Raw genomic sequence first — 52732 nt, forward strand, 5'->3', positions numbered from 1 at the left:
GCTTCATGGAAATAAAAAACGATGCAAAAGTCACGTTGCGGTTCGACGGGGAGGAGAAACCAGGATGTGGTGAGTACGAGGTGATACAGGAAACACAACAGCCCGACTTCACCGACGACCGCCCAGAGAGTAAAGGAGGAGGCTGTGAATGTTTTTACAACTCACTGAACCAGATTAGACAGCAGACATCCCCTCTATATCAACAAAATAAACCAATAATTCACCCTAAGCCTCCATTTTGAAGATTTTGTTGCAAAAAATGTAGGAAATCTTGTGTGCTGGCGTTACTGCGATATACCGCCCCCTAGTGGCTCAGGGCAACTCTATAAGAAACTATTGTAGAATCCTATGGGGAACTCCCTCCTGTGTGAACTCTGAGGGACTTTTTAACCACACTCTCTTTTATTCTCTGGATTATTAAACGTTTGAGCTTTTGGGTTTAATTAACCTGTTAACCCACGCCTTAACCAAGTGCATTTTCTTTACCCAAATCTAAAAGGTTACAGCGTATAGGCCAGTGTAATGTCTCATTTGGAAACTAAAACCGACAAAACTCATTTCTTTTTTGCTTGTTTTTGTCATGTTGTTTTGTCACTTTTTTGACATTTCTTTTCATTGCTTTTTAGTCACTTTGTTGCCACTTTTCTGTGGCTCTTTTGTGTCACATTTTTGTTATTTTGTGTCACATTTTTGTCATTTTTTCGTCACTTTTTCATCACATTTTCGTAACTTTTTTGTACATTTTTTGTCCGTTTTTCATCAATTTTTTGTCACAAATTCATCACATTTTTGTCCTTTTTTCGTCACATTTTTGTCCTTTTTTCGTCACATTTTTGTCACTTTTTTGGTCACATTTTTGTCCTTTTTCCGTCACATTTTTGTTCTTTTTTGGTCACATTTTTGTCCTTTTTTCATCACATTTTTGTCCTTTTTTGGTCACATTTTTGTCCTTTTTCCGTCACATTTTTGTCCTTTTTTGGTCACATTTTTGTCCTTTTTTCGTCACATTTTTGTCCTTTTTTCATCACATTTTTGTCATTTTTTGGTCACATTTTTGTCCTTTTTTCATCACATTTTTGTCATTTTTTCGTCACATTTTCGTCACTTTTTTGTCCCTTTTTTTCACAAATTCGTCACATTTTTTCACTTTTTTGTCACATATTTGTCACATTTTCATTGTTTTTTTTGTCACTTTACTGTTTTTCTTAGCTGCTTTTTTGCATTTTCATCCTCATTTTTGTCGCTATTACGTCGCTTGCTGTTTCAACAATCAATCAATCAATCAAATTTTATTTGTATAGCGCCCAACAACAGCCAGAAGGTGCCCAGGGCGCTTTCAAGGATAACAACAAGCTTTTAGATTTGGGTTAAGCTAAACTGGTTCAGGTGGGGGTTGGAGGTAAACAGTCCCTGGAGTTGCCCGACCTCCTGCCTTTTTGCCCATGATAAACCGCCACAGGTTTTCACCCTCAGTTTTAACAAAGACAAACTCTATCTGCACCCAAACACCACACATTTGTATAAACTGTCCCTATTCACCCACAGAATCTCGCTTTAAAGGTACTATACCTGATTTTTTACTTAGATCTGGGGTTCCCAAACTTTTCAGGCAACAACTCCCAAAATCACTCACACCCTTTTGTAAAATATAATTAGCCTTTATAATAATTTAAGGTCCAAAGCTTTTAAAATCTGGGTTAATGATGTTAGGTTTGACACTGCATTTTGATATAGCGGCTTCCTCTTTCATTGATACAAAAAAATCAGGTATAAGGCCTTTAAATAGCCATGTATACTCTTTTAAAAATGCCCCTTCATTCTCTGAGCGGTCCAAACACTCTCTGTATATACAGTACCTGCTGATTTGAAAGTTTATAATGTGCATTTCTTGTAAAAGTGATCTGTCGCTCTGATCAAACACGCTCCTCCCGCGCGGCTTCTCCCCCGGTGAATAAATCCACGTCATTGCACAGTGAGTTTGGAGGCGTCACAGACTCACAGTGTCTCGCCGCCGCCGCTGCTGCTGCTGCTGCTGCCGTCTGCTCCGGGTTAAAAAGCGCGTGGTGCGGTGCCTCGACGTGCTGCGGGACGGTAAGGTCACGGGTTTCGTTCCCCCTGTCGAGTTCTCCCAGCGTGGATTCTCTCCGTGTCGGAATGTCCCCCGCTGTCAAACCAAAAACATGCACAATAGGGTAATCCATCAGGAGCTCCCAGTGTATGAAAAGACACAAACTCTCCCCAGCCGAGCCAGTGGGCGCCCAGGAGCTCGCAAGTCTCACAAAGTGTTTTTGATTTTGGCTCAAGGGTAATTGTTAGCGCTTTTTAGTCCAGGGGGATTGTGGGTAATGTAGTCCGGGCGGAGGGGGTGGTGGTGGGGTGCATGGTATCACGGCTGGTGTAGTTTGAGGACACTGCGTTCCAGGCAACATGGGACCTTTAATAAAACTCTAGAGAGCACGTTGCCATGGTGATTTATCGGAACTACTGTCTAGCTCTGGCGGCCATGTTGTGATTGTCCATTCTACGCAAGAACTCATCTTAATTAATCGAATACTCTAATTTTGCACTTACTCAACCTTGATAATTTCAGTTTTTTGAGAGCACTGCCTCCTATCTCATGTCCTTGCTCAATTATTTCATACATTTTGTGTATTATAATTAATGAAGGATGTATCTAAATAGTTGCAAACATGCAGTAAGTCTGATTAAATTAGGAACCAGTGCTTTGTTTTAAGAGATAATTACGCAATTTATGTTTGTCCTGTTTCAGTTAAATTATGTTCTGATGTTAAGACTTCCTAGACTATCCATCTTTAATACATAAAACGTATGACCCTCTTTTTACATTACATTCAATTACATTTTGGCAAATCAGACAAGATGGCCGCCACATTTCCCATCCAGAGATTCATCATAGACTGTGGTTGTATCATTAGGATGAAGAACTGGTTTCCCAAATCAGGAGCAGTGAGTGTAATTTAGCAAACGTGGCTCTAATGAAGGTCCAGGAGTCATGACTGATGAAAACCTGAAATTCCACTATAGATTTTTTTTCTAAATTTTACAAAAACTTCTAAAATTTTGTTTTGAATTTTCTGTGAAACGGGAAACTGAGTAGAATTTTATGAATAAAACTGAACTAAGTCAGATTCAATATTCAGCTGAAGTTTAATAACCTTTAGTAAACCTTTCAGTATATTTGTATATAACTGAACATTTTTGTCATTACTATACTGTATATAAGTCCAAACTACTCTGATGGTGTTCCAGTCACATTTAATGCCATTTTAATGCCCAAATACTATATTTTAGTAGCAAATTAGCAACAACGGGCAACTTTTGAGCAAAAAACATGTACATTTTCCATCAAATGCTGATGTTTTGGAGCACAAGCCCATTTTTACCTTCAAATATAAATTTGATGCTAGTTTGGATCTGATTTACGATCTTTAAAAACCTCTTTTTGGCACAATCTATGTCATAACTTTTGAATCCCCCTCGAGTTGCCTGAAACGCAGCTCAGGCGTCGTCGTGTTCTGTGGCCTGTGTCGTCGAGGGGGTCGTTAGCGCTGCAGTCCAGGGGGATTGTGGGTAGCGTAGTTCAGAGGGACTTGTGTTTGCCCAGTAGACAGAGGCTGAGGCACTGCATGAGGCCCTTCAGACACACACAGTGGAGCAGCAGCAGCAGCAGCAGGCAGGCTCCGGCAGAGCAGTACACCCCGATCACCGTGCTCTCCTCCGGCAGGAAACACTTGGACAGGGCGTGGTGCTGCGGCGTCACCGAGGCCTGGGACACACAGGCGGGAACAGGTTAATCGGTCGTTCAATGGAGATGACGCCACAAGTCAAAATCCTATTCAAAATCTCCATCGACTTTGTAAACCAAAAAGAAGTTCATATACACGAACACGAGGAGGTTGAGAAGATGAATTGCAAATTTCAAAATATATTTAAGCAGGGCTGGGAAATTTTAACCTCTTAACCTCCACCAAAACTGAGATTTTCTCCAGTTTGGCTTTGCCCAAATCTGGAAACTTCTTGAAAAATGTTTTAGTTGAAAATGCAACTAAAACGTGAGAAAAAAAAGTCAATGAACAAAAAGACCAAAAAAGAGCAACGGAAATGTGATAAAAACGCAATAAAAAAGTGACAAAAAAGCTGCAAAAAGTGACAAAAACTCAACACAATAGTGATGAAAAAGTGAAGAACTGCATGAATTACAAAAAAAAAAATAGCTCCAGAAATCAGCAACACTCTGGATAACGAGGAAATGAGGCCCTATGTCAAAAATCCTGAAATATCCCTTTAATGGTCAGTCGTTTAGTCTCTTGCATTTCTTTTCATATCATAGTAAGCACCAAATATTCACTTTTATTTCATTTGCTGTGGTCATTGCTGTCCAATGGGAGCCTCGATCGTCACACACGTGTATATGTTTACAAATCATAGCTCTCTTGCAAAAAGAACAGTACAAAAAAAAGTCCACTTCTGATCCGGAACAAACAAGCGAAGCAAAGGAGGTTTAATAATTGTTTGGATGACTTTGTAGGTCTTAGCTATCAAATGACTTGGTTTAGGCCGGGGGTAAGAGGTTAAAGGGATCGTTCTTGTGCTTTCTGTTTCATGCTCTCTCTAAGTTCAAACACTACTTTTCACCAACACCTCTACCTGTTGGTCAGCGTCTGTCATAGAGGGGTTTACCCAATCACAGCGAAGTCTGGGCTCTCGGATTATCTTTATTTACCTCGAGCGCTTCGATGTGCATGAACCGTGATGAAACTGACAGTGAAATCTAGACTCTGGGGCGCACTGACCAGGATGAAGCTGGGGTTGTTGCGGTTCCTCCAGCTGAACGACGGGACGCTGATCTCGATGAATCTGCTCTCGTGAAGCACCTCGCAGCCGCTGTGGGTGTGGCCGCTGAGGATGAGGCGGGGCCGGAACCACTGCAGCAGCTGATTGGACGAGAGGAAGAACATTCACGTTTTAAGAAGAGAAGACGGAGACAGAGCGCCATATGTGGATTCAAATGGCAAAATTAAAAGGTGATTTATTCATTTCACGTATTTAAAGCAGAACTATGTAACTCATGCTTCTAGAGGCCATAAGCGCCACTGCAGGTGTTTTTTTTTTACTCATTAATCGCAGTGTTAATTTCGTCGACTAAAATATTTAGTCTTAATTTTAGTCAAAGTGATATTTTTGACGACTAAAATTGGACTAAAACTAAATTAAAAGTTTTTCATGAGACTAAAACTGTGACTAAAATGTCCAGATATTTCAGTCGACTAAAATAAGACTAAATAAAAATGACAAAAGGAGAGACTAAAATCATCCAAACTTCTATTGACCGTCTGAAAGAGCCTCATGTCATTTACAATCACTGCCAAATGAACAGGTTTGTGCTTTATTCATGTGGAAGCAGCTCCGTGAAGTCGAGGACCTGGATTTAATATGATTATAATGAATATTATAAATATAAGTCGACTAAATTAGTCTTAAATTTAGTCGACTAAATTGACATGCAATTTTAGTCGACTAAAACTAGACTAAAATTGAAAAGTTTTTTTGACTAAATCTCGACTAAAATTAAATTACATTTTAGTCAAAAGACTAAAACTAAAATAAAACATGTTGTCAAAATGAACACTGATTGAATTGAATCGTCCATGTGAGTAAATACTAAACTGACAGAAAAGACAAAGGGAGAGAGGGATATTGTACTTGGTGCCACAACTCAATTACACAATGAAGGTATTTTTTTTAACTCAAACTTGGCTGTAAGCACTGCTAAAGTGGGGCTAGCCTACAGTTAGCTTTGCCCGTTAGCCTGTTAGCTTCTTCTTCGTGATTCTACTAGTGTGTATTGCGCCTCTGACCTGGAGGAGGGAAGTTGCAAGGGTGGTTTTCCGGCCAGAGACACCAGGGGGAGATGAAAGACACCCCAATCATCCCATTAACACTTGTATTACCCCCAGAGGGACCACGAAAAGGAGTTATTAAGGTAAACAAGTTAGTTAGTTCTTCTTTAAAGCAGCACTGTGGAACTTTGGCCATCTAGTGGTCGCTAAAGGTGTTTATCAAAACTAACTTGAGCAAAATCAAGAAATAAATACATGCAGAACTGAGAATGTCCCCTCCAACAATGAGGCTGGAAACCGTGATCCTTAAGCTCAGGCATTAGAAATCAACTGTCGCTACTTATGACTGCAAGCATATACGTTCCCCTGTGATTTGGTCTGAGGCGTGTCATGTAGTGGGCGCCCACTACACTACACTACACTACACTACACTACACTACACTACACTACACTACAACAAGAGCCTGTGTTTTAAATTTGCACATTGGAAAAGTACCAAAACAAGGGGGAAATGCACCAGATGGGTTACATTGTTCCTAAAATATGTCATAAAGTTCTGTTGCCTGATTTTGAGACAACAAACATTCATGCTAGTTTATTTTACAGTTATGTGTTTTCACTTGTGGGCAATATATCGTCTACAGTGTTTCCCAACCGGGGGTACAGGGACCCTTGGGGGGACTCGAGCACAGGGTATACTTGGAATAACATCAGATTAAAAAAAGAAGGGAAAAACTGAGTAGAATTTCGATATCGCTTTCATAGAGAAGTTGGTTTTAATGATATTTTTTTCAGCACAAAATGTAACTGGAGTGTTGTTTTCGACAGCACCACCCCCCCCTGCGTTTGATACTTATTGGCTCGTTGCACGATGTCGATGTGGCCTCTGAGCTGAAGTTGTGGGCGCCAGTATTTCCTGTCTGTATTGATTTCCATTATGAGTAGCTTAGACCCGTTCGAAAAAAATCATATTTCCGAACGATTCTGCGGTGGACAGTGAGTTCCTGGTAGATGATCACTTACCGCATGCTAACGAGCTGCTGTAGGGTGTAAATGTTTCAGTGGCGGAGGCGTCTATGGTTATAAAGGTCGATGAGTTTAGCTTCATGACAAACTATCCAGCCTTTGTCTCCTCTGAACTCATTGCTTCCTACATCAAGTTTAAAACACACAGTAAGTGATCATCTACCAGGAACTCAAAGAGGATTAATCCAGCGAGTCTGAGCTAATCTCCATAGGAAATTAATACAGACAGGATGTACTGGCAGCATAGATATGATATAATAATGATGAGCAGGTCCCATTCACCCCATTCATTGAAAAAGGTTCCCGAGTCCTGTGTGAACCTTAATGGCCGCTCTATCTCCTCCTACGCAGCCTGTTCCTTAAAAGGGCAAAAAGGCGGGAATGCCCTGCAGTCGTGGGGTGGGCGGAGCCTCCACAGAGCTCCAGAGCTTGATTGACAGGCTCTGAAGCCAGTCAATGCACTGAAAATGCTTCCAAATTTCCTTGCTGATAAACAAAAACCAGCATGGTTAAATGCCAGGGTCAAAGCGAATTTTAGAAAAGCGAGGCTTTTAAGCTGTTCTTGGGACGTTTGAAGTCCCATTAGAGTCAATTATCCCAAGTGTCTCTTGGAGTCGCCCCTGGCCACCAGGGCAGGGCTGGACAATTAATAGGAAAAGCCATCAGAATCTCTATCATTACATTTACGCAAATACACAACTTCTCCACTAGAGGGATGTGACGCCTTTTATACCCCTCTAGTAGCACGCTTTCTTGAGTCATGGTTCACAGATAATCTGGTATAATGAGCAATGGGCCTCTGGGACATAACACTCATGCCCCTCACACTGTGAATATAAGAGGAAATTGTTTATTGTAACTCCCTCCAGGACCCACAGAACCTCAGACCTCTATTTTTTATACATTTTAGACAAATGTTTGCAAAGAAGTGCATGCTGGGAGTTGTCAGGTGACTCTGTCATGCCCCTCGTCGTCAGTGCAGTTTGTAAAACTTCTAGTTTCCATTAAAAGGATTTACAATGTTTGGCCTTTTTGGGACTTCTATTCTCAGTCCACACTTCTCTATGTCCGTGGTGAGTTTTACCATTTCATCTTCAATCTACAGTGGGATTATTTGGTTGGTTTTGAGAAGTTTATTTGTGTTGCAGTCGCGGGTGGAACTTCATTAACGGAACGCACATTTTAAGATTGTTAAGTAATTTTACAAAAGTTCCTTCAAGTTATAAATGACAAGATTAAGGTTTTGAATGCTATGAGGTGTTAGCCTGAATTCGGCAGAAACAAAATGCAACTATTGTCCTCGATTTGTAACTTATACTGTTTTAGTTCAAGCCAAGGGTTTATTGTTTTGATCATCACCTCAACTGTTTTTTGTTTTTTTTTAGAGGGCTGGTCTTGACCCAAAAGTCCCGGGCCGATTTTTTCTGCCAGTCCAGCCCTGCACCAGGGGGTGGTATTACAGCAATGTCAGCTTCCTACCATAAGGACCATACAGAAGCAAGATCCTCGCCCATTGACGGGCGCTCACAACTTCAGGTTAGAGGAACTGGTTTAGCCACATCGTGCAACAAGGATGAAAACTTCACTAGTATCACTTTAATTTACTGTCTTTATCATCATCTGTTTTACTCAGTAGACTTTTTGGTCAGCTGAGTAATAAAAAGCATACAGTGTTTTGTAAAAGACAAAATAACATTTCACATACTCCACAACTTCTTTGACAAACACTGAATTATGGATGAATTTTCAACCAAATACAGAGACACGGAGAGGAGAAAAATGGTTCAACAGTCCATCGATAGTGGAGGATGGTAAATGCTAACGTTAACTACATGAGCTGTTGGCTAGTGTCATGCTACATGCTACATGCTAACGGCTAGCTTTGAGCGCTGGTTTCTTGCTTCTACTGGACAACCTGCTTAAATTTATGATGATAGAATGAGACATAACATTAGGAAAGAGCACTTTAGCTTTGCCTCTTATCTTTACCCTATTATTATAGATTCACCGCGTCTTTACCTCAACGACAGTCTCTAAAAATGGCTGCTGTTGTATAAATCAAACTCATTCATTTCAATTCTTTACAAATTGCTGCCGTGGTGGGACTGACCCTCTGCGAAGCCTCCTTGGACAGCACGTCGTACTTCTCCCTGAACAGCAGGTGGCGCTCCTCGGCCGGCGCGGCGTCCTGCCCGGTGCAGCTGGCGTCGCTCACTCTGTACAGGGGGTAGTGCTGCACAGACGACACGAAGGAGGGTTTGAACACACTCCACTTAAGGACATGGCGAGGAAAGTACAGATTCTGACATAAACTCCATAACAATCAACATATACTATCCACAAGTTGTAAAAACGCATGACTTCAGTAAAATTATATTACATATAATATATATTACATTATATTGTCTATAATCCTGTATATGATGTAAACTGTAGAATGTGTCAGTGTTAAACCGTGACAGCAGCAGGCGCTTTATTAGAGGCATAGGGCTGATTTATTCAGGACATTCATGTTTAGGAGGTGCTTCAAAGGGAGCTCGTTTAAAAGACAAAAATCAGCAGATTCCAAAAGAAAGAACGATCTCTGCAGCATAAAATGTATAAAATACAATCTGAGGTGTACAAACTTGTGACCTTGGACAGTGTGGGAGGGAGGGCTCGTTTTAAGGCTGTGTCGGTGACTTTCCAAGGCAAAAAACGGGACGTCGCGATCACTTTCGGTTCCGGAGATATCGGCCTTTAATCGCCATGATATCGGCCGATATTGTAAAATCTAGTGATGGGCGAGTGAAGCCTTGTAACACTTTGAGGCTTTCTTGCAAAAAAGTGTTGTAGCTTCGAAGTCTCTGAGCTGTTTCATTCTGCTGGAACACTGACCTCTTGTGGACAAACTTTATTATCGCGACTTCTCATAAACACGACTGAAGCACCGACACAGTCATGTGGAAGAGAAGTTTCAAAAACACCTGTGGCAGTTTTATCATTTACAGCCTGATATTGATGTTTGAAAGATCAAATCAATCATAGGCCGATAAATAAGAGTCATTTTCTTTGTATCGTGGTCTGTGCTTCACGGAGCTCCAGTGGGCGGGGCCTCAGTGGGCGGGGCCTCAGTCACCTGCGGCTCTGCTGTTCAAAGGCAGGACATCAATGTGCGATCTTTTTACTTCATTCAGTCAGAGCTGATTTTGGCACTATTTGCTGTAGATGTCGCTCAGAGCCGCATTATCCAATGGAGCCCAAGGGCCTCCCAGTTAAGGGCCTATCGTAATTAAGGGAAAAATAAATACATTTAAAAACAGGTGATTTGTGGATTTTCATGTCATGGCTAACTGTATGTGATGATTGCGCTGTGTACCTGGAGTGGGCCCGCCCAGGCCTAGAGGGACACATGTAGGAGTAGCAGCGTTAGGGTTATAGGTTAGGGCAGTGGTTCTCAACCTGGGGGTCGGGACCCCCAAGGGTGTCGCGAGACAAATTTGGGGGGTCGCCAGATCATTTAGATAAAATAGCCATATTTTCATTAGCATATAATCTGATATTTTATTGTAGCATGTATTTGCTATTTTACCAGAGTGCCATTATTTGTTCATAGTTTGATGAATTTCATTTTAGCCATTTGCTTTTTTCTTTGTTTTTTAAGAATTATGTAGGCTACTATTTCTATTTCTCACGGTGTGACCCGAGCGGGGGTCACAAACCCCTTTAATTGTTAAAATGGGGGTTGCGCCGCCAAAAGGTTGAGAACCACCGGGTTAGGGTTTGTGCTGAGGGGGGTTGGGGGCCTACAATTCTGTTTAAGCCCCGGTGTAGTGATTTCAAACTACCCCCCGGTACTTTGAAATCAACTTCAAATTACCCCCAGGGGGTAACCTGAATTCGGATTTCAAGCTACCCCCCCTGATTTCAGATTACCCCCGCCGCACGGCTGTCTTAAATGGACAGATGTTAATTGCTAATAATAGCTACAACTCTCGTCACTTTTCATCTGGTAAAAAATGAAAATAAAAATGACCCCAAAAGTATCAGTATCGTATCGGAGCGCTGAGTTTTTTGGCCATCACTATAAAATACACATATCTACCTCTACCTCTATCAAAACTACATTGTTCATTAGTCTTTTATTGAACATAATTGAACATAAAGTCCATACAATAAGAGAAAGCCCTCCTTTGCCTCGGAAAAGAACCTGTGACTCCACATTTTTGAACAAGAACAATAAAATCTTGCTAAACTTAAACTTAAATCAGGCCTAACTCACATCTAAACAGAGAAACACATTCACATCTCCCTTTCTAAACTCTTCTATTCTAAACATTTCAAATATACACAGCTCATATAACATAGACGGTGATAATTTCCACCTCACAGCTTCTATTGAAAAAGTGTGTATTGGAACACGCTGTGCTCTGAGTTTGAGAAAGAGTTGGAGCTTCTTTGGTTTGGACAAAGCGCGGTGCAGATTGCAGTAGTGGGCACAGTCCTCGCTCTGTGATTCTGACAGAGACAGACTTTGGCTTTTTTTTATTAATCCTGACTCACGTCCAGAACGAGCTTTTACTGAGAAATGTGCCGCCTTCACTCGAGCGCGGAAAAAAAACAAGTTTACACACTTTATTGTCGATTGAGGTACATGTTACTGACGCAAACCGAGACACTGCAGGGGGGATGGGGAGAAATATTTAATTTAGAGATATCTATTAGAAACTTTTGCTGTAGATCACGGGCGTAAGTATGAAAGAAAAATGTATTGCAAGTTTTCTCTCAGTCCTTGTTTTTATTTATACATAAGGTGAAAAAGGCTCATTTTTGGTGAAGAAATAAAAATAATCTGACAAAGACTTTTTTAGAGGGGAAGTTTTCTTACGAGACTTTTTTTTTTTTTTTTTTTTTTGATTTCCAGGCACTTGCACAGACATTAAAAACGCAGCTGCACGCGGTTCTTTTGGGACTCTTCCCTTGGCAGCGTTATGCAGTTATCATGCGAAAGTGGATTCGCTCTCTGCACATTGGATTATTATTTTGGGCTGGATGTCACACAGTTTCTGCCGTCTTTACCGATGAGTTTGCACCGTTTGACATAAATGCGCTGGTTTACTGCGGGTCCTACAATTCTTGCGATTAACCTACCGAGAGCTTTTATAACCACGATAATTGTAATCTTGACCCCCCTACAAGAGTGCAACACAGGGGCATGCTGGGACATCCTTTCGGCCCGGGAGTTTTATTACTTAAAGATGCACTATGATATTTGTGCATATTTGTCCTTTTAGCGACTCAGTGGCGTTTTAGGTGCAGCGTGGCCCCTTTGCTTTCCCTCACAGTGGCCTTTATGACGCTACAGGATCAATTGTATTTCGAGGTTCGTACCAGAAACTGGCCAGAAACGCCAAAACGATAGATTCTGGAGCATCATGGCCACTGTGAGGGAAAGCAAAGGGGCCATGCTGCACCTGTAACGCCACTAAGTCACTACAAGGCAAAATATGCACAAATATATATTTTTTCCCCACATAAAACGTTACATAGTGCCTCTTAGAGCGCCATACGACCATATTTGGATGACAGAGTCTTGTCAGGAGGATTCAGTGTGTCATGTGTAGGACTGGGAACCGTTAAACGATACCAGTCTGGTATTAAAAAAAAGGTTTAGGTACTACTGGTATCGAAAAAAATAAAAGTATCGACAGCAGGCACAGAAAAGAAATAAAAAATCTTTATATTCAAGTTCTGATGCCGTTGGTCATCATTTAAAAGAAAAAGAGAGAAAATTGAAAAAAAAGAGGGAAAAACAAGTTGGGGAAAGAAATGGGAAAATTTGGGCCAAAATTGAAAAAAAGAAAATTGTGGGAAAAATTGAGGGAACTATTCGAGAAAAAACATGGAAAATTTAGGCAAATATTGGGAGGAAACATTTAGGGGGAAAATGTATTTATCTCATTTTTATTGAGGAAAATGTGGGGGGGAAAATGGGAAAATTTGGGCCCAAAAAAAAAAAAAAAAAGATAATTGGGAGAATATTGGGGGATTTTTTTGGGGGAAAAACCATGGAAAATAACTTGGAAAATTTTGGCCAAAATTGGGGAAAAATTGGAGGAAAAATGGGAACAAATTTAGGGGGGGACGTGAAAAAATAGGGAAAACAAAAACTTGGAGAGTGATTTTTCCACCCTTTTGTAGGTAAAGGAAGTTTCTTGGTTGTTTCACCTCAAATAAATGATACAAATGAAAAGAAATTAAATGGAAAGAAAAGGAATTAATCTCTTTTATGGCTCTATATGACAAATAATTTAGTATAGGTATCGAAAAACAAGTATCGTTATTAAGTACCCAGCCCTAGTCACGTGGAACCAAACCCGTCAGTATTTGTGAATGGACACATGTGGGAAACATTAAAGATGTTAAGGGAGAAACTTGTTAACCACTGCGTTACAGATCAGTGTTTCCACAAGGTCATGTCTCGAGTTTAACCGCAAAACAAAAGTGTGGTACCTGTAGCATGATTGGAGCAGACGGAGGATACAGCTGAGCGCCCTCGCAGCTCTCCGTCAAAGTGCCGACGCCGCCGCTGCTCCCCGCGCTCTGCGAATTCTGCAACACAAAACACAAAACCATTTATTCAAATTCTGGGCGACTTTTCTCTTCATTTAAACACGGCTCCTCCAAGCGTCGCATCCAATCTCTCTCCGCTCTCGGCGCCTCATCCATCTCACTCCCACAAACATAATGTAAGACGCCAGGCGACAGGGGCGGCTTGGACCGGGCCCGCACATTTGATTTTGAAAAGAGATATATACGAGATGGAGGGACGGGATAAATGAGGCGACGGGGAACAGAAAGGTAGAGACACACTGAGCTTTTGTTGATCATGATAGAGCCGCTTTTTTACTGCTACCAAGTGAACTGAAGTTAAACAGAGAATCCACACTGCATTAAAACTGATCGGTTTACAGTAAAGGAACAGGCCACAATTTTTCCATACTGAGATATGTTCTTACTTGAGCTTAGACGAGTTGATGTGTACCTGTCTGGTCTTTACGTGTGCACTCAGTCACACAAAAAGAGCAAAGATGTTGTTAGCATTTAGCCTCTTACTCTCCTCTATGGGGCCAAACGGGGGTGAAGTTAGAAGAGACCAAGCTCTTCCACGTTTTTCCAATTTAAATACGGTTACGTACATCTTCAAAATTCTATAGGAGTGAAGATATTACTGCGCAGACGTCGAAGTGCTCCTAATGTATTATTATGCCTAAAAATATAGTTCCCCTTTTTATCCGCTTAGAAAATCCACATGTTCAATTTTGTGTAACTAGACTTGGATCGTGTAACTACTCACGTAGCCATATTTAAATGGGAAAAACGTGGAAGACAGACAGGTGCGCATCAACTCGACTAAGCTCAGGTAAGAACATATCTCAGTATAGAAAAGCGATGGCCTGTTCCTTTAAAGAGACTAGATGCAAGTTGGTCATTTTATACTCACTACTGCAACCTCAGGTCTTAAGCATGACTGCAGCTTCTATATTAAGTTCGTGCATGACGGCACTTCAGACCCGAAGTAACACCTTTTTGAGTGACAGTGCAGGATTTTAGAGGCAGTTGTGGTGAACAGATCTGAGCTCATCCTACACATTAGGACATGGCTGGAACATGTAGGGGGAGGAAAATACTTAGTTTTAACATATTCAAACAAAAAATAGTCCCTAATAGCGAGACATTTCTTTAAATGCTGCTGCCATTTGCGCTTTTCAAAATGTTTTAACCAATATCAGACTGATTTATATGTAACCTCTTAACCCCCACATGAACCGAGCACATTTTCTCCAGTTCAGCTTTACAGCCGATAGGTAAGTGTAAGCTAAGACCCACAAAACTCATCTAAATGGGGCTCTTTCCTTGCGTTGTTGCGTACTTTTTTGACATTTTTTTCCAGCGCTTTTTGGGAGTGATTTTCATCCTATTTTTGCCACATTTTCATCGCTTACTGTCACTTTTTTTTGTAACTTTTTCATCACTTTTTCATCACTTTTCTGTTGGTCTTTTGTTGTGTTTTCATAATTTCTGTCACTTCTTCAGCGCATTTTCATCTGATTTTCATTTTGACCATTTTTACCAAGAGGGTTTTAGATTTGGGTAATGCGAAACTGGAGAAAATGTGGTCAATTTATGCATTTTGGAAACTCAGCTTTATTTAATTTCGGGGGTAAAGTATCACAGTTTATTATAATGAAAAATCCTAAATTTAATACTTCGTGCATTGGAATATGTTACAATATCGTATCGGGCCCTTTGTTTCATGATTCATATTGGATCACGACTTAAGTGCATCGTCCCAGCCCTTATATCATAAATACTCTCATAGTTTTAAACCAACATATATCACTCCTTGATTTTACTGCCTTATATCTTTATACACAAAGTTAAGTCTTGCTGTACTTCTCCATTTACTTCGGATCTACTTTAATTTCATCCCTCTGCTGATCGGGTTTCAGATTTATCTCTTGTAGATTCTCAGCATTTCTTTACCTTTTATGTTAAACTCTAGAACCTTAAGTAGAGTCCATGTATTTTTAAATTCTTCTTCTTTAATATTAATTTCACGGGACAGTCTCTCCATATGTGCTGTATTTTCTATCATGTCCATCCAGTTTTTATTTACAATTTCGTCACTCTCCAATTCGTGATCATTTGCTGTTTTTCTGAGAAACCAAAAAAACTTCATCTTTTTCTCTGAGTCGTACATTTTCCGCTGGGAACCTGGCTCAGTACCATTAAAAGGGACCAGTACTGTACGGGGAAAAGAAATTGATTCCAAAAACCGGCACTGTAAAAATATTTGTCTTTATATACCAACTTTCTGTGTCCTGAGACGGCACGAAAGAGAGTTACTCGGCTCTCCCAGCTCAAATACATGATCAAAAATGAAAATAAATGGGAATATATTCACATTATCTTTCTGTTTCATGGTTCAAGCCCATGAATAATGTTGTAAGTACCCAAATACGTGTTGCTGTACGTATGTATCAGAAGTGTAAAGTGCTGGTGTCGGACGTTAAAGAAAGAAAAGTACAAAGGCCAAGGCAGGACACTTCACTCACTTTATCCATGTGTAGTGGAGTGAAGGAGTGGTGCCCGGATTGGGAGTCCCCAGCCCAGGGCAGTTGTGGCTACATACATGTTTATCCAGATTTTTCTGAACCTCTTAAGCTCACCTGAACTGAGCACATTTTCTCCAGCTTGGCTTTACCCAAATCTAAAAGCTTCTAGAAAAAAGGAACAAAAGGAAAAAAAAGGGAATTAGAAAGTGACAAAAAAAGGACAAAGAAAGCACCAAAAGGCAATCAAAAAAGTGACAAAAATTGCAAAAAAGCATCAAAAAACGTCAAAAAAGTAAAAAAGAAAAAAAAAAAGGATTAAAAAAAACCCATCAAAAAAAAAAAAAAAAAAAAAGGATTTCAAAGAACGTAAAAAAAAGTAGCAAAAAAAAACACCCAAAAATGTCAAAAAGAATAAAAAAAAGCATTTAAAAAAAGTGCCAAAAAACACAACAAACTCCAGTCAGGAAGCTTTTAGATTTGGGTAAAGCCAGACTGTGTGTGCTTGGTTCAGAGGTGCATAAATCCTTCGATCTTCAGTGGTGCCCGGATTGGAAGCCCCCAGCCCAGGGCAGTTGTGGCTACATGCATGTTTATCCAGATTTTTCTGAACCTCTTAAGCTCACCTGAACTGAGCACATTTTCTCCAGCTTGGCTTTACCCAAATCTAAAAGCTTCTAGAAAAAAGTTTTAAAGTAGCGACAAAAGGAAAAAAAGGGAATTAGAAAGTGACAAAAACAGGACAAAAAAGCACCAAAAGACAATCAAAAAAGTGACAAAAAATGTAAAAAAGCATTAAAAAAAACGTCAAAAAAGTAAAAAAGAAAAAAAAGGATAAAAAATCATCAAAAAAAGTAATAAAAACATTTAAAAAGTATCAAATAAACTTGAAAAAAGTATTAAAAAAACTTCAAAAAAGTAATTAAAAAAAAGTATTAAAAAAGCGTCAAAAAAAGAAAAAAAGGATTTCAAAGAACGTAAAAAAAAGTATCAACCCCCCCCCCAAAAAATGTCAAAAAGAGTAAAAAAAAAAGCATTTAAAAAAAGTGCCAAAAAACACAACAAAACCTCAACAAAAAGCGATGAGAGGAAAAATCTAAGATCAGTTTTGTAGGTGAAGTGTTGCTCTTGTCTGATAGACTGTAAACTCCAGTCAAGTTAGATTTGGGTAAAGCCAGACTGTGTGTGCTTAGTTGCATAAATCCTTTGATCTTGAGTGGTTGTATTTATATCCCTCCCTGACCGGGACTTGGCCTGAGCGCCTCCTGTACGTGTCAAAGTCCCACCTGCAGTGAACAGTTGAGGTCCTTGGACAGTCGCATCAGCTCCTTCTCCACAGACTGACAGATGGGGCAGCCGTCTCCGTGAAGAGCCACGCTGTTCACCAGGAGGAAGCTGAGCGCCACAAAGAAACACAGTCATTACCGACGAGGTACGACGGAAATGTGGAACAAAAACAACCTCTTTCAATCAGTCACTGACGGCTGCTCCATCTCTGAATGAGGCTCAACTCAAACCAAGAGAAGGAAGAACTGTCCGATTATTAGGCTTTTCTACAGCTTTTATTTAGATTTTACTTCTCCTGGAGTAATGTTATATTCTCTTACCACTATCAGAAGATCTATGAAAGGTAAAAGCTTCATGTCAATATATGAAAAGCAACAAACTTGAAGGAATTTCTTGTATGTCGTCTTAAAAATAACAGATATTGTAAAGTAACGTTACTCCTACTAAAGTAAATATTTCTGCTACTTTACCAGAAAGCGCCACTGTCGTCAGCTAATATGTGTATTCTGTCTAGGGGTACTGTACATTTTTTAAATTTTTATACTGGCACTTTAACGATACTTGGTGTTCGATACCTATGCTAAAATATTTGTCATATAGAGCCAAAAAACAGATTAATAATTTATTCCTTTTCCTTCCATTTAATTTCTTTTTCATTTGTATCATTTGTTTGAGGTGAAACAACCGAGAAACTTCCTTTACAACAGGGGTGTCCAAAGTGCGGCCCGGGGGCCAAATGCGGCCCTCAGACCAATTTATGGTGGCCCTCGGGCTCTTGCTGTATCGGTACACATCACCAGAGATGGACCTTTTTATTTGAAATGTAATAATTCTATACAATTCTAACCAAACAACTAACATTTTATTGTGAGACAGAGCTGGCATGAAGGTTTTAAGCTTAAATAAAAGGTATGGGGCACAATTTAAACCTCTGCTAGTCGAAGGTTTTGCGGCACTAACTACTGATCTACGGCCCTTCACCCCGTGTACGCTTCAATATGCGCCCCCCCATGAAAAAAGTTTGGACACCCCTGCTTTACAACAAAAGGGCAGAATAAACACATTTTTCTTATTTCCCCCATTTTTTCCAAATTGTACACATTTAAAAAAAAAAATTCCCTACATTTTACCCAATTTTTCTGTGTTTTTTCCCAATTTTCCAAAAAATTGTCATTTTCTTCCACAATTTTTTCCCCAATTCATGTTTTTTTTTTATTTTTCTGATTCTTTCCCCTAAATGTTCCCAAATGTTTCCACTTGTCCCCCCATTTCCCAGAAATGTTCTTTTTTTTCTCTAAATTTTTTCCCCATTTTTTTGTGTGTTTCCCCCCAAAAAATTTTACATATTTTTTCCAAATGTTTTCCCTACATTTCCCCCAATTTCTCTACCTGTTTTCTCCCATTTTTAATTTTTATTCCCGCATTTTTTCCCCAGTTAGTTTTTTCCCAATTTTCCATTATATTTTCCCTAATTTTTTCCCCAATTTTTCCCCAAATGGTTTTAATTATTTGCCCTATTTTTTGCCCCACCCATTTTTTTCTTCATTTCCCCCTACCCTACCTATTTGTTCTGCTTATTTCTCCCCAATTTTTTTTCAACTTGTCTTTGATACCAGACTGGCATCGTTTAACAGTACCCAGTCCTAATTCACCAATAATTTAGCCAAAGTTATATTTCTATTATCTCAAATTAGTTGCAGTCGTAGTTTGCTAAATCAAAACCATGTAAAATCTGCGCTAAACCTAAACACAAGCACATTCTGTGACTCACTTGACGCCTTTCTTGGTGACGATTCTCGTGGACGAAGCGTTGAAGACTTTCTCGAATCGCTGCAGTTTGAACCAGTCCATTCTGAAACACGAGGAACACAGCTGTGAGTAAATGACTGCACTCAAACGCATCACGGACTCGACCTCGAGACTCAGAGGCCGGATCTGAAGGGCCACATGCAGCCGAGGAGGAGGAATCAGCCTCAACAAGTCACTTCATTTTTCCTTTACAGATGAATTAATTCAAGATACATTTCACAACCTGTTTGTAGAGGTTTCAGCTACAGAGGTTTTCCACATTGTGAGAGCCAACAGAGACAGAATATTTAGCTTTTTGCTCTTAAAACAGTACTAAGTAACTCTTGCCCCTAGAGGCCATAAGTGCAACTGCAGCTGTCATAGCAAATTTTGATTTTTTTGGATTTTTTTTAATTGTCCATGAGAGTAAATACTACCCTGACAGAAAAGACAAAGGGACAGAGGGATATCGTTCATCCAATTACACAATGGAGATCATTTTTGTCACTCACACTTGGCTGTAAATACTGTTTAAGTGGCCCTAGCCCACAGTTAGCTTTGCCCGTTAGCATGTAAGCTTCTTCTTCATGATTCCATTAGTGTGTATTGGGCCTCCGCCTCGGTGGCAGCGAAGTTGCAAGTGTGGTTTTCTGACCAGAGACACCAGGGGGAGATGAGAGACCCCCCAATCATCCCATTAACACTTGTATTACCCCCAGAGGGACGACGGAGAGGATTTATTAAGGTAAACAAGTTACTTAGCACTGCTTTCAATCAGGGGTTTTTCAATGAGGCGGCCATGACCACTTCAGGGGCAAAGGAGCTCTTTCTATAACAGACTCTGACGGCTCGGCTCCCACAGTGAACGATGCAGGAGACATTCGAATTAGAGGCCGACCGATCTTTGTTTTTTCTAAGGCCGATGCCGATATTTTGGGCTGTTAATTGGCTGATGCCGATATGCTCGGCTGATATTCTGGCCGATTTTTCCAAATGTCTGGTCTAAAATCCTGTAAAAACAAATACTTGGCCGATTTTATACCATTACTTTAGGTGACTCAATCATAGTTACTGTTACAACTTTGATTCGTTGTTGTTAACATTAGCCTATTGTTAATACAAAAATACAATAGCGGAGGTAAAAATTCTCCAAAATGACATGCAGTGTGTCCATATTGACGGAGGTTTAGTGAAACTTGTGTTTAACAAACTTGAAGCAAACCAGTTTTCTCACCTCCCTGAGGCCTGTAGGGAGTTGTGGGAGGAGCCCTGGCTTTGCTCTTTCTAATGCAAAAAAAACGGAAAAATTTGCTTTATTCGGTGCTTGATTAGCCTGATATTGTAAAATCCCCAAATATCGGCCTGATATATCGGCCGGCCTCTAATTCATTTCATTCAGAACAACAACTCACCGCTCTGCTTTCTCATGTTCTGTCAAAATAAATATTTGTATAGCCTATTTTGTAAAAGCAAACTTATAAGTAACAAAGAAAATATACAACTAGTTAAGGTTAGGGTCAGGCGTTGGAAAATGCTTAAGTTTAGTTTCAGGAAAAGATCTGGATTAGACATGAGTTTAAGTTTGTATAATAACTCGTGATTTGTTTTACAGATGTGCGAGAAACTACAAAAAACTCTTCAACACTATGCTCAATATTTCTGAAACTCAACAGATAGTTACTGAACATACTTATCAGGCCCATTAGCCAAAAATGCTGTACCTACTGCTATAAAAGTAATATTTACCAAAATCGGGACATCCGGGTTAGCAGAGATAAATGCTAGCGACGCAGCAGCTATGCTAACCCTGGAAGTGAAGTAGCGACTTCAGTAAATATCACTTTTTTAGCAGTAGGTGCAGCGTTTTTGGCAAATGAGTCTGAGAAATACATATTGTCAAGTGTAAATCGGGCCCTTGTGGATGTTTTTTTCACAGCAGATTGTCCAGTAGAAGTGGGGAAAAAACGGCACTCGCAGCTAGCGTTAGCATGTAGCTAATGTTGCATCAAGGTTAGCATTCTCAGTTTTTTATGTATTACTGAGCTGATGAACCACTTTGCTCCTCTTCGTGTCTGTATCTTTATTTGGTAGAAAAATAAATCAATAATTTAGCATTTGTTAAAGTAATAGTGGGGTAACGGGAGAAACTATTAAAGCTAAATGTGGTTCAACAAAATATTAGAGTGTGTCGCCTTCTTTTCTGTGGTGACTCTTTCTTGGCCAGGTGATACATTATAAACTGTTCAATGGCCAGATAAAGCCCTGACACATGAGACCTGTTTATTTATCAGTGAGTACAGACAAAAGTCAATCCGGCCTATGGCGCCTGTTAGATTGGTCCTGATCCAGGCAGCAATAAAAAATATCACACACCTTGCATTATGCGTCATGGCAAAAAATGTGTGCTTTACAACAAAGGGCGTGGAGAGAACAGGTTCAAATCTCACCCCTGCACTCCTCCCTGAATGGGCCAAGAGAGAAGTCGGGACAGTCAAGCTACAGAAACAAAACTTAGTCATTTAAACTGTCCCAATTCTTCAGTACAGGGCAGAAAAAATGAGCAAAAAACACAAAAATCGACTTGAAATTGAGGTTTGGTTTAGTCCTAAATAGAATATAACATGTTGCTGCCAAAGGAAACAAGCACATTTTGTCTTCATTCTGAATTTCTGGTATAATTTCAAGTGAAAAAGAAGTGCCGTTTATGCTGCTTCCATTTACATTAGCATTTTTAACTTATCTTGGATTATCTTAAAGGGGGGGTATTATGCAAAATCGACTTTTTCAAGCTTTACATCATGTTATTAAGTCATTCCCTCATTAAAAACATGCCTGAAGTGTTGCCTTAGCACATTCACGTATTTTCGAGTAATCTGTAAAAACTCCGATGGCAGCCATTTTAGGGATAAAACGCCTGATTCCTTCAGGAAACGCCTCCGACCTCCAGGATACGCCTCCAACCTTTCGTCACCAGCCGAGTAACCAACCACTGCTCCTCAGCAGAACCCCCTCCCCGCAGTGTCTAGCCCTAAGATGTAAACAGAGTCATCATGGAGGATTAGCTTCATGTGTTGTGAACCGGAGCCACAGCAGACTTTTACAAAGACACACATCAGTGTTTCTGTTACCGAAACACCCAGGATTAAAACCGGTGACAAGAACACTTATTTCAGTGTCTGGTTCTGCGCTGGGCCTTGATGATGCACAGAGCCTCCGGAGAAAGCTAATGCTAAGCTAAACCTCGAGTCATCACGTGAAAACGAGAAATATGCACACATAAAGTCAATAAAACCACCACACACATAAAGAACCGTTTAACAATGATCACACACGGAGCCAGGCTTGTTCATTTGGAAGTTTATTGCTCACATTTCATCTACAATGGGTCATAGCCGAGTGGCTTTCTCCCGGAGCTAACAAGCTAGCCGCGACAAGCTAACGGGAAAATTCACTGAATACTAGCAGCATATTATGCATTGAAAACGTCACTAAAACAGGCAACTGCTTGAAGCAGCCTTTATGATGATGACACACGGAGCCTGGCTTGTTGATTTTGTAGTTTATTGCTCACATTTCATCTACAGTGAGTCGTAGCCGAGTGGTTTTCTCCCGGAGCTAAGGCACTATTAGCCACGACAAGCTAACAACCTTCACCTTCACAACATTCATTGAAAACAGGCAGCATATTATGCACAAATAACGTCAATAAAGCAGGCAACTACTTGAAGCAGCCTTTACGATGATCACACAATGAGCCTGGCTTTACACATTTGTGGTTTATTGCAGACTTTTCATCAACAATGAGCTGTAGTCGATTATAACAAGCTAACGGGGTAACCTCGAAAAACCACTGTCCACCTGCACAGATAATGTCCGTCTTTGAATCGTATGGGCTCCTGCAGATCCTGGTGTCGTCCATGGGGGTATAGTTAGAGATCCATAGGGCATGGCAGATGCAAAGAGAGAGCCTCCAAACAGCAGTTATTTTTCAGGCAAGAGCCCCTTCCAAGCGTCCGGTGTGGAAGGTTTGTCTCCAAATAATATCCTGTGTGGCCATTGTTCACAAAGTGATAAACAGTAGCTCCTTTCCAACAATAAAAATTAAAATGCACCGATCCTAGTTTCAATACAGTTGAGACAACGAGCGCAGTGTTGTTGTGATGCCACAGACAGCGTGTGGAGGGGGCGTGTCGGAAAGGGTCAGAGGTTCTTAAAGAGACAGGGGCCTATTTCAAGTCTTTCGCTACCGCCATTTTGAAAGAGCAATTTTATACAAGGCAGTTATTCTAATTTACTGCATTTACAGACCAACAGAAGGTTTCGTCATCATTGTAGTGTGCCATAGACTGGTGCTATGTGGCTGAAAAAAGCATAATACCCCCTCTTTAAACCTCCTCAAGTTCAACGTAAAGTATCTTAATCCAAGCAATTTGAAGTCATTTATCTCATTTAAGTTGCTGGATTTACACTGCATTTTATTATATCTACAGTGGGAGGAAAAAGTATGAACGCTTTGGAATTTCTCACATTTCTGCCTAAATTGGTCACAAAATGTGGTCTGATCTTCATCAAAATCATAAGAATGAATAAACGGTTTTGAGAGGAACAAAGTGATCGCTTCAGTGGGTAGAATTGTCTGTAAAGAGGGTCAGGTGCTCTTCAGGATCTAAACGTAAGTATGGGCGAGAAAAAGGGAAAATCCGAGGTACTCCGATACCTGGTTAAAGGTTTATTGAGTGGACAAGTGACATGAATAAACAGTGTCTGCTTAAACTAATACCACGCGAACATATACATTTGATCAGACTTTTTAAACATTCACAGGAGAGCGTGGAATAAGTAAGTGAACCCCTGAATCTCACTGAACTGCAGCAGTTTTGTGAAGAGGAATGGTCCAATGGTCCGTTGTGAGTGTCTAATCTGCAACTACAGAAAAGCAGTTATTGCTGCAAAAGAAGGATCAGTCAGATACTTAATACAAGGGTTCACTTACTTATTCCATGTACAGTATGTTGTGAATGTCTCAGGTTTTTCTGCAAAATATCTTGATAAACTTGTGAATAAATTCTTCCATTGATGATATCAGGTTGTCCAGGCCCTGAGGCAACAAAACAGCCCCACATCATGATTCTCCTGCTCCAGACTTCACAGTGAGGAGAGGATTATGATGTTGGTGCTGTTCCATTTTCCTCCTCACATGACGTTCCTGTTCCTCCCAAACTGTTCAACTTTGGGTCCAACAGTCCACCGTATATTTTTCCAAGAGCACTTTTGCAAACCAAAGTTGAATAGTTTGGGACGAACACACAACGTTATGTGTGGAGGAAAAATGGAACATCACATAAAATCAAAACCCTATCCTCACTGGTCATGGTGTGGGGCTGTTTTGTTGCCTCAGGGCCTGGACAATGTGATATCGTCAATGGAAGAATTGATTCAAGTTTATGAAGATATTTTGCAGAAAAACCTGAGACACTCACAACATACGTGGAATCCCCTGTATTAAAGGGACTATACAGAGTTTAAAAATTGCGTATTTTCCTCCCCTACATGTTCCAGCCATGTCCTAATGTGTAGAATGAGCTCAGACCTGTTCACCACAACTGCCTCTAAAATCCTGTCGCTCAAAAAGTTATTACTTCGGGTCCAAAGTGCCGTCATGCACGAGCTTAATATAGAAGCTGCAGTTACCCGCATGACCTGAGGTGGCAGTAATGAGTATACAATGGCCAACTTGCATCTTTAAATATCTGCTGATCCTTCTTTTGCAGCAATAACGGCTTTTCTGTAGTTGCAGATCAGACGCTCACTACGACCAGGATGAATCTTGGATCATTCCTCTTTACAAAACTGCAGCAGTTCAGTGAGATTTCTGGGGTTCACTTATTTATTCCAAGCTGTCCAGTGAATGTTTACATGTTATGTCCAATAAAAATATGATAAAATGTAAATGTTTGGGTGGTATTAGCTTAAGCAGACACTGTTTATTCATTCTTATTATTTTGATGAAGATCAGGCCATATTTTATGACCAATTTAGGCAGAAATGTGAGGAATTCTAAAGCGTTCCCATACATCTTCCTCCCACTGTAAATGAAAAATTGTGAAGCTACAGGTTTTTCATCAAATTGTGTCAAAACAAAACTCAAAAGCTTCTAAATAAGATCAAGACGAGGCTAATGTTGAACTAAATTTCAGAAAAATATATGATCAAATGTGAACTTCAGACAATACTTCCTTTGATGCTGATTTACTTTCCATGATCATAATTTATCTGATAAATCAACTTGTTTGCCCTCCATTCAGAATAAAAACACAGATGACTTCAATCCAGCTTCTTTTCCCCCCTTATATTTGTCCAGAGTGTCAATATTAGTGAAAGGAGAGTATTTGGAAACCTATTCAACGCGATACTACTTAATTCCTTTGCATTTATTTCATATCAGTGAAAGTCAGGCCAGCCTCTAATCAGCCGTTACATAACCTCGACCTGTCCAAAGTTTGTTTCTCTCACTGCTCCACACTTGGACAGAGCGTGGACCTTTATTGACTCTACGGTTAATAAATCTCTTTGATGTGGTTAGATTGAGTTCAAATGGGTTTGGTCCGTCTCTTCTCTCTTCTATCCAGGACATTGGAGACAAACGAAGCAGACGGTCAGCTTCATTATAACAGGCCGCTGTTTTATCAAGGCCCTACACCTGACTTTTGCAAGAAGTGGAGGGACTTTTTTCTTTGTCCTTCACAACATTATAAAAGCAGACAGTTATAAAGCAGACCTTTAAGCGCTGAGCAAGTAATTATAAAGCCTTTTTGTCAATCTTCAAATAGGCTTTAGTTGTATTTGTGAACGGTCCAGTGTTAAATGATCCGGCTGAGAACACATGGAGTCAGCAGCGGCCAGAGAGCAAATCCATTATCCAGTATCCATTTTCATGATAACTCACGCTGTTGTTCAATGTCAAATTGTTGTTGTCTTATAGTCTTATAGTTTAAAGGTTTTATAGTGAATTATTTAAGTAAGTTATGTGTTATACTGTATAATGTTTAATGTTTCATGCTGCATGATGGGCCGATGAAACATTTCTAGCTGTGAACCTGTTCATAATCATGGCAATAAAAACACTCTGAACTGCATAACGCTGCTGATGCACTTTTGTCACTTTTTTTTTTTTAGATCAATTTTATATTTTATATTTTTCATTAAAAATGTAGGGATGAGAGTCCACAATCAATTTTAGAAGTAAAACTTCTGGAGTGCAGAGAATATCCTTCATTAAGAGATCTGTTGAACCACCCGTCCAGAGAGTTTTTACATTTTGAAAGTCCCAAACCACACGCATGAATGTGCTTTGTGTTTGGGGATCGCAAAGTTTACAATTAGGGGAGTGAAGCACTTTTATTTTGAATTAAATATGAAGAGTGAAATATAATAATAATAATAATGCATCGGTTCTGGGCACTCAAAGACGCTTTACATTATTCATATTACATATTCATTCACTCCATACTTGGTGGTGGAAAGCTGCTATTGTAGCCACAGCTGCCCTGGGGTAGACTGACAGAAGCGAGGCGACCAGTCTGCGCTATCGGCCCCTTCAATCACCACCACTCCCTCACTACATTCACCCCAGGCTTCCTCGTGTTTCCCAAACGGTCTCCCATCCAAGTACCGACCAGGCTCTGCTCAGCTTCCAAGGTCTGACGGGATCGGGCAGAGCAAAGGCGGTGTGTTGTATGGATAAAATTTAAATGAATAATCTGATGATTAGGATTTGTTGCATATTTTGCCAAATAATATTCAGTAGTAGTAGTTTTATTCGGTCTGTTCATTCCTTTAAACGTAAATACATTTCCAATTCTTTGTGGACAACACGACCGAAAGGGTCTAGGCTGAAGCGAAAACTTATAACGCTTAACCCAGTTTACAGACTTCCACGAGAGAAAACAAAAACAAAACACAAACATTAATAATGAACAATATCAAGTGTTAAACAGAAGAGAAAAAAGCCTGTATCTGAAGTTAGTAACATAAATTTCAATATTCCAACAAATATGTATACATATATTTGTTTTAAGTTAATTTGGTTGAAACTAAATCATGTCATCATTATTATTTTTGATTTATTTTTCTTACTTTATTCCTCCTAAGCTTATATATTCTTGAATTTTAGAAGCTTTAAACAACTTTTTGAAAGCTTTGACTGTTTGGGACAGTTTCAACTGATCTTCCAGGTCGTTCCACAGATTAACACCTCTTACAGAAATACATCCACTCTTTTTATTCCAGTTTTGTAGAATGAGGATGTTCTTTTTCCCACAGTTGGACAACACGCATAGGCTCCTCATGAGCTGATGGAAACAGAGCCTATAGTTTAGAGACTGTTGTACTGATTAGAATTGAGTGCAATGGATGAGTAAGTGGACGACTGCACCAGGGGACTCCATAAGTGAGCATTGCTGTCCGTAATTGGAAAAACAAACATGATACTGGCAGATTGTACCGTTGTTGTAAGTCTTGAAATGTTAGGAGACCCGAAGAATTGCAAAAATCACTCAAATTATGCACACCTTTACGAGACCGCTGAGGAAAGGAAACGGGGATGTTTTCATTTAAGGATCATGAAAGACTGTGAGAGTGAGAGGACCATTTGGCTCAGATATTACAGTGTTTCCTTATATTATTCCAAACTTTGATAATTTCACCAATAATTAAGCCGTATTTTGTGCACAAAATCTTCCTCATATTCGTCGCTATTTCGATTTTTTCTTTTAAATTTGGGAGAAGCCAAACTGGGGAAAATGTCCGAAAATGTCCGTTCAGCTTGTGGGTTAAGAAGTCAATAGCAAAATGTAGCATTTTCTGGCAGAGTTCATCAAAATAATCAAAATATGTATCTGCAAAGACCTGCCACCCACTGAAAATGATCCCGACCCAGCAGTTCAGTTTTGCTGTAAAGGATTTGAGAAATAAGAATCGTGAAAAATCATAAAATCGCAATATTTTTCCTCAGAATAATCGTGACATCCCTTACTTTACTGTGACAATAACGTTTCCTAAAAGTTGCGTAACATAAACTCATTCCTGCTGTGAAGAACTGCCATGTGAGAGATGCTTTAAGAAAGGAATGAGGCCACAGCAAATAATTCAACATTTTTACACTCTCTCGTTGTCATTGTAAGTAAACAGTAAGAACTCATTGACTCTGAAAGACTCTGCGCTGTTTGCTGTTTGCTGTTGCGTTGGCGCTGTTTGGACTGAAGTGGAAAGGCGACATTCCCCAGGACAGGTTTCGGCATCTCATAGAACAATGGAGCTGAGTGGATCAACTCACGGGTAACAAGTAAAGCAGGTAATGATTAAGGCAAGACGCTGAAGGGTGTTTTCATTTAGAGAGATCCATTTGAAACTTTCGCTGTAGATTACTGACATATATGAGGGACAAAAATGTATTGCTGGAGTCACTTATGGGGAGAGCCAGTATGGCGTCCCTCTCGTAAGCTCTTTTCTGACCTGGCTATTGACCCCAAGCACTCCTCGAGTCTCACTTGTCCACTCTCTGTGCTGCCAGGCCATGTGGCTGCTTCTTATCCAGGCTTTACTTTGTGCTGGAGCAAACACTGCATGTACTGGTCTGCTCCTGACAGCCTTACCTTAGTGTCTGGCAGCGCCCTGTCATGTCACTCTACATGTTTGTGGGTAGGCAGCTTTTCCATTGGAACTTTTTGTTGTGGGATGTACAGTCTCCTTGCAGGGTGTCTTAAAGGGCCTATATCATGCAAAATCGACTTTTTGATGTATTTTACGTCATAGTGTCAAACAGGAAGTGCTCAAAGTCTGTAATTCGATGCCTTACGGCCTGATTTTTATTCATAAAACAGCTTTTTCATTATTTCTGTTGGAAGAAAGAAAGAAAAAAAAAAGAAAAAAAAATAAAAAAGAAGTGTTTGATGTCATGTTTTGCACCGAAAGTTGTGAAGAAGGAGCTACCGCCCTTTTCTTACCTAACGATAATGTCACTGCGCATTTGGCTACGAGAGGACAGACTTTATTCAACCTTTCTAAAGAAGAGTTCACTCGCCAGAAGTTGGAATTTCTCTCCGGGATTCGGCGACTATCAGCCAAAATAGTGTTTGATGAATCTTCACCAGAATCAAAGTGGATTAACTTTTATAACCAACACGAGTCCCATAATGTAAACACCCGATGGACCAGAGCGGTGAGTCAGTCCAAACGTGTGTTAGCCATTTACGAAGCTGTGTTGCAGACGTCAACTCCTAATTACTGGATTGTGAAGTAACTTCACTGCTGTGATATTTATATTTCTACTACTGCTAATGTTGCATGGGCGGAGAAAGGGGGCGGAGTTAACTGAATCTAAGCATTGTGTCTTCTGGGTTTAAAAAATACCTCCGGAAAATACCTACATTTCTCACAAAAATGAGTACGCCATAGTGGTAGTGGTACAATATATCATACAAATGCCTATAGTTTACTTTGGAATGGCTAAAATAGCATGATACAGATCCTTTAAAGTGTTACTCCATAGTACATATTGGTTTGGAGAGACAGTCTCGAACACAATAGAGAACGGTCAGGTTACGTTGTAACCCTGGTTCTCTGAGTGTAGAGACTATCTCTCCACTTTTCAGACGCATTTCGATCAAACTATCACCGGTTGCACGCCGGCCCATGGGTTTTATAGGCAAAGCCATAAAGAAGCCTTAAAGAAGTTTCCAAGGCGGCAAGAAGGTCATTCCCTATGCTACGTATTGGTTTGGAGAGAGCGTCTCTCCACTCAGAGAACCAGGGTTACAACGTTACCAGAACGTATAAAGATAAGATATTAATTCGTACAAATGGCCAATTGTTTTAGTTTATGAAAGAGAAACCGGGGCCTATTGTTTACTTTGAAACTAACAAGTTAAGGAAGAAAACCAGCCAAAAGTTTCAAAATTGACCACAGCGTGAAAAAGTAATGTTTTCACTGCAGTCTCAAACTAACAAGAGTTAGATTTTGAAAAGTCAAGGTTACGAGTTAAGTCTTACTCGTAGTGGAAGCCGATGTCGTGATTTCCCACCAGAACCACGAGCTCGGTGTCAGGGGAGTGTCTGAACATTCTGTGGAAGCGTCGCACGTCGTCCTCCCAGTGCTGCAGACGAGACAGAAACGAACATTATCATAAAAACCTTGAAGATTCTTACATTCAAAGAACAAACATATAAACATATCGCAAAAGCACAGTGGCCCAGCGGTTAGAGCTCGTGCCTCGTGTCCCGGGTTCAATCCTCTGGCCAGACGGGGCCTTTCAGCATGTTCACCCTGTGTCTGTAGGTTTCTAAACAAAAACATGTACAAAAGGATCCAAGACTCCCCTGAAAACGAGATTCTTGACCTTGGTTAAAATGACCGTAAATGAATTTAAAAAAAAGTTAGAGTTATCACAATATCCATATTGCAAGAAGCCCCAAAACACTTTCTTCAGCACAGTTGGGAACTTTTGGGAACTATTTGCCACGGAAGTCATTAAATAAACCTTTCAGCCTTCATAAAAGTGTATGAAGTTTATGTTGTGTGTGTTCAGTTGGCAAATGGCCGTATAATAAGCGGGATAATGTATAGAACGCTGGTCATTATCGGGAAAATAAGTACCGACAGGGCAAACCCCTGACGGGGACAGAGATAGTGTCCGCTACTATGTACGTGCGGAGTGATATGAAAGCACGGACTCCGTTGCCATTGGCAGCGGTCATTATTTTTGTCAGAGGTCCTTTATCAGATCTCTGTTGAGTTTCAGGAATATTGATTTTGGTATGAAAGATTTTTTTGTAGTTTCTCGCACATCTGCGGACCCGGAAGTAGAGCTGTGACGTCACCACTTAACAAACGCATTGACTCAACATGGTCGGCATGGCAACAGTTTGAAATTGTTGTCCTTCATCTATGTCACTTCCTGTCTTTGTCCAATAAGGAAGTGAAACTACAAACATCAGAAAAATGGCCAAACTAAAGAAAGCTGGGGACAATCTTTAGCAAAATCTTAAATATAATCGTGTTAACTATGTTTTAGCAAAAATTGTGCCTAATGTGTCATTTGCACTTTCATATAAAATAAAATAAACAATATTCGCGCAGTGTCATTGTTTCCCACTGAACTTTGCTTGCATCAGACATACTACTCTTTAGTGTCATTGGGGGCTTTGATTTTGGCACAGTTCATCATCTCTCGTCTCCGTGGCGCTGACACTGTCCTCCCCACGGCGCCTCATTATAGGCGTCTCCGTTGGTTACCGAGTGCCTGTACGGGCGCCCAACAGGGACACTCTTCATCACTACATTGAATTGTGCATGTGCGGGCCCGCTGGCTGCACATAAGAGACTGTTGATTGAACAATAGTGTTTTTTTAATATTGTTTGCGGCTCCCCAGTGCGTCCTTTAATTAGTCTGTCTCCCATATTCGCCGCTAATTAGTTTCCAAAGGCATTTATTAAGCTCAAGAAAGCGACTAATTTGGAATACATGTCACGAAATGAGCAAATTTACGCGCTTTTATGGCAGGGAGAATGACATGAATGCATGATTTCCGTAGCACTTAATCGGCGCTGTAAGATTTGTGATGCACTTATGAAAGAAAAGGCCCAATGCTTCATCCAGGCTTTTACATCTGCTTTACATCCCTTTGCCTTGATATTTGTTATTGCACAACTTAAAATGAAGAGTTTATTTTTTTACTCAGGGTTATCTGCATCTCCAGCCTTTCACGTTCTGAGAGATAGTTTCATTCACGCTTTTTAATGGTGTTTTTCGGATCAAGACATAGTGTACACCCAGTTAAGGTACATAATCGGCTTATTTATGACTCTGTTAAAGTGACACATTAGATTAGCTCAGGATTGTCCCCAGCTTTCTTTATAGTTGACGCTGACAGGAAGTGACATAGATGGAGGACAACATTTTGTTGCTGTGCCGACCGTGTTATAGATACAGACGGCATCTCGTCATAGAAGGGGGCGTGGCCTTGGACTTTTGGGAATGCAATTTTCCACTGTTTTTAGCCATTTTCTGGTGGAATATGAACTTATTTATCACATGCAAATAAAGTCAAGTGTAAATCGGGTCCATATGGATATTTTCTCACAGCAGATTGTTCAGGAGAAGTGAAAAAATGGCAGTTGTAGCTAGCGTTAGCTAACCGCTAGCATTAGCCCGATGCTAACATGTAGCATCATGTTAGCATTCTCGTTGTTTTTTTGGGCTGTTGAACCACTTTGTTCCTTTCCATGTCTTTGTATCTTTATTTAGTGGGAAACTACATTCATAATTCAGCATTTGTTAAAGTAGTTTTTGAATAATTAAAGAAAGATTAGATTTTTTCAAAATGGTTTTCCCCCTTAAAGGAATAGGCCACCGTTTTTACATACTGAGATATGTTCTTACCTTAGCTTTGACGAGTTCTTTAGGACCTGTCTGATCTTCACCCGTGCCTTCAATCATGTAAACACAGCGCAGACGGCGTTAGCATTTAGCCTCTCCCTCTCTCCACTATAGCTCCAAAACAGGTCAAGATAGAAGCTACCAAGCTCTTCCACGTTTTCCCTATTTAGTTGAGTTGCCTTGTGTACGAAACGCGCGGTATAAATAAAGTTGCCTTGCCTTAAATATGGCTACGTGAAGTGCTCCACTACAAAGTATAAATACCCAAAATTAAGCAATGTGGATTTTCTAAGCGGATAAAAGGGGGAACTATATTGTAAGGCGTAATAATACCAGGAGTAATTCGAAATCCGCGCAGTAATCTTCACTTTACTGTGCGGATGCCAAATTACTCCTGGTATTATTACGCCTTACAATATAGTTCCCCCTTTTATCCGCTTAGAAAATCCACATTGTTTAATTTTGTGTAATTATACTTTGTAGTGGAACACTTCACGTAACCATATTTAAATAGGGAAAACGTGGAAGAGCTTGGTAGCTTCTATCTTGACCTGTTTTGGAGCTATAGAGGAGAGGAGGAGAGGCTAAATGCTAACGCCGTCTGCGCTGTGTTTACATGACTGAAGGCACGGGGGAAGATCAGACAGGCCCTAAAGAACTCGTCAAAGCTAAGGTAAGAACATATCTCAGTATGTAAAAACAGTGGCCTATTCCTTTAACTGTTTTCAAACATGACCATATATGGGTGATTCCAGAGGTGCCGTCTGTATCTCATATTGCTGTGAAACGTTACCTCCATCCATGTCACTTCCTGTCATTAACTTCAAAAATCTAATAAAAATAACATCTCCCCAACATTTCTTCATTAATTTACTACTTTGCTGAAATAAAATGATAATTATTACAGATTAACAGATGTCATCTATTATAAAAAAGTATTCAAAGCTGTTATATGCGCTTTAACCTCTTACCCTTTACCTAAATCTAAAAACTTCATCAACAACAAAAAAGCATCAAAAAGGCAACAAAAAAGCGGCAACACTTTATAATAAGTACATCTGGTACTTGGAAGGTCAAACATCTTATATGGTGGACCTTGGCGTTGTAGGTTTGAAATGAAAGATATTTTTCCAGTGTTGTCAGTGAAGATTGAGGAAGATCCCTGTCAGACGGAGACATGTGCTGGAGGCTGACATGTCGCCCAACTGCACTGTCACACCCGTCAACAGCTGTGCTAAGTATTACCATGCATCATACAGACTCTAATAACCCATTATAATCCATTACTCTGGTCCAAATGTGGAAGAATGAGAGTAAGATGAAGTCATGGATGAAAAGACTGAATAAAAGGCAGTGTTTGTGTGAACTGCGGCATAAGGCGTTTAAATCCTTATTTTAGTTTAGGAGGAAAAAAACGTAATTATTTAAGGTTCTTAAAGCAGAACTAAGTAACTCATGCCCATAGAGGTGATGAGCGCCACTGCAGGTGTTGTAGCATGTTGCGTTTTTTTTTTACTCATTAATTGTCTGTGAGAGTAAATACTACGCTGACAGAAAAGACAAAGGGACAGAGGGATATTGTACATCCAATTACACAAGGGAGATCTTTTTTTTCCACTCAAACCTGGCTGTAAATACTGTTTGAGTGGTGCTAGCCCGTAGTTAGCTTTGCCCGTTAGCCTGTTAGCGTCTTCTTCCTGATTCCATTAGTGTGTATTGGGGAAAGTTGCAAGTGTGGTTTTCTGGCCAGAGGCACCGAGGGAGATGAAAGACCCCCAATCATCCCATTAACCCTTATATTACCCCAAGAGGGACTACGGGAAGGATTTAAAAAGGTAAACAAGTTACTTTGTTCTGCTTTAATAATGTCCAATATGGAGCTAAAATGTAATGACTGAGTACTGTGATGTATTCCCTTGATAATTGGAAAGAAACAGCTACTCAAAGTGAGTATTCTAAACACATATAGTTACTCTCCAACACTGATTACCATTAGTTTCACACTATGCTTCTTTCCGCATTCTTTCAGAATATTTCACTAAAAATCTTGTTTGTGATGTTCGCTTTTTACTTGCAACAATAACAACTATAATGGAAATTATAATCACCGGTTTCATCGCTACATTTAATCAGGACAGTGATTGTCGAGTGGAGCAGCTTCATCACACACAGACTAGAGCAAAAATACAAGAATCAGTGTCACTTTATATGAATCATTTTGCAGTTTGACCCTTGTATATCAATATAAATATATCTACTTGAGTAATATTATATTCAAAATCAAATCAAATCAAAACTTTATTTATAAAGCGCTTTTCATACAGAGTTGTAACACAAAGTGCTTTACAGATTAAAAGCAGTTCCCGCCCACCCAACCACCCACTCTTCCAAACAGACAACACTGCTCTCCCCACCCCCCTCCCCATAGCCACACACACACACGCAGCCACACACACACCCATACACGATGAGATAATGGACGTAGTGCTGAGGCTGGGTACAGATGAACCAGGTAAGGAAATGCCATCAGAGGAGCCGTCTGCACCGGGAGCGGTACATCAGCCACAGCCACAGGGCACCACCACTGGACACCCCGCGGAGGTGCAGCAGAAGCACCACACCTCCATCCGGGCACCCAGAGGACAGTGCCCACACAGCCACAGCCAACCACCGCTTCAGGGGTCTTTAATGACAAACAATGAAAGAGGAATCCACTAAATGAAAATGTTATTTGTGTTTCCAACTCATAACTTCCGAACACATTTGCAGCATCTCAATTCTCCAAACTGCAGGTTCAGTGCTTATTAATGAGATGCAAAGTGTTAGTAGTTTAAATAAATAATCAGGTCTATGCCTTTATTTCTTCGCAACAATGTCTTTATATGTGTGTTTACAGTTATACAGTTCTCGACTTATTTCCTGTTTTGTTTCTCATGATTTATGTCACAAGTGAAACATTAATCAGACTTTCAAAACCGCCTAAAACGAGCAGATTTTCCCCAGTTTGTCATAATCAAGACAAATCAAGACAAGACGAAACCAGGATGAAAATGCAGCAAAAAAGCCACAAAAATATGACAAAAAAGCAATGAAAGTGACAAACATGTGATGAAAACGCAACAAAAAAGGCATAAAAGAGGAACAAAAATGTGACAAAAACGAGGATGAAAACACAAGAAAATGTGATGAAAACAAGGATGAAAACTCAACAAAAAAGCCACAAAAGAACAACAAAAATGTGACAAAAACGAGGATGAAAATGCAACAAAAAAGCCGTAAGAGAGGAACAAAAATGTGACAAAAACGAGGATGAAAACACAAGAAAATGTGATGAAAAGAGGGATGAAAATGCAACAAAAAAGCCGCAAGAGAGTGACAGAAAAGCGACAAAAATGTGACAAAAACATGGATGAAAACTCAACAAAAGACGTAAAAAAGCAACAAAAAAGCGACAAAATAGTGACAAAAACAAGGATGAAAACTCAACAAAAAAGCCACAAAAGAAGAACAAAAATGTGACAAAAACAAGGATGAAAACTCAACAAAAAAGCCACAAAAGAAGAACAAAAATGTGACAAAAAAGAGGATGAAAACTCAACAAAAAAGCTCTAAAAGAGGAACAAAATAGTGACAAAATGAGGATGAAAACTCACCAAAAAGCCACAAAAAAGTGTAAACAACACGGCAACAACGCAAGGAAAAAGATCCATTTACATCAGTTTTGCTGGTCTTAGCTTTCAAATGAGGCACTGGCCTATAGGCTGTAAGAAGTGGATAAACTGTCCTGGGTTAAGGCGGGGGTTAAGAGGTTAAACTCTGTTCACGTGGGCTTAAATAACTCCTGAAGCCTGAAGGCGACATCAGCACATCCTTTGTTTCTCCCCGGTTGTGTTTCGTGCGTGAGTAAGTTCATCCTCCTCACACTTTTGTTCCCATGTAAAATGTGCGAAGAATCAACTCATGTTACCCCATTGCCCCGAACCGTCCAATCACGCTGAGTCTGCGCCGGGATTGGTCAGAACAGTCACTATGACAACACCTCAGTCACATCAGCACCAGAGTTCCCTGAAATGCAGTGACATATAAACACAACTTCCCCGTCCTCTTAAGGCCTTTGTAGAAAACTGTCGATGGAAACAGGACGTCAGCGGAGCGTCAAACAAAACTCATTTGTTTTTCATCGAACTGTGACAGAGCGAGACTTAAAATGTGCAAAATCACGACCAAAACAAGGATAAAAATGACGAAAACTCGACTTCTGCTCGTTTTTATAACCTCTTCACCCCCGCTTTAACCAAGCACATTCTCTCCAGTTCAGCTTTACCCAAATCTGAAAGCTTCTCGACTGGAGCTCACAGCCAATAGGCCAGTGTAACGCTTCATTTGAAAGCTAAGGCCTACAAAACTGATTTAATTTTTTTTTTAAATCTTATTTTTGGTGCCTTTTGTGTCACTTTTTTGTCGGCTGTTTTGCAGTTTTTTTGTCATCCATTTTGTCACGTTCTTGTCTCTTTATTGTTGCATTTTTGTTGCTTTTTCAGAATTTTTTGTCGCCTGTTTTGCTGCATTTTTATCACGTTTTTGCTGCTCTTTTTGTTCCTCTTCATCGTTTTTGTCACAGGTTTTGCTGCATTTTTGTCATCCATGTTGTCACATTTTTGTCCTCTTTTTGTTACATTTTTATTGCTTTTTCATCATTTTTCGTCACCTGTTATTTTTTTTCTATTTATTTATTTGACAGGGACACTGCACATTAATCAACATCTCTGTAAATGTACCGGAATTTGCCTGGTTTTCTGGTTGGTGCATTTTTGTTGCATCATTGTCACGTTTTTGCTGCATTTTTGTGGCTTTTTTATGCTTTTTTTGCTGCGTTTCCATTAGGGCTGAACGATATGGATACCTCGATATTCATGCCAGATCTCTCGATATCGATATGATACGATAAAACTATGAGTTCGGTGAAAACCAAGTCTTTTTCAGAAAAATAAAAACAAAACAATAAAGAGTGCAGTTTTATTGATGAAAATCTATATCGTTTATATCTTTGCTTTTTTAGATTTTAATGTTTTGAACGTAGTTTCCATCCTCATTTACGTCCCGTTTTTGTCGCCCATTTTGAGCTTTTAGTTTTGGGTAAAGTCGAATAGAAGAAAATGTGCTTGTTTAAAGCAGATGTTTAAATCTCTCTGATTTTGCGATATATATTGTGGCCTCTTGTGACACTGATATTTTCACTAACAATGAGAGGCTGATGCATTTGTGACCTGACCTGATCACTCACGGAAATCAATCCGACACAAAAAATAACATCATCTGAAAAGTCAAATGACGTCCATAAGAGGAAATAGCACCGTGACTGAGACCACAAGTAGAATACCATCTATTCTATTTATGGTCTCAGTTCCGCCCTATTTCCTTTTGTTCAAAAATATTTCCTTTTGTACAAAAACATCCACTCTTTGTAAGGAGAAGTGGTTCATGTGTTCATATTCTGTCTGTTTCTGTTTCTGTTTTCATAAACGTTCCACTAGTTTGGCAAAGCACTGGAAATCACTGAAACCACTACATGTCGTCAAATAATTGCACGAAGAACCAGGGAAAGCATCAGCATCGACCCACTGTCAGCGACAACGTCAAATATTGTAGTTGCACGTCGAATGTTCGAGTAATTTGTGCCTGAAATGGAAAAGTGTCATTTGGAAAGAGGTTACATTAATTTTGTGACAAAGAAACACAAAGAGCATCACTAATGAAGACACAACCACGATAAGTAAAGGCTATAGGGCTGGGTAATCTTTACATCCAAACCAGTACTTTAACGATACCGATACTAATTTATTTGTCACATAGAACCATAAAACAGAACAATAACGTTTCCTCCCATGTCATTATCATGTGTTTGAGGTGAAACAACCAAGAAACTTCCTTTAACCACAAAAAGGCGGAATAACACGTTCCAAGGAATGTGTAAGCAAGACAAAGGCATCTGCATCATAGTGACAATAAAGTGTTTCTATTCTATTCTATTCTATTCTATTCTATTCTATTCTATTCTATTCAGACAACAGTGGCGCACTACTAGAATAGAATCACGGTAGAGCGGGTCGTCTCTTGATTGGAAGGTCGGGGGTTCGAATCCCGGCTCCTGCAGACTGTCGTTTTGTCATTGGGTAAGACACTTCACCCAGTGCCTATGTGTGAGTGGTTGGCGGTGGTCGGAGGGACCGTTGGCACAGATATGAGCGACCTCGCATCTGTCCGTCTGCCCCAGGGGAAACTGTGTAGCTTAACCACCATCATCATGGAGTGTTGAAGCACTTTGGGTGTGACTTCCCTTCTATTTTTCCATTTTTTCCCCTTAATTTTTTGTTTGTTTGTTCTTTTAACCTTCTTATTGCATGTTTTTCTCCAATTTGCCAGATTTTAATTTCCATTTCCCCCCCCACTTTTTTCCCCTTTTTTTTTTCCAATTTCCCCCCCAACATTTTTCAAATTTTTTCCCCAAATTTCCCCCATTTTTTTCCATTTTTCTCAACCTGTGTTTCACTCCTTTTATTATTATTTTTTGACAAACGGCATCAAAACTTGAATATAAAGATTCAATATTTCTTCTCAGTACCTGCATTCGATACTTATATCTTCTCTACATTAGACTGTCATCGTTTAACAGCCTCCATCCCTCGGCATAATGAAGATATAATCACTATAAATGAGCAACGAAACCAAATCATAACATTAAACTGAGGCAGAAACAGGATCAACTGTGTCTTTGTTCATCACCAAACCTGCCTTCCTATTGTTGTAACTGCCTTGTTTGCTGTCAAAATGCAGAAACGTCCTTTCACAAAAGCTTGTGGCGAAGACAACAAAGCACTCCACTGGTAAACAAAGATCGGAGGCAGCGGATTGGCTGAGTTCTAACCCAGCACGGGCTCCCAGTGCTCTTGTACATTGCATTTTGCATGAAGAATACTAAATACTAAATGTCTGCTGTGTTGCACGCCGAACGTCTTGCATGACACCCCTCACTGCATACCAAGTGATGCCGGGGCTTTACCTATACAGGAGCCGGGATCACAGTATGGCAACATGGTGCACTCAAAATACAAGGTGCTGCTTTTTCTGTCTTGTGAAGTTTCCCCCCCCCCCCCTCCATCGTCGAAGGAAGAAAAAAAAGAAGAAGAAAAAACGTGCCACAAGTCGATTCTGTAAACAAGGGATGCTGCTCCCTGCATGAGGTGTTTTCTGGTTTGACAACTACAGCTTTTTTACATGATGTCCCCTTTGTTCTGGAGTGCTGTTTGTGCACGTCGATGGCACAGCAGCTGCAGCGCAATGATGGAGAGGTATGAGCGAGTACGTGGATCGTGTTGTTTTTGTGCTGGGGGGGGGGGAGAGGAGATTTCTTCACCTCGATTCTCCTCCTCGTCCTCGCCACATTTTTCACACAAAGCCACGCATTCACCTCCCCTCAAAGATTTTTTTCCACCCCCCAGATTTTCTTTGTTTAAAAACATCTGTATTACCTTTTGCGAGCTCCACTTGCCCTCGTCGAAGATGTCCCCGAGGATGAACACGATCTCCGGTTTGAGAAGCCACAAGGCGGTCTGGAAAGCCCTCTCCATTTGCCATTCCCTAAACAATAACACAAACAACCGAGTTACAGCAAGTGTTCACACAGGGGAGCGCACTTTATCCCTTGTTTTGTGTGTACCTCCGTAGTTTATCGAACCAGTGCCCGCCTACGGCCCCAAGGAGGTGGGTATCCGACAGCACCATGGCTCGCACCGCCCGGGACGCGCGATCTCCTCCCGCGGGGCCGTCCATGTCGTCCCCCCCGGCGGCGCGGCCATGGCTCACGGCGGGCCACGCGCACTGGAAGATGGTCGGGAAGTAAATAAGGTACTCGCAGAAGAGAAAGGTCCCCCCTAGGCCAGCGACGAGCAGCAGGGCGACCGTCCATGTGGCTCCAAAGCGCGGCATGCTGGCTGCGTCGGTGCCCGCGACTGGTGATGCCAAGGATGGGGCGATCCAGGCATCTTCCCCCCTTCTGAAAGAAAAAATCCCCTCTTTCTCCCACCAGCCAGCCTCCTCCTCCTCCTCCTCCTCCTCCGCGCTATCCTCCCCTCTATTCTCCCCCTCTTGTTGTTAATGGTTTAGCGGAGGATGCTCATCGCGGCGGCGGCGGCGGCGGCGGAGGAGGAGAGCGAAAGGGAAGAAGCGTCCGCGCGCGTGAAAATGAAATAAAAGCAAACGAGGCAAGTGGAGTTGTTGAAAAAGAGGAAGCGACAAGTCTCTGCTCGGTGTTTTGGGGGGAGAGGAGGATGTGCAACTGCGAAAAAAAATAGAAGAGAGAGACAGAGAGCGTTTCACAATCGCTGCCGCTGCTGCGCTCTGGCGACGTCAATGCGGATCGATGCGCAGCGCGCTTCCGGTGACAGAGAGGTTTCAAGATAAAACTCGGAATATTTTCAGATGGGCTTGTTGACAACATAAACAAACACAAATATGAAGGAATACGTTCAAAGAATAGGACTCTGTATAGTTGTAACTGGCCTGTCACAAACATCTGCAACATCTGGTTTTACAGCTACGGCTCTTTACAGCACAGAAATAATGCACTTTGTATTATCAGCGAAGAAATGGTTATTCATATTCAGAGGTTTGCAGACCCCGGTAATCCAGTCTTATTGCTTGAAGAAGCTTTTGTTTTTCTTATGGAGAGAGACAATAAAGGTAAAACATTTTCAATATTCAATCGGCCTATTCCATCTGTTTGTGTTTATTACTCACCATCTTTCTGTTTGAGAACTGCACTAAATGATGACAGTGGTTCAGGCCACTCCAGGGCTACAAGGCCTGGGCAATGTCATGAATCTGTCAATCCTGTGGTTTCTAAAGTGGGGCCTCAGAGACGCTGCACATCCAAAACTGGTCTTCAAAACTAGTGGGAAAAATATATTTTGAAAGGAACTTTACATGTCTATTACACGCCTATTAGGGCCGAAAGATATATCATTATCGTATTAATATCAAGATATAAACATTCAAAACATTGAAATAAAAAAGCAAGTTATAAATGTATTATGTTTTCATTTTCTCTGAAAAAATGCTTGGTTTTCACCAGACTCATAGTTATATCATATCGCATGAATATCGAGATATTACATTTTGTCTCGTTCAGCCCTATCGCCTGTCATGTAATTTTAAGCTTTAAAACAGGGGCCAAAGTACGGCCCGGGGACCGAATGCGTTTTTTCAAGCCTGTATTAACAAGTTTCTCAAAGCGCCACAGTGTCATTATTCAGTCACTCCATACTCTGAGGTGATGCTACTAATGTAGCCACAGCTGCCCTGGGGTAGACTGATGGAAGCAAGACAACCAGTCTGTGCCATTTAATGTTAGGGGAAACTGGACTAAACCTAGCCAGGGGAAAACATGCAAACTCCACACAGAAAGTGCGCTAACCGCTGCGCAAACCGCTGCGCTAACCGCTGCGCTAACTCTTGCGCTAACTGCCGTTCATTTATTTTTTTGTTGTGGGAAAGAGCTGGTTTTAAGGTTCTGAGCCAAAACAAAGGCGTAGAGACTGGGTTAAAGTTGCATTTTGCAACTTATGCAAATTAAAATGTCATTGCACTGACCACAGTGACTGAGCCATTGGCATTCTTGCCTCACAGCAAGAAGGTCCTGGGTTCGATTCCCTGAGTGGAGTTTGCATGTTTGTCTCCTCTGTCTGGATGGGTTTCCTCAGGGTGCTCCGGTTTCCCATCAACCCTAAACATGCACAATAGGTTCATCCTTCAGATGATTCTGACTATGGCTCCACATCTGGAAATGGGTCCCTGCTCCTGATGTGTCGCTCCAGCGATATCAAAGGATTTCCCTACGGGGACAATAATGTGTAAACCTTAACAGTAGTTAGTAGTAAGTAGGTAGTAGTAATGTGACCCTCAATAAAAACAGTTGCTGCTGTAAAACATGACACATAATTAAAATACAGATAGTTATTGTTGCTTGTAGCTCCCATGGAAGCTCGTTTTTTCTATTCTTTATTTCAATATTAAACAAACTTGAATCTTATTTTGAAAGGACGACAGCGCGACTTCCTGTGTGTCGCGCCTAAACTGACATGTGTTTATGCCTGTAGAGCGGGGATTTGACTGAAAGGATTAAATCACTTCTTATAGTTTATTATCCATATTTACTGTGTTCAGAACAATAATTACGCACGTTTTGGAAACAGCGCAGACGTTTGCCTCCAGTTTACGCAGCGCAGTGGGAAACGCGCCAGAAACTATGCGCTTACAAACAAGATTAAATGATTAGGAACCGAAATCCAATCACCCCGAGACTGCTGACAGACTATCCCAGCGAGGAGGCAAGAAAGTCGGGCTAAATATGGCTTTAGCGTACGGTTACCTTCTCCCAGACTTCCACGCACGCTTTTGCTTTTTGCGGCTCGGTGGTGCTGGTCAGTGTGAGGGAACGATTGTCTTGCAAAAGGGGATTTTTGTCCTGAATTTGACCCGATGTGCTCCAGAAATTTGCGGCGTCAACGCTGGGGCAAGATTTGACTTAAGGGGAATGAGGGAGAGAGAAAGAGAAGACGCGAGCGCGTGCCAACGCGATTACAGAGGGAAGACAAGTCGTTGGATTCATGCGCGTTTGGGTGGGGACGCATTGGCGCTGCTCCATTGAAATAAGTGGAAGACTGAACGAGGAAAGCGAGAAGTCAAGGACGATACAACAATCTAGTATTTCAGTGGTTGATATGCCCGTCTTAAATGACAAAACATGAACTGTGGATGTTCTTCGTCTAAAGCACGTCTAAACACGCCAATAGAAAACTTGCTATAAACTTAGTTGGCAAAAGATGAGTAAAATGGGCGTAGTCGAAGAACCTGCATTTTCTGGAAAGTTTGGCGACAAAATGATCCATGCTGCTTCTTTTGGCTGATTTTATCTTGAGAAATGTGCAGATGTTCAACCACGAGGGGGCAGTAAAGGAGTGGACACTTGACAGGTGACAAGGAGACAAGTTGTTAGGCTGTCATGTGCACAATTCACAATGGTTTTCTGCTAAAAAGTCTGACTTTAGCCCGACTTTAGCCTGTGGGGACACATGTGTGAATTCAGCTATATTAAAATGGACTGATTGTAGCCTCCTTCTTCCTGAAGCTGTTAGGGAACAGGGGCAGGCTCCGGAAGTTTCTTGCTCTAATGCAGTGGTTCTCAACCTTTTGGAGCCGCGACCCCCATTATAACAGTAAAGGGGTTCGTGACCCCCCCGCCCGGGTCACACCGTGAGAAATCGGAACATTAGCCTACATAATTCTTAAAAAACAAAGAAAAAAACAAATGTTAAAATAAAACTCATCAAATTCTGAACACACACTCTGGGGCGGTTTGCTGCCGAGTGTGTAGCAGCCGGGATGAGGATCAGCACCTCCAAATCTGAGGCCATGGTTCTCCAGCGGAAAAAGGTGGTTTCCCCTCTTCAGGTCGGTGGGGAGTCCTTGCCTCAAATGGAGGAGTTCAAGTATCTCGGGATCTTGTTCACGAGTGAGGAACGGATGGAGCGTGAGATCGATAGACGGATCGGTGCGGCGTCAGCAGTGATGCGGTCGCTGTATCGGTCTGTCGTGGTGAAGAGGGAGCTGAGTCGGGGCAAAGCTCTCGATTTACCGATCGATCTACGTTCCCACCCTCACCTATGGTCATGAGATTTGGGTAATGACCGAAAGGACAAGATCGCGAATACAAGCGGCCGAAATGAGTTTCCTTCGCAGGGTGGCTGGGCGCGCCCTACGAGATCGGGTGAGGAGCTCAGTTACCCGGGAGGAGCTCGGAGTAGAGTCGCTGCTCCTTCACGTCAAAAGGAGCAGCTGAGGTGGCTCGGGCATCTGTTCCGGATGCCTCCTGGTCGCCTCCCGCGGGAGGTGTTCCAGGCATGTCCTAGTGGGACAAGGCCTCGTGGAAGACCCAGGACACGCTGGTGGGACTATGTCTCCGAGCTGGCCTGGTGTCGCCTCGGGGTCCCCCCAGAACAGCTGGAGGAGGTGTGTGTGGATCGGGAGGTTTGGGCATCTCTGCTGAGACTGCTGCCCCCGCGACCCGGCCCCGGATAAAGCGGAAGAGGATGGATGGATGGATGAAATTCTGAACATATAATGGCACTCATATATAACATATAATGGTAAAATAGCACACACATGCGACAATAAAATATTATAATATACGCTAAAAAATTAAACGCTTAACCCCCACCTTAACCGATTATAAAACTCAACAAAAAAGCAACAGAGAGTAGCAAAAATGTGACGAAAGAGCAACAAAAATGCAGCATGAGAGCAAATAAAAAGTGACAAAAATGTGAAAACACAACAACATAAGAGCAACAAAAATGGATGGAAAACACCTAAACAAAGTGACGACAACACAGCAACAATGCAAGGAAAAAGATCCATCAGTTTTATAAGTCTTAGCTTTCAAATGAGGCGTCACACTGGCCTATCGGCTGTAAGTTCCAGTCGAGAAGCGTTTAGATCCGGGTAAAGCCGAACTGGAGACCACTGCTCCTTATGGGTCGCCCCAGCGGCATCGAAGGGTGGGTCAAATGCAGAGGAGAAATTTCGCTACGGGGACAATAAAGTCTAAACAAACAAACAAACACATGGCAATAATAAAAATAAATACACTGCAAAGATAAATTAAGAATAAGCACGTTTCACACATTTAAAGGCACACTGTGTAACATTTTGGACTATACTGTTGCCATCAGTACAAAACATGCTCCTAATGACCAGCTCAGCACAGAAGCATTTAACCCCTTAACTCCCACCTGAACCGAGCACATTTTCTCCAGTTTGGCTTTACCCCAATCCAAAAGCTTCTGGAAAAAAGCAACAAAACTGAGACGAAAACAATGATGGAAATGTGACAAAAAAGTGAGAAAACATTGACAAAAGAGTGATGAAAAATGTATGAAAAAGTGGCAAAAATGTCACAAGAAATGGACAAAAAATTGACGAAAAAAATGACCAAAATGTGACAAAATGTGACAAAAATGTGACAAAAATGTGACAAAAAAATTACAAAAATGTGACAAAAAAAAGACAAAAATAAAAGACAAAAATGTGACAAAAAAAGAAAAAAGAAAAGAAAAAAAAGTTACAAAAATGAGTTGAATACCCAACAAAAAATGATGGAAAGAAATCTGATGACGTGAGGAAAAAGATCCTCTCGGTTCAGGCGGGAGTTAAGAGGTTAAGCAGTGTGTAATCAAAGAATGGATTTGGATGGGCACCTAACCTATTTAAATCTAAAATTCTGCTGACTTTAGTCGACATCGTCATGGTGACGGGCTGGAGACGTACCCACTCCTGGTAAAGTTACAGTCATGTCTTTGGCGAGCTGAGCCGCTCACAGCAAAGGCTTTCACATTTATGAGGTATTATTCAATCATGAAAACAAAATATAGTCATAAGATAAATGCTATTTCAGTTTGATTTATGGTGTGGCTTTAAGGAAGAGTTCTGTCACTGTAATATAACCATCAACTCGCTGCTAGATCACAAGATGGATATAACATTGTTGCTTTTTGTGACTCATGTATCGTCTACAACCAATGGTCACATGGCTATTCTCAAAACTTCCTCCAAAAATCCTCTATTCGTTGGAAGCTCTCCCGCTTATTGCAAATGTGTTAAATGGACTGCGATTCTTCACAAACTGCTTTGCTTTAACCTCCAAAACGACCTCTCTTCACATTATCCAAATGCGCGGCACAAAGCTGCCTCCGACTGACTTTCACCGCTTTAAGCTTTACACTTTACACTTCACACCTCCACCAGCTCAGTGATAAAAGTAATATTCAACAAATGGAGCTGAAATTATCTTCTAGAGGTCGTTTATGAAAGTAACACCGGGCAATGGATTTTTCGGCCTTGTAGGAAAACACTGACGCAAAACAGTTTAATGATTATGAGCTACACTTTACTAACAGCAGTAATATAATGGCATTTAAATGTGTAACAACATAGAAAAAATTAGTACCAAATGTTATGCTTTGAGTGACATTTAACCTCTTACCTCCCACCTGAACAGAGCACTTTCTCTCCAGTTTGGTTTTACCCAAATGTAAAGGCTTATTGGAAAAAGTGTAAAAAAAAAAGAAAATCAAATAAAAAATGTGACAAAAAATAAATGAAAATGTAAAAAAATAAAATAAAAATGTGACAAAAAAAACAAAAAAAGTGACAAAAAATAATAAAAATGTGACAAAAAAAAATGTGACAAAAAAAATGTGACAAAATAATAAAAAATGTGACAAAAAAAAAATGTGACAAAAAAAAATGTGACAAAAAAAAAGTGACCAAAAAAGATGTGACAAAAAATAAATGAAAATGTAAAAAAAATAAAATAAAAATGTGACAAAAAAAGTGACAAAAAATAAGAAAAAATGTGACGAAAATAAATGAAAATGTAAAAAAAATAAAAAAATGTGACAAAAAAAAGTGACAAAAAAATAAATGAAAATGTAAAAAAAAAAAAAAAAATGTGACAAAAAAAAACAAAAAATGTGACAAAAAATAATAAAAAATGTGACAAAAAATAAATGAAAATATAAAAAAAAAAAAAGTGACAAAAAAACGTGACAAAAATAACAAAAATGTGACACAAAAAAAAAAAAGACAAAAAAATGATAAAAATGTGACAAAAAATAATCAAAATGTGACAAAAAAAATTAATAAAAAATGTGTCAAACTCTGGCAAATATGAGATGAAAAAGAATGTGAAAAAGTGACAACAACGAGGCAGCAATGCGAGGAAAAGGATTTGTTTGTATGTCTTGGCTTTGAGGCGTTACTCTGGCCAATATGCTGTAAGCGCCAGGTGAGATCTTGTTAGATTTGGGTAAAAGCCGAACTGGAGAAACTGCGCTCGGTTAAGGCGGAGGGTAAGAGGTTAAAGCATCATTTGTCAACAATAATGCACACCTATTCATTATATTGATTTCTCTGTGTGTAACATCTCAATCTCTGGACCTAAACGTAAAAAAATAACTTTAGTTTTCTGCAGCTCTGGGGCCAGGTGTGCTCGAAATGTGCCTGACTCAGCTCCTGTTACAAGACAAATAGATTTCCTTAAAATAATGCTTCAGTGACAAATGTGATGCCAAAAACGGCCCTCACACTGTGAATGTGTCGCCATGGAGATGTTGCTTTGGAAATAGGTTCTCGACCACAAGGTTTAAATACGCTTAAAATTCAGCTTAAAAGTGACGACGTGGAAACAACGCGGTCTTAGCTTTCAAATGAGGCATATGCTGTAGGCCCATAAGTGGTGAGCACTCCAGTCGAGAAGGTTTTAGATTTGGGGAAAGGTGGGGGTTAAGAGGTTAGAGTTTTGAAAATAATATTACTTTAAAGGAACAGGCCGCTGTTTTTTCATACTGAGATATGTTCTTACCTGAGCTTAGACGAGTTGATGTGTACCTGTCCGGTCTTTACGTGTGCGCTCAGTCACGCAAAAAGACCAAAGACGTTATTAGCAGCATATTCTTATTCATTCTCCTATCTGTTAACATGGGACTGGAGAAGTCCACATAAAATCAGTTACTACGCGAAAGCCGCTTTTCGGCCGCGCAGAGAAACGCTGCAGTGTCGACATGTTGGTGAAAATGAACATTGGACATTTTACACAAATCAAACGACTAAACATCAGATTTGAGCGGAGAATATTTTCCCTTGTTCTCCATTTAAATAAATGGGCTTCGCGCTCGACCAAAAGTGTCTGTACAACGGAAGTGCCGAGACAAAGCAAAAAGTGGCAAAAATGGGCGGAATAAGGTGAGTAGCTCCAAACTGGGGTGAAGTGGTGTCTGTCGTGGTGAAGAGGGAGCTGAGTCGGGGCAAAGCTCTCGATTTACCGATCGATCTACGTTCCCACCCTCACCTATGGTCATGAGATTTGGGTCATGACCGAAAGGACGCGAATACAAGCGGCCGAAATGAGTTTCCTTCGCAGGGTGGCTGGGCGCACCCTCCGAGATCAGGTGAGGAGCTCAGTTACCCGGGAGGAGCTCGGAGTAGAGTTGCTGCTCCTTCACGTCGAAAGGAGCAGCTGAGGTGGCTCGGGCATCTGTTCCGGATGCCTCCTGGTCGCCTCCCGCGGGAGGTGTTCCAGGCATGTCCTAGTGGGACAAGGCCTTGTGAAAAGCCCAGGACACGCTGGTGGGACTATGTCTCCGAGCTGGCCTGGTGTCGCCTCGGGGTCCCCCCAGAACAGCTGGAGGAGGTGTGTGTGGATCAGGAAGTCTGGGCATCTCTGCTGAGACGCTGCCCCCGGGACCCGGCCCAGGATAAAGTTATCTCTTCTGTGCAATGTAAACATCCCCCACAAGGACACGCCATGACGATTAGACACAACACTCCCAAGGCCAGGAGCCTCCTACAAAACACGATACATGACCTGCCTCAACCTACCCCCTCCCTCTGTCCGCCTCACTCACTGATTCTATCTCTACCCTCCCTATTGTACCAAACACCGTAATGTGCATTATCCTAATCTTGTGTATAATTGTGTATGTGCTTTGCTTTATTGTGATTTCTACTTTCAGCCACATTCCTATTGTGAGCCTGTTCTTGACAATGGCAATAAAACCTATTCTGATTCTGTGTTTAAATAGGGAAACATGGAACCGCTTGGTAGCTTCTAACTTCACCCCAGTTTGGAGCTATATCTTTGCTGGGAGAGGCTAAACGCTAGCAACATTTGCGTGGCTGAGCGCACGCACAAACACCAGACAGTTCCGCATCAACTCGACTAAGCTCAGGTAAGAACATATCTCAGTATGTATAAAAGGTGGCCTGTTCCTTTAAATGCCTCAATACACCGATCCAGGCGTTGATGAAAGTTTTATTATATAGGTGTATTGGCTGTTGTGTAGCTCTGCAGGGTCTGTGGACGAGCTTTATGAACAGGGATCACAGCGAGTTCACTGGCTTGCTTAGATCCCCTCTTAGAAAGTCAAAAAAATCCATTGAAATAATTTTGTATGAGTGAAAATGGAGTTCCTCATGAAGAATTCGATGACACGCCGAGGGCAACTAAGTGCACGTGCAGCACACACACAAACTCGTTCGACATTTTCAGGAGTTGTAACAGTCCTCGTCGGTACATTCTTTCTTTTGGACACGTTCCCTCTCTCCCTGAAGGCAGCCACCCACAAAGAAATCGATTCGCCCTCAGAAACACGGCCTCGCAAACGACAAAAGGCACAAGACTCTCCTAAACATCACCAGATTCACCACACGCTTTTCAAAAAGGAGAGGTCTTACTTGGTTAACGCTCCATGTAGACGGAATATTTTATTGTTTGCACATCACAGAAATACTAGTTTGGCTGAAATCAATCTTTCAGCCCCAGTAATGACAGTGAAGTGATTACAAAACAGTTCTTAATCTCTCCACAGACCAAACTATTGAGAAGTCTGGACTGATTTTCAAGTCGTTCAGGTCATGATATGAGAACAGTGACAAACAGGAGAATTTACTTAAAGGGATTTTTCAGGATTTTTGACATAGGGCCTCATTTCCTAGTTATCCGGAGTGTTGCTGATTTCTGGAGATATTTTTTTTGTAATTCATGCAGTTCTTATATTTGAAGAGTTTCATGGCGCTAGGCTAATGCAAGGCTAGCACATGTCTATGGTATCAGCTAGCCTGCATTAAAAACAGTCTGACCCGCTCCACAGAGCACCTGAGGCAAATCACTTATAACACCAGACTAACCATATAAATGTCTGTGTCGATAGAATCATTTTTGGAATATAACTGACCTGCATCACATGAATTATCGCATTTTGAGGGACTATTTTCTAGCAGATCACTCCGCCGCTGCGTAGCTTATACAACCACGAAGCTGATGCTGCTCAAATATAAGGTATTTTAAATGCAAAATGGTTAAAATGACTCTATCGACACAGACATTTATATGGTTAGTCTGGCGTTATCAGTGATTTGCCTCAGGTGCTCTGTGGAGCGGGTCAGACTGTTTTTAATGCAGGCTAGCTGATACCATAGAAATGTGCTAGCCTTGCACTAGCCTAGCGCCCCGAGACTCTTCAAACATAAGAACTGCGTGAATTAAGAAAAAAAAATATCTCCAGAAATCAGCAACACTCTGGATAACTAGGAAATGAGGCCCTATGTCAAAAATCCAGAAATATCCCTTTAACCTTTAACGCTAGCTGTAACCAGTCAAAATTATTTACACTGAACTTTATCCAAGTAACATTTGAGATTTGCAGAGGTGGGAGTAAGTCACTAAATGCAAGTCTCGAGTCGAGTCCAAGTCGTGATGGTCCAAGTCCCAAGTAAGTCCAATGGGTCATGGGGTCAAGTCTTGCTTTAGCCGGCAAGTCACCTCAAGTCACAAACGGCAGCGTGTCTACTTTTCAAAATGTGTTTAATCTTAACAAGTGCTTTCTCAAGATAAAGTAATTTTGAATTTAGGCTAAAATCTCATGGATTTGGATTTAAAGTCTAATTAATATTTAAAGAGGCAAGTTTGCCATTTTATACTCACTACTGCCACCTCAGGTCATATGTGTAACTGCAGCTTCTATATTAAGCTCGTGCATGACGGTTCTTCAGACCCGAAGTAACACCTTTTTGAGCGACAGTGCAGGATTTTAGAGGCAGTTGTGGTGAACAGGTCTGGGCTCACTCTACACCTTAGGACATTGTTGGAACATGTATGGGGAGGAAAATACTTAATTTTTAAATTTTTAAACTCTGTATAGTCCCTTTAATCGCCACAAAACTCCTGTCTATGTACAAAATTACTGGGACAACATTTTATGGAAGGGGGCCCGGGCGAGCCGACTTAAAAAAAAAATGAAATAGTCTTTTAAACATGAGCTGCTTTTCCCTGCAGTCTGAAATATAAAAATAAAATAATATTTTTTATTTTTGTTAGTTCTGTCAGTGGTTCCCCTGTACTGCCCCAGCCCCTGTATACTCGGATTCGCCCCTGCTCAAAGTAGATTCCGCGTAGCCTTCAGTCCCGCTGTCACTGGGCTGTGTGTGGATGCGTAAAATAACCTCTAAATGTTGTAAACTTTGTGTGAACGCCTTAAAACATCGGAAAACCCCCAAGATTTCTGTCATTAATCCAGCTCTTACGCATCGTCGATCTGGAGGCTCCGTCTGCGCTGCTTCAGTCCATTGTTTCAAATGTTTTCCTGTCCATAAATCTCCACCTCTTCACTGTCTTTAGAAAACCTTTAATGCATCCAAAGAACTACATATTTCCTCCTGCCTTTTTGCGCTGTATTGATTAGACGTTCCATCAGGAAACCGAACACACATGTGGCTAATTACCATAACGTAAACAAAGATCCGCTTTTACGAAATGAATCCTAATCTTTTGACAGTTTCACTCAAATAAATAACTATAAAGTCACAGCAAGTCATTGAGAGTCATTGACCTCAAGTCACAAACAGCAAGTCCCAAGTCAAGTCAAGTCTTTTTGGAGCTTTGGTCAAGTAAGTCTCAAGTCCCGAAAATTGTGAGTCAGACTCAAGTCTCCCACCTCTGGAGATTTGCAGTTTGAGCTGTGTGCCACTCCCTTTAACGACACAATCTCAAACTGCTTTTGTTGCGAGACGCGACTAAAAAAATCACAATTAATGCTTTGTCCATAGAAAATGTCATTCTATCAATCTCCATTTTGTTTTGATATACACTTAACTGTTAACGGAGAAAGATGTGTTGGCACTTGGAAGAGGCTCCTGTGTGAATAAATATATCTATGTAACAATAGGATCTCCGTAAGCGCAGTTCTTTTCTATGCCCAGGTTGAACCAGTTTCCTTTTCCTCCTTTGTAGGCGCTGGTGACGATCCGCGCCCATCCGTGTTCCCCCTGTAATTACAAAAAACATTATTTTATCGTAATATTACGCAGCACGGTAACTTTGTGTTAGTTTCAAAGACTTTCTGACCTCAAAGCAAAACTACCGAGTGGAGATTAATGGCCCAATTAATCCATATTCGTATAAATATGTCGAGACAAGATTAAAGCAGTGGTTCTCCAACTTTACACATCAAACACCACCTCATGACACGTTTCACTTTCCAAGTAGCAGCACCAGCTTCAGATCAAGACCAAATCTTCACTAAATCGTGTCTAAAAGAGTCTGAATTTGACCTAAATCTATGTCTAC

The 52732-nt window shown here is 40.8% G+C and overlaps 2 protein-coding genes across 2 annotated transcripts in view; both read right to left on the minus strand.

Moving 5' to 3' along the window:
• Nucleotides 1-3527: 3527 nt before the first annotated feature.
• On the minus strand, nucleotides 3528-40902 carry mppe1 (metallophosphoesterase 1). Its single transcript, XM_079569827.1, has 9 exons — nucleotides 40211-40902; nucleotides 40023-40131; nucleotides 30107-30210; nucleotides 19041-19121; nucleotides 17269-17377; nucleotides 13380-13478; nucleotides 8998-9120; nucleotides 4815-4955; nucleotides 3528-3787 (listed from the first exon to the last, which is right to left on the minus strand). The coding sequence occupies exons 1-9, from the start codon at nucleotides 40477-40479 to the stop codon at nucleotides 3602-3604; spliced, it is 1221 nt and encodes a 406-aa protein (XP_079425953.1). The 5' UTR covers nucleotides 40480-40902; the 3' UTR covers nucleotides 3528-3601.
• Nucleotides 40903-52111: 11209 nt separating this feature from the next.
• The window catches only part of LOC306972592 (cathepsin Z), a 13171-nt gene continuing 12550 nt past the window's right edge, over nucleotides 52112-52732 (minus strand). Inside the window, exon 6 of the mRNA XM_079569255.1 lies at nucleotides 52112-52431. Within this exon, the coding sequence (XP_079425381.1) occupies nucleotides 52318-52431 (114 nt within the window). The 3' untranslated portion in view covers nucleotides 52112-52317. The remainder of the gene's footprint in view (nucleotides 52432-52732) is intronic.

Source organism: Gobius niger (assembly GCF_951799975.1).
Source record: "Gobius niger genome assembly, chromosome: 13".
Taxonomy (NCBI): Eukaryota; Metazoa; Chordata; class Actinopteri; order Gobiiformes; family Gobiidae; genus Gobius; species Gobius niger.

What these genes read in the sequence shown, in the direction of transcription:
- mppe1 (XM_079569827.1), bottom strand. Translation starts at nt 40,479, where the DNA reads ATGCCGCGCTTTGGAGCCACATGGACGGTCGCCCTGCTGCTCGTCGCT. An exon ending in ACCTCAACTGTTCACTGCAG is followed by an intron (nt 13,479 to 17,268) that starts GTGGGACTTTGA and finishes TTTGTGTTGCAG; the next exon opens with AATTCGCAGAGCGCGGGGAG. An exon ending in CTGCTCCAATCATGCTACAG is followed by an intron (nt 9,121 to 13,379) that starts GTACCACACTTT and finishes TCGTCTGTGCAG; the next exon opens with CACTACCCCCTGTACAGAGT.